This window comes from Bubalus kerabau, chromosome 5 (assembly GCF_029407905.1).
Source record: "Bubalus kerabau isolate K-KA32 ecotype Philippines breed swamp buffalo chromosome 5, PCC_UOA_SB_1v2, whole genome shotgun sequence".
Lineage (NCBI taxonomy): Eukaryota > Metazoa > Chordata > Mammalia > Artiodactyla > Bovidae > Bubalus > Bubalus kerabau.
This window is the reverse complement of record NC_073628.1, coordinates 98,287,593-98,357,668: the sequence shown is the minus strand read 5'-3', so window position 1 is coordinate 98,357,668 and position 70,076 is coordinate 98,287,593. Positions and strand designations below refer to the sequence as shown.

At 42.1% G+C, this 70,076-nt stretch overlaps 3 protein-coding genes across 4 annotated transcripts in view; 2 read left to right on the top strand and 1 right to left on the bottom strand.

Moving 5' to 3' along the window:
* Positions 1–15,992: 15,992 nt before the first annotated feature.
* LZIC (leucine zipper and CTNNBIP1 domain containing) lies at positions 15,993–26,061 on the bottom strand. Its single transcript, XM_055582368.1, has 8 exons — positions 25,922–26,061; positions 25,146–25,304; positions 21,658–21,766; positions 19,988–20,123; positions 19,562–19,660; positions 18,171–18,266; positions 17,793–17,874; positions 15,993–17,318 (listed from the first exon to the last, which is right to left on the bottom strand). Exons 3-8 carry the CDS (start codon positions 21,756–21,758, stop codon positions 17,260–17,262), a joined length of 573 nt encoding a protein of 190 aa, XP_055438343.1. The 5' UTR covers positions 21,759–21,766; positions 25,146–25,304; positions 25,922–26,061; the 3' UTR covers positions 15,993–17,259.
* NMNAT1 (nicotinamide nucleotide adenylyltransferase 1) lies at positions 25,965–55,662 on the top strand. Of its 2 annotated transcripts, none has more exons than XM_055582366.1 (6): positions 25,965–26,101; positions 26,778–26,906; positions 47,515–47,685; positions 49,287–49,470; positions 52,485–52,630; positions 53,402–55,662. In XM_055582366.1, the coding sequence occupies exons 3-6, from the start codon at positions 47,571–47,573 to the stop codon at positions 53,800–53,802; spliced, it is 846 nt and encodes a 281-aa protein (XP_055438341.1). In that variant the 5' UTR covers positions 25,965–26,101; positions 26,778–26,906; positions 47,515–47,570; the 3' UTR covers positions 53,803–55,662. The 2 variants fall into 2 exon arrangements, with proteins under 2 accessions (XP_055438341.1, XP_055438342.1); XM_055582367.1 differs by lacking the exon at positions 25,965–26,101 and adding an exon at positions 26,127–26,312.
* A 7,577-nt stretch (positions 55,663–63,239) lies between these two features.
* Positions 63,240–70,076, top strand: part of RBP7 (retinol binding protein 7) — a 17,651-nt gene continuing 10,814 nt past the window's right edge. Inside the window, exon 1 of the mRNA XM_055582370.1 lies at positions 63,240–63,383. Coding sequence (XP_055438345.1) covers positions 63,311–63,383 — 73 coding nt within the window. The 5' untranslated portion in view covers positions 63,240–63,310. The remainder of the gene's footprint in view (positions 63,384–70,076) is intronic.

The window sequence follows — 70,076 nt, the reverse complement described above, 5'->3', positions numbered from 1 at the left end:
AGGTACATGCTCAAGGATAAATGTGGAAAAGGAATGTATTAAAAAAATGTGTCACTGTGAAACAATGGAAGCTTTTTCAAAATTTTCATAAATATATTGTTTATTGTTCAAAATTACAGTAAGTTCATCAACATAGTCAGGCCTTCATCCCATCAGCTCAGAGTTGGATCTCTAGATAGTAGGATTACTTCAGAACTAACTCAGCCTCTCCCCATCTGTAGTCTTAGAACGAAACACTGAAGGCTTCGGAGGCAGGAAACATCTGCTAGCTCTGACAGCCCAGCCCTGTCTTTGCCCCTTGGGGAACTGCTCCTCGCCACCCTCTACCCACCAGAGGTGCTGACGAGATGACCATTTATAGTATCCTAGCCTTTTCCCTCTGCAAAAAAAACAAACAGGGAGACATGAACTCAAGCTGGACCAGTCCATGTGCTGTGTTCTCTGGACCGTTGGCTAAGAGGATATGACCTGAGCTGAGCCAATTGGAATCCTTTTCTGAAACTTTGGGTTTTGGTTTTTTTTTTTTTTGGCCACATAGCATGTGGGATCTTAGTTTCCTGACCAAGGATGGAACCCATGCCCCCTGCACTGGAAGTGCAGACTCTTAACCACTGGACCACCAGGGAAGTCCCTAAATCTTTTTATATTAGAAATGAAGGGAAGCTCTTTCTCTTCTGTTGGATCAAGAGCTGCAAGGATGTGACCTCAAAAATGTTTACCACCATCGTCAGCTCATCTTGTGGAAAATTCTGAAAGAATGAGGCAGTGTAACTGGACAGACAAAGGGACCAAGATTTGGAGGGAAGGAAAGTGAAAAGCAGAGAAACTATCATGGTGTGTTCCATGGTTTCAGTAGACCTTGTACCAATTCTGCACACACCATCCCACACTTAAGAGGTCCCCAAATAGGTCTTTCCTCCATCAATAGCTGGCCCTACTCCACTGGAGTTGCTTATACCGGAAACTTAAGCATATCCTCCACACCATAGTCTCCCTTTCCCTCATATTCAGTCCATGTTGTTTCCATCCCCAGATTACATCTTGACTCTCCCCAATTCCCACCATCTCCATTTCTGTGCTCCAGTGTAACCCATCATCAGCTCTCACCTAACTCCAGCACTAACTTCCAAGTGCTAGTTCAGGCTTCCCCTACCATACTCTATCCATTGCCCACACAGCAACTAGAGGGATCTTCTTAAAATGCACTGATCTTGTCACATCTCCACTATTCAATGAGTTCTTTTTGTTTTCCTGATGAAGTTCAGAATCTTTAGCATGGCTACCAGGCCGTGCATGATCTGGCTCCAACCTGACCTTGTTCCACCTTTGCCAGCTGGGCTTCTGCCACACACAGGCCTTCTCCCTATTGCTTGATCACAGGGTACTTCCTTCTGCTTTGGTACATCTGAGTATACAGCTCCCTTTGTATCGGTGGCTTTCCCCCACTTCTCTCCCCTTCACCTGACAAAATGTTTGGTTTTCTTTGGTCATTTTCAAGGAGACTTTTTCTATTGCCTATAGCTGATTTACAATGCTGTGTTAGTTTCAAGTGTACAGCACAGTGATACAGTTATATATATATATATATGTATATATACACACACACATACACTCACATACTTTTTGCTTTTTTTACTGCTGAAAAAAAAAGGGAAAATATGTATATGGATATACTTTGGCCACCTGATGCAAAGAGCTGACTCGCTGGAAAAGACAATGAAGCTGGGAAAGAGTGAAGGCAAAAGGAGTAGAGGGCAGCAGAGGAGGAAATGGTTAGATAGCATCACTGACTCAATGGACGTGAATTTGAAGAAACTCTGGGAAGATAGTGAAGGACAGAGAAGCCTGGCATGCTGCTGTCCATGGGGCTGCAGACAGTCGGGTACAACTTAGTGACTGAACAACAACACATATTTTTCATGTTCTTTTCCATTATGGTTTATTGCATGATATTGAATATAGTTCCCCATGCTATAGAGTAGGACCTTGTTGTTTATCTATTGTATATATAGTAGTTTGTATCTGCTAATCCCAAACTAAAGGAAACTTTTCTTGACCTATACTAGGCCAGCCCCAGTCCCAGCAGGGCCATAAATTCCAGGAGGATAAGGAAGTCACTGTGAATCATTCTTACCTAGCACAGCATGTGTAGATGTCCAACAAATATTATTGCATGAGTAAATAAACATGTAAAGACTGTACCCAGGACTTTCCCTCCACTGACAGCCACTCCTATTTCCCCATCTCCATCTGAGACACCAGTGCTCCCAACCCTCTTCTCATTCTTCACTCAGTAAGTTTATGAGTCTATATTTTTATTTTTTCAGCTTTTGGGAAGGTCTCTCTGCATTCCTCGACATAGATGTATCTTTTTTCAGTTCAGTTCAGTTCAGTTCAGTTCAGTCGCTCAGTCGTGTCCGACTCTTTGCGACCCCATGAATCGCAGCACACCAGGCCTCCCTGTCCATCACCAACTCCCAGAGTTCACTCAGACTCATGTCCATCGAGTCAGTGATGCCATCCAGCCATCTCATCCTCTGGCGTCCCCTTCTCCTCCTGCCCCCAATCCCTCCCAGCATCAGAGTCTTTTCCAATGAGTCAACTCTTCGCATGAGGTGGCCAAAGTACTGGAGTTTCAGCTTCAGCATCATTCCTTCCAAAGAAATCCTAGGGCTGATCTCCTTCAGAATGGACTGGTTGGATCTCCTTGCAGTCCAAGGGACTCTCAAGAGTCTTCTCCAACGCCACAGTTTAAAAGCATCAATTCTTTGGCGCTCAGCTTTCTTCACAGTCCAACTATCACATTCATACATGACCACAGGAAAAACCATAGCTTTGACTAGACAGACCTTTGTTGGCAAAGTAATGTGTTTGCTTCTTAATATGCTACCTAGGTTGGTCATAACTCTCCTTCCAAGGAGGAAGCGTCTTTTAATTTCATGGCTGCAGTCACCATATGCAGTGATTTGGGAGCCCAAAAAAAATAAAGTCTGACACTGTTTCCCCATCTATTTCCCATGAAGTGATGGGACCGGATGCCATGATCTTCGTTTTCTGAATGTTGAGCTTTAAGCCAACTTTTTCACTCTCCACTTTCACTTTCATCAAGAGGCTTTTTAGTTCCTCTTCACTTTCTGCCATAAGGGTGGTGTCATCTGCATATCTCAGGTTATTGATATTTCTCCCGGCAATCTTGATTCCAGCTTGTGTTTCTTCCAGTCCAGCATTTCTCATGATGTACTCTGCATAGAAGTTAAATAAGCAGGGTGACAATATACAGCCTTGACGTACTCCTTTTCCTATTTGGAACCAGTCTGTTGTCCCATGTCCAGTTCTAACTGTTGCTTCCTGACCTGAATACAGATTTCTCACTTATCTATTTATTTGTTTTTGGCTGCGCTGGGTCTTCGTTGCTGTTTGTGGGCTTTCTCTAGTTGCAGTGGGCAAGAGCTACTCTCTAGTTGTGGTGTGCAGGCTCATTTATGTGATTTCTCCAGTTGCAGAACATGGGCTTCAGAGCTTGGGCTCAGGAGTTGTGGCACGTGGGCTTAGTTGTCCCACAGCATGTGGAGTATTTCTGGATCAGGGATCAAATCCGTGTCTTCTGCATTGGCAGATGGATTCTTAACCACTGGACCACCAGGGAAGTCCTATGTGTAGCTTTAAACAGTTGGTTTTTGGAGGAAAAAGTCTCTGTCCTCTATGAAAGTCAAAGTGTTAGTTGCTCAGGCATGTCTGACTCTTTGTGACCCCATGGGCCATAACCTGCCAGGCTCCTCTGTCCATGGAATTATCCAGGGAAGAATACTGGAGCAGGTTTCCATTTCCTCCTCTGGGGGATCTTCCCCCAACCCTTGGATTGAACCCAGGTCTCCTGCATTGCAGGTGGATTCTTTACCATCTGAGCCACCAGGAAAGCCCAAAAGCTTTGTGTTGCCCCTTCTATACCAAAGGGATAACAGTAAAATTTACAGGCCAAGTATGAAACAACAGTGGAGCATCAACAGGATACAGGGAAAGAAAACAGTTTTGAAGTAGTTATGGCAACAGTGGTCCTCAAATTATACCCCATAAGGGGACCTCCTCCCTACAGGTTGAGCAGGTACAAGGTAAGAATTTGAGATAAAGGAAGAGACTTTGTATTGAATAAAAAATTTTTTTAGTAAAGGAAAAATAAGAACCAACTCTTTGTGTTTTGAAAACCAAATTTTAAACACTAATAATTTCCAGTAATACAGAAGTTTGTCATTCTGTTTACATGTAACACAACTAACTCCTCTGTGGACAGAGAGTGACCAAGGCTAAGCGCACAGCTCAGACAAAGCATGCTGCAGCTGTGCATCACTCTCCTTTTTGCCTTGGCAAGTAACTTGTCATCTAATTTTACTTTGGAGATAACAAGGAATTATTAAAGGCCATGATGAAAGCATTTTGTAGACCAGTGGATATACATATTTTGGGTCATGAGTGGGGTATATGCAGCTGTGAACATCTGGCTCGCTGCCAACCTATCCCCAGAGTGTTGGTTCCTGCAGCATCTGATACCTACAGTACAGGTTTCCCATGTCACGGGACCTTGCTTGTACTGTGCTTGGGAACAATGTAAAGAAATAATCATTCATTTCTTTGGCTGAATGTTTTGACAGACCAACATGTCTTGTAAAAGTATTTTGTCTGTGTAGTCTCAAAGGTTCTAATCATCTAGTAAAGACAAAACAACATAAGACCTCAGTTTGGATCCAAATATTCAGCCTATTAGCCTTGGATCCTGGGATCCAAGGATATCCACTCTTCTCCCAGTTCATTTATCACCTTTTATTCCCCTTGCTGGTTACTGTCCAACTAAGTATAAAAAATTACCATCCCTAAAATCAAACAGTCTCTACTCTCTGGTAATAAATGACAAAACAGCTATCTTTCCCCCCAGCACAAATCAATGAATTTCATAGCTGTAGATGCTGCAATGTTATCAGTGTATTTAGGTATGACTTAAAAGATTGTCCCTGACAAGCAATTCTTTCCACACTCTTTGGACCACCAGCTTACTGTTGCTAACAAGTAGTGGGGCCTGTTATTATCAAATATTTGTAGCTCTGTGCCTGCCCTTCACTGTTCTGAGAGTAGAAATTTTCAAACCTACCTGAGAGTATAAACCCCCCTGTTACACACTCATATGTTTAACTATTTGCTATTTGTCAGACTGAGGTCAGAATTTGCAGTGATGTGACAGATACTTAGTTTTGCATTTGGGTCCAGCAGAGGTTGCTCAATCTAAATGAACTTTGTGGTTTTCTTTTCTCCACACACCGCTCCCCTCACTTTCTTCATAACTGTTCTTCTGGGAAATTACTTCCCATCAGCATTATTTGTCTCCAGCTGGTGAACTGGATGGGGCTTTTTTTCTTTTTAGTTAATAAACACTAAAAGGCTGAGGGCAGCAAATCTACACCCCAGTGGTGCCAGCTAATGAAGAGCCTCACATGAAAGCTTATGCAAAGGGGACAGGCAGAGTGCAAATGCCCTGGGATCCAAGATTATCCACTCTTCTCCCACATGCTGCATAACAGACACTAATGATTATTAATTATTTAAGCAAAGAACATGAGAGCCAACACAGGCAGCAAAAGGGAAAAGAAGGAAGCTGCCTTCTAGGAGCTTCTGCTGAAATCATTTAATTAGGACAGGCTATAGAGCCAAGGGAGATAGACCAAGATACTTAATAGCCAAAGAAATCTTTAAAAATCCTCTACCACTTTTTCCCCTTACCAAAAGGAAAAGACAACTTAGGTTATACTTGTATACATTGCTGACAAACTGGAATATGAAGTGGCTGCCACAGCCTGTCCTCTCTGATGGCATCACAGGCCAGCAAGTGACAGGAGGAGACTCAGCCAGGTCTTCACAGGTTCTAATGAATCCTGAAGCTGTGAGTCCCAAATCTCCCCTCGAAATATGTCTTTCTTGTTCATACACACTAAGGACACTGACTATCTAAGCTGAAGCTCCATCCATCTTTTCTCTGTACTAAAACCTTCATGAGCTATTCACTTCAAATTTCAAACATTGTTGGGACTTTCCTGGTGGTCCAATGGTTAAGACACTGCGCTTCCACTGCAGGGGGCATGGGTTTGATCCCTAGTCAGGGAAATAAGATCCTGCATGCCACCAAGCGCAACCAAAAAATAAAATAATAATTTTTTCCCTAAAATATTGTGTCATTTATGGTAGGTTTTACTTTTTCTTTGGATATATTAGGATATCTACAACAGTTTCTTCCTATTATATAAGCTGTGACACTATTTTAAGAAGTTAAGAGCCCTAAAGGCACAGTTTGATCTTATTTTTAAATTCTTGGGTGATCTCCATTTGTCTGAAACTCATCGGTAGTTCTGCAGTGCAGCCTTTGCAAATTATCAATTCCCTGGCAGCTAGTGACATTTCCTCTTAAAATCAAGAGTTTTCATTTCCAATTCCATAACATTTAGAGATCTAATGCTCATTATTACTGTAGCTAACCTGGCTCTGTGACTAAGGAGAGACTGTGTTTTCCTTGCAGGTGTCTTTTTCTGACCTTGTTCCAATATTCACATTACCTTCCACTAGGTTCCTACAGAATGTTTCATTTGAATTGATTCAGATCTTCATCAACATTTCACATGTGAGCTATTATGTATCCCCTGACTTTTGTTCAAGCCTAGTCTCTTTAGCCAACTACAGGTCACTGTTCTAAGCAGGGGATAATGCAGTAAATCAGACACATGTTGTCCTTGCCCTCATGATGGGTGAGACATACAACAATGAATTACACACTTCAATAATTCATTGCAATTATAGTTAAGTGCTAAAAGCTGAAATACAAAGGGCTCTGAGGCCATATAATTGGGAACTGGTGGCTCGGGAGTTAAAAATCCACCTGCCAATTCAGGAGACGTGGGCTCAATTCCTGGTCAGGAAGATCCCCTGGAGAGGGAAATGGCAACCCACTCCAGTATTCTTGCTGGGAAATCCCATGGACAGAGGAGTCTGGTGGGCTACAGTCCATGGGGTTGCAAAGAGTAGGATATGACTTAGCAACTAAACCACAACAACCTTGTATTTGGGTCAGGGAGAGCTTCCTTTGGAAGTCCTTTGGAAAACAACATTTAAGCTTACACTTGAGGTATAAGTAGGAGTTAACTAAGTAAAGAGTAGAGAAAAAGGATAGTACACAGTGGAACCAGCCCATAACAAAGTCATCAGGAACGAGAGGGTGGTGAGATTAAATTACTGAGAGAGAAGGCTGGTGGCTAGAGTGTAGAGTGATGGGGAATGAGGTCAGGCCCCTCTCATGCAGGAATTTATAGGTCATGCTGAACATTTAGAATTCATTCCCCAAAGGTTTAAACAACGATGTGACATGGTTTGATTTGTATTTAAATAGATGACTATGGTTTCTGCAAGGAGAATTGACTAAAGTGGAATAAGAATGGCACATTAGTGAGTGATTGCTGCATAAAAACCCACCTCGAAACTCAGTGGCTTAGCAAGCATTTGTGGCTTTTGTTCTGGGGTCAGCAAATTGGCTGGTGTGGGTGTGCTTCAGGCTGTGGGTTGACTGTGACTCTGCTGGGTGAGGCTGAAATCAACAGGGTTTAGCGGCAGACTGGGATTAAGTCTGCTCTATATCGGCTTATTCTCCTTGAACCAGAGGCCATATAGGGCACTTTCCTCTCATGATGAACAGCAGAAGAGCAAGGGCCCCAACCCAAACTGTATAAGCACGCTAAAGACATCTCCATAAACATCCCATTTGTCAAATTCAGTCTAATGGCCAGGCTCAAAACTGCAGGATAAGATGGTGTATTCCACTTCAAGGGAAAAAGGTCTGAATAAATACTTGTCGAGTGATACTGCAATATATCAGAGCAGCTATGATCAAGGTATTTTCCATTCTTCAGTTCAGTTGCTCAGTTGTGTCCGACTCATGAATCGCAGCATGCCAGGCCTCCCTGTCCATCACCAACTCCCGGAGTTCACTCAGACTCACGTCCATCGAGTTGGTGATGCCATCCAGCCATCTCATCCTCTGTCGTCCCCTTCTCCTCCTGCCCCCAATCCCTCCCAGCATCAGAGTCTTTTCCAATGAGTCAACTCTTTGCATGAGGTGGCCAAAGTACTGGAGTTTTAGCTTTAGCATCATTCCTTCCAAAGAACACCCAGGACTGATTTCTTTTAGAATGGACTGGTTGGATCTCCTTGCAGTCCAAGGGACTCTCAAGAGTCTTCTCCAACACCACAGTTCAAAAGCATCAATTCTTCGGCGCTCAGCTTTCTTCACAGTCCAACTCTCACATCCATACATGACCAATGGAAAAACCATAGCCTTGACTAGACGGACCTTTGTTGGCAAAGTAATGTCTCTGCTTTTCAATATGCTACCTAGGTTGCTCATAACTTTCCTTCCAAGAAGTAAGCGTGGAAAATAAATTGTAGAATCTTTTGCTTTCCCCATCCTAATCCACCTTGCCTTAGTCCCCAAATAATTGGTTTCATTTTGCCAAAGCCTTTACTGGATAGAATATATTCTTGTATTGTCCCTAAGTCGTGTCCAACTCGGATGCAGCATGCCAGGCTCCTCTGTCCTCTACCATCTCAAATTTGAGTTTGCTCAAATTCATGTCCATTGAGTTGGTGATGCCATCCAATCATCTCATCTTCTATCACCCCTTTCTCCTCCTGCCCTCAATCTTTCCCAGCATTGGTCCTTCCAATGAATATTCAGGGTTGATTTCCTTTAGGAATGACAGGTTTGATCATGGATCACAACCTTGTGAAGGGGCTTGCATAACTCAATGAAGCTATAAGCCATGCCATGCAGGGCCACTCCAGATGGACGGATCATAGTAAAGATTTCTGACAAAACGTGGTCCACTGGAAAAGGAAATGGCAACCCCTCCAGTATTCTTGCCTGGAGAACCCCATGGACAGTATGAAAAGGCAAAAAGGACAGAATATAAAACTATATGTATTATCAGTTTAGAAAGGCATAGTAGAAACTCAGTTTACAATGGAAAAGTCTGGCACAGTGCTATGTACTCTCATCACTTTTCAGATCTAATTTATTTTAGGGGGGTGTGGATTTTTTTTTTTTTTTTTTTGCATTTTATCTTTCTTAAAAAAAATTATTTGAGAGGAAGGCAAATCTGTTTCCCCCACCAAAGTCCTGATTTATGTCACATTCTTGTGCTCAGATTTAACTAGGATTCATTCTTTTTTTCCCTTCTTACAGTTAGGCACACATTCACAGCAACAGTCCTGGATCCCTAAAAAGAAGCTAGTCTTGCTGTGTGGACATCAATATTTTTGGTGGGGTGTGAGGCTGAGGAGAGGAGAGTTCATGCAGCTTGGAAGCAGCCCTGGGGAGTAAAAGTGAAGCATTTTTAGCTGAATTCAAGTTGGAGGCAATTCACTTAAAGAATCCAAAGGCTTTAGCAGTATCTTGGATTGACTTTAATGAGGAGTTAGACGGAAATAGCTACAGGCTCCAGGGGGCAGCCCAAACCTATTGAGGATCCCTCCTGGGAGATAAAAAGGCGCTCAGAGGGCTCACATCATGAAGTGGTGTCAGCCTCTTCTATGCCCCTAGCACAGTGCTCAGCATGGGAGTGTTTCTGCTCATCTTTACTAATTGGTGGCTAACTACAGACAGAACAGAAAAGGACGCTTATTTTTTACTAATAAGTGAAAAAGCTTTCTTAGAATAGAGCAGAAGACATGCTCATAGTGAAGAGGAGGCAGGAATCCTCAAGCTAGCATACAGGTGACATGTGTGACTTTTTAAAGCAACTTTGAGCAGGCAATTTCCACTTAATTTCTTTTCAAAGATATATAGAAACAGCATGCTGAAGGGGCTGCAGTGTCTGGAAAAGATAAAGGGGATGGTTGTAATTTGCCTTCCATTTCTGCTGCTAATGACACCCTACTGAGACAGACTATCATATTAACACACAAATTCCCACAAATCCAGTAACAACCTTTCACTAGTATGTCTTGGGTTATTAAAAGATCTCTTTAGCACAAATTATATCATTAAAGGAAATTTAACAGAAAAGGTGATTTACCTCACATCCAGGAAAAGGAAAAGACAGGAGAAACAGAATTGTAGGCTTTGCCCAGATTAGATACTCTTAGTTAATTTATGATTTTAATTTCCTACTACTTCAAATATCTAGATATGGATACAAGCTTCCCTTAGTCAAATCAAACACACATAAACTGTAGTCCACCAGGCTCCTCTGTCTATGGGATTCTCCATTCAAGAATACTGCAGTGGGTAGTCATTCCCTTCTCCAGGGGATCTTCCCGACCCAGGGATCAAACCCTGGTCACCTGCATTAGAGGCAGATTCTTTACCATCTAAGCCACCAGGGAAGCCCCAAAGCAAACACAACACCTCTATTTTACTTAGTATTCTTAAAATGTATATTTAAATATTTTATATAATTTTAATGAAAATGGCATTATTTAATTTCACACAGTTCCTTATACTGTAGCTTCAAAGCAATTTAAATATTTAACAACCATCCTTCACAAAATATCTACATGAATATATAGAGGTGACTTAACAAACGGGCCAAAGTTAAATATGAAAGAGTGGCACAATTAGGACTAGAAATGCAGTGACAGGGTTCAGAGGACACACCATCCCACGATATGGCACCTTGGCACATTGAATATTTTAAGCTGAAGGAACTTGAGAAATGGCATGAATAGTACTTTTGACCTTCCCATGAAGCAGGTCACAAAACCCTCATATGAAATGTACCCTCCCCAACACCTGGAAGGAAGGCGCATCCTTACCTTCGAAGACGAGACACAGAAGAACTGGAACAAACAGATCTGGCTGTTTCTCTCAGTTTGTTACACTTAGCTCACCTTTGTTCTATCACATTTTCCAAAGACTTTTCACTCCTCATCAAATCTAGCATGAAAACGCTCAGGTTTAATGGTTTCTCTAGGTCTTCCATTTCCTTATGAAGGCTTCCATGTCACATAACACTTACAGGAAATAAATCTGTATGCTTTTCTCCTGTTAATCTGCCTTTGTTATAGGGGTACCAGTCAAGAACACAAAAAAGTAGAGGAAAGATATTTTTTCCTCCCCTATAGGAGTATTCTCACTTTCTCTCCATTCAATATTCTCCAAAACAATGTAACCTTTGAACAACATGGGTTTGAACTGTGTGGGTCAACTTATATCCAGATTTCTTTTACTAAGTACATAGTACAGTACTACACAATCTGTGGTTGGCTGAATGCATGGATGCAGAACCATGGTTACCAAGGGCTGACTGTCAAGTTATACATGGATTTTCAACTGTGCAGAGGGTGGGCACTCCCAACTCCCACATTGTTCAAGGGTCAACTGTATTTTAATGAGATATACATTTTAATGATTTGATTTTATAATTTTAGTTTTTTGCCCCTCTGAGCATCTTGCAGGATCTTAATTCCCTCACCAGGGACTGAACCCAGGCCCACAGCAGTGGAAGTCACTAGAAAACCACTGAACTCCATACAAGATAGATTTTAAAATGAGGTATATATAGATGAAAGAGATCATTTAGCTCAAATTGTACAGATTAGAAATATTTCCAAGCATAATCCTCCTTACAATATGTGAATACACATCTGAAATAATGATTCTAAGAACCCATCTAACTAAGATAGAGTAACAGATTGGGTGGAGGTTTAGGTCTATTTAAAAAACGATTTTATCATTATAAAATAAATCTCTTGGTGATACAGTCTGACATCTAAACCTCTGTTGCCATATAAACACTTAAGAGTCTTATTTTTTTAAAAGACTCGATCCAATATGCATTTTAGAAAATTTAACAAAAGAGTTAGGTAATGCCTGTCATGTATCAGCACTCAATAAATGTCTGATGAAGAATAGACGACATCACAATCAGAAGAGGGAGCAGACAGAAGAATCTATCCTGGCTTCCACATAGGGATTATTGTTAAGATTTCTCTAAAACACATTCTCTTCACTTTCAAGACCTCATCCTCACCAGGAAAAAGTACATTTTGGGTTTTTCAGACCAAAAGGGCCTAGTATCCACAATCTGTCCAGTACTTTGTAACAAAATTAACCTGGCATAATCAACCACCCTCTCTGGCAAGAGCAGCACCATAGGGGGGTCATCTGAGCCAGCACTGTGGGAGCAGTCAGGCTCCCTGGAGGCAGGCACACACGAGTATACATTCACATCCCTCATCTCCACCCCAAGCGCACAGGTTAGAGACACGAGTCTACGTTTTCCTTCCTGAGAGTGGAAAGCAGATTTAGGTTCTGTCTGCCATGTACTCTTTTACTTGCTCATATTTTCTTGCAGAGGAATAAACAATGCACACTTCTGGAAGGCAGAATGAAAAATGCTACAAGGCTGAGGCTAAGGGACTGAGATTCTGCCTGTTTGCTCCAAAATTACAAATGCTCATCTCCTGGGTAACTATGAAACAAAAATATTTAAATAAATGAGAAAAAGCTCAGAGGCTTTTGTTTGTTTTGGTGGTTCAAACACAATGGAAGTTTATTTCTTGCTTCCATGAGTTTAAAGTGAACTTTCCTGATTGGTGGGTGGCTCTCTTCCAAGCACTGACATAGGATGCCAGACTTACTGCTTCTTACAGTTCTTCTGTCTTTTAAAAATTTATTTATTTTTACTGAAGTATAATTGATTTATAAGCTCAGAGCTTTATAAATCAAATCTAAGGTATAATTTACCAAGACCTAGAATAAACTTGGTATAAAATTTGAGGTGTTAACAAAGTTTAAAAAAAAAATTAAGGGAATTCCTGGGCACTCCAGTGGTTAGGACTCTGCATATCTACTGCAGGGGGCATGGGTTCGACCGCTGTTTGGGGAACTAAGAACCTGCATGCTAAGTGGGGCAGCCAGAAAAAAAAAAAATCTTTTTAAAAGATGAAGTAATAAAAAAAAAAACCCCACATTTTCTAAAAACATGGTCAACCATGGGATTAAGGCAATCACGTATAGTCTAATCCAGGCCAAATATCTGCTTTTACCTAAATCACTTATCTCTTTGATTATCATCAAGGGTCACTGCCTCAGTTTTCAACCTGGCCTGGTTTATGAATACTGTGGGAATAAGGCCCGGCCTAAAGAATCTAGTTTCCACACAAGCCAAAAATGGAAAAAAAAAAAACAAACCACTGAACTCATTCTTATAAGAAAGAAAAGTCCCATGTATATATATGACAATTTAGCAGTAACAAAAAAAACAGTACTTGAACTACTAAGACATTTTAGAGTAAACAGACAATTAAGATTACAAACTTTTAAACCATGTGATGAAATTATGACAGAAACACACAATCAGAGGTTCTTCTGGGAAGGCTTCAGAAGTTCATGGTCACAGTCGCCAGCATTTGGGGCAGAAGACCTGTGACTGATGCATAATCTTAATAAGAACTCTTACTAGCATTATCTTCTTCTTTTTTAATTTAAAAGAAAACCAGTGGCTCTCCTTGACCTCCTTTATGGAAAATATTTTTACTTGTTTATTTTTAATTGTAGTCCATTGTCTGAGGCTGCAAGGAATCTGATGTTCTCAGAGGAAAACACCCAAGCATTAGGAAGCTACAAACTGACAGCCTCAAACCTCTCCAGTGGTCCCTCTGCCTGGAACAGCATGGACTTTCCACTGCGAGCTCTCAAGAATGCCACTGACCCCTTGTATTTCAGGTCCCTTCAGCAGCTCAGTCTCTCCGCTTTGCTGTTAGTGTGAACAGGGAGAGGGGCTTTCAAAAAGAGAGTGAGGGTGTCAAAAGGCCATACCTAGTAGAGCCGTATTTCTAACCTGCTTTTTCCAACTTAATGAAAATACTAAATACTAGTTTCCCCAGTTTAATTCCAAGGCCACACAGACTGGAAGCAATTACAGCTTGTTTATGGGGGTCTGTGGGAATGCTGACAGTTTAAATTTACATATTAATGCCTGAAAAACATTTTGAGAAGGAAAGAGTGTTTTTTGGTCCTGGTAATGACTAGAATAAGAAAAAAACGGACAGGAAAGTGGTTGAAAAGCTCCAGGCAAAATGGTCCAGGTTTATTTCTGCTGTAATACTTTCAAACTATCCACCGTTCACTATAATAAGACACTCTTCTAATGGTAGATTTGCTCAGTCTTTTATTTTGCCTAAGATGATCATTCTTTGGCTGAGTGTCTTCAATAAAAGGCCTAACAACCAAAGTTAAAAATCCATCTGTTCCAACTCCAACTCGTTCCTGGGGACAACTCATTCTACTGCTTGATTTCTTCTTCTACCACCCACCTAGAATACCTAATTTACCACTCACCGGGTTTAAAAAAAAAGCAAAACATTGAAACAGAAATTGTTTCAAATTATATTTCCTTAAACAGCCAGGTTGGACACTTGATCACTGGAATTTGCTTCTGTGGCAACCCCAGTTTTTTGACAAATGCAGGTATTCTTTTCATTAAAGTATTAGCTTGACCCAAAGATGTCAAACAGCCACCCTAGCATTAGTTATTGCAGTCTGAGACCTCATAAGAGGTCTAAAAAACCAGAAGATTAAATATAGCAAAATATGAATATAAACATAGTTTACAAGTCATTTAATAACTACAGTTATAGAGACTTTTCAAAGTATTCACTTTTCAAATTACTCTAAACTGATACCAAATTTGTGAAACAAAATATATCATATGGCTCTTGAAAAAACTGTTGAGTGGTAGATTAGTTCCAATGTAAAACATCTTTCTATATTAACAAAGAGAGGGCAATGCACAGTAATCCTATATAGTGGGTAGCTCCCACTCAACTGAAGAGAAAAATTAGGCTCAAAAAGATTAAGTAACCTACCAAAGGTCACACGGCCCTGACTGACAGTGTCTTGCTAGGCACTGCAAACCTGGCCACTCTGCAAGGAAGATTAATTTTAAATTGAGTAGTAGTCATTACTTACAAAATGAATACACTATTGTGATTAATGGCAAAATATTTCATTTAGGTTAGTCTTACAGAAAGTTTAAGGGAAACCCAAAGTTGAAGGACTCCAGATTCATTTAGGCCCCTTTCAAATATAAAATACTTCCAATTTTCCTTGTCCTACTACTACTGAAAGGGAAGGGAAAATATTGCTATGAATTAAAAAAAAAACCCAAAACACCCAAAAGAGCAATTCTGTTCCTAGGTACATACCCAAAAGAAGTGAAAGTAGGTATTTAAACAAATACTTATGCATTAAAGTTCATAGTAGTGGTAGTTTAGTTGCTAAGTCGTGTCCAACTCTTGCAACCTCACAGACTGTAACCTGCCAGGCTCCTCTGTCCATGGGATTCTCCAGGCAAGAATATGGGAGTGGGTTGCCATTTCCTTCTCCAGGGGATTTTCCCGACCCAGGAATCGAACCCAGGTCTCCCACACTGCAGGCAGATTCTTTATCAACTGAGCTAGCAGCAGCACTATTCACAATAGCCAAAAAGTGGGAAAAAACCAAATGTCCATCAAGAGATAAATAGATAAACACAATGTGGTACCCATGCAAGGGAGTATTTTCAGCCATTAAAAATGAATGAAGCACTGATACATGCTACAATGTGGATTAACCTCAAAAATAGTATGCTCAGTGAAAGAGGCCAGACACAAAAGGTCCCATACTATATAATACCATTTATACCAAATGTCCAGAATAGGTAAATTCAGAGATAGAAAGTGGATGAGTGATTGCTAGAGCAGCAAGTGACTGCTTAGTAAGGATGGGGGCTCCCGTGGGGGTGATGAAAATGTTTTGGACTAGATAATGGTGATCACCACATAGCACTGAGTGTACTGAATTGTACACTTTAAAATGGTGAATTTTACGTCACATGAATTTCACTTCGGTTAAAAAGAACACACAGAATAATGAAATAATGATGACTGACAGCAAAGTCCTAAACAAATAGCAGGTAATCTGCTTTTCCTTAGTTTGTCACAATTTAATGAGTTTTGGATCATCATAAACCAATACATAAAAAATTACCCATTACAAGTTCCAAATAAGGCATTAATATAGCTGAGTTCCCCTAATTTGTCCAGTTGGCAGAGCGCCTAGGAGATTTTACATATACAAGAAACTTTAAACATTTTAAGAATGTTTTTAATTTTTAAAAGAAAAAGAATACTGAGAAAAACATGTAATAATATAAAGTGGCCAGAGCCTGGGAAACAAGCTGACGTACATACTTATGTGAAAATCTACATATTTGAGCGTGCAGAGAGACTAAACACTCAGAGAAACTGGCTACTCCTTGGAACTTATTTTGTGTTTCTCCAAAAACTGAAGAGTAAATAGTAGTTTACGGTCACCACCCTCTGGGTTTCAGCAAAGAGGTCACACACAGGGAGGGCCTTGAGCTGCCACTTCCAATTGCTTCCCTGGTGAAACAACGCAGGAGGTTAAGTCACCTCAGGAGACTCGCAACAGGGCTCCCATTGTTCCAAGCTCAAAACTCAGAGACACAATGGGCACCATTCATACCGAGAGCTTACAGGCTGGAGAATGGTCCCTCAGTGACAACTTATTGGGACATTGAATTTTCATAAACATAGACTTGCACAAATATGTTTTAATTATTTTTTAAAAGTAGCACAAAATAAACAAATAAAACTCAATGGACAATACACTAACAGGACACCCAAGTCTTATCCCCAGCTCTGTCAGTAAGACTTCAAACAAGTCACTTGTTCTTTCTGAGCCTCATTTTCCTTGTATGTAAAATGAAAATGATTTCTAAGATCACATAGAACTCTAAAATGCTATGAACATATATGAGGTCTATTGATGTTGCTACATTATTTACTCCAACAAGTGGGGATAAATTATGAGCAGAAAAGAACTGTCACTTCACATCTTTTCATTTACCATTAGCACTTAAGAACAGGGAGGTTTAATAAAAACAGGCAGAGACACTGTTTTCTCTTAAACAGACAAACTGTAATGAACAAGGTCCATGAGACCTTCCATCCCAACAAGGCCAGAATGACTGAAGCGCGTATCCCTACACAAAGCACAATGACGAAGGGCTTAAACAAAAGCAGTGAGTACGTTTTTCTGTCACCTTTTCTTAGGTTATGAATACATTTCATGAATCTCTTGACTTCTCTGCCATAACTCAAACTCCCCAGAAGAAAAATACCATTTACAATAAGAATGTGATCAATGTCCCAAGCTTTCACACCATATCATTTTTTCGTTTTTTCAACCTCAAAACTTGCCAGAGCAAGAACTTTGTCACCAGAGCCTAAGGAGAAAGACACATAACAAACAAAGATGTCATTTCAAATGCATTTACAGTTCCAGGTAAAGAAATGAAAATCTATCACGTTGATACTAAAATAGGAAATAAAATGAGCTTCTATTATTGGTACGTTATCCCTAAATCTTCCCACTGCCATCCCAATTTCCTTCCCTTGCACAAACAACTCAGCTACACAGGCAATTTAATTCAGGTATGAAATAGAACATGTAAAATCTTAATTTACTTTTATATTTACATTTAGCTGACAAATGTTTTTAAAACATTTAGGCTATACTAACTTGATTATTTTTAATTAAAAAGTATTGAGAAATAAACCCATTAAAACAGGTTTATAGAGAAAATGATTCTGGTTTCACTGCTAACTCAAGAAAAGACCATCATTTTATCTCACCCACATCATCTGTCAATCTGAAGCAATAATTCACGTCCAGCTTTCAGAAATACAAGAGTACTCACCAAGGTCTGTAGAGACTTTCTCAAATTGGCTGAGAATAGCACCTGCGTTTGCTGACAAGAAGTTCTCATCATCTGCAGTCAGCTAAACAAAAAAAACAAAGCCCAAAGGACTGAGTTCAGATGTTAACAAGTGGTTCTAGGAACCACTATTAAGAATGTCATAGGACCACAAACTAAATTACAGATCAAGAAGCTATATACTAGGGACTTCCCTGGTGGTCCAGTGGTTAAAGACTCCATGCTTCCACTGCAGGGGACACAGGTTCTAGCCCCAGGAACTAAGATCCCGCAAGCCAAGAAACCAGCGGGGTTGGGGGTTCTATACCAAACACTTCCCACTTTTTCCTTATACCAATATATTCAATTAAATACAGATACCTTCTCTCCAAGTTTCCTGAGAGCTGTAAGTATCTCCACTTTCTGTTGAGTATACAGGTCTCTTTCCAGCTTTCCTACCATGAGATCTCTATCCATCTGTAACAGATGAATGTGAAGCATATGGTATTTAAGTTAAAAAACATTCTTTGCATAAAATCAATCTTTTCAGATCTACTTCTTTAAGAAAAGATCCTTTACTGATTAATATTATAAAAAACTATAGAAACAATTCAAGGTAAACATGATAGGAATGTTCTCACACAGTTCTAATATATCTTGGTACTAATCATCACCATGGTCTCAGTTACAAACTCTACTAAGGAATTAGTAGGTCAACAGCTTCCTTTAAAGAGGAGCTATCCTCCAAGAACTCCATTTCATTACACTGAAGCGTGGTCCACAGGCCTGAAAGAGACAACTGGTTACAGATCCCCTGGAACTTTGATTAAATATCACCTCTACCACCAGAGACATGGAGAGCATGTACTATGCCTTGGTACTATTCTATGTACATAGACACACTGCATTAGTAATAGTGCACATACACATATTACTCTATTTAAACCTCATAACAACCAAAAGGGTATCATTACTGCCTTTTTACAAATGGGGAAACAGCAAAAGAGACCGAAGAAAAGAACTCCGCCAACATCACGTATGTCCATGGTAGAGCAGGGGTACAAATTCAGCTGATCTGTCCCAAGTCCATGCTCTTAATCACTATGCTATTAAATTACCAATGGTTGCATATAACTTATTAACATCTTATATTCATGTCTATAAACAGACTTCCTCAAGTATCAGGTTTATAAAGATGTTTGAAATTCTTAGGGAAGGCCACACACGCATAAGCATTGGTACTGCTAATGAATGCTAGATGGGATTTCAATTCAGAGCTCCAGAACTAAATAGTAAAACTTTAAATGTGGCATCTTAGTAGAAACAGTCAGTAGCAATTTCAACTGCCATATGCTGTTTAAACCTCTATATTTGTTATCAATAAAGGATTGATTTTGTCAGGAAACTGTGGGTTGCAGCTCTAAAATCAACTGACCAATTTTTAAAAATAAGCCTACTTTTTAGAGCAGTTTTAGGTTCACAGTTAATTGAGCAAAAGGTACAGAGATTCCTCATACATCCTTCCCTCCCCGACTCATGCACGGTCGCCCCATTATAAACATCCCCTACCAGAGTGTATATTTGTTCCAACTGATGAACAAACACTGACACATCATAATCACCCATAGTCTATACTTTACATTAGGGTTCACTCTTGCTGTTGTACATTTTCAACTGACCAAGTTTTAAACTTCAGAACATCACACTGAGCAAATTCTTGGGCTGAGAAAAGAAATACACAAAGTGATTAGATCAACTGAAAGAAACTTTACCTCTGCTAACCTTGTCCGAAGCTGACCTGGTTGTTTCTTTGCAAATAACCTGATGACCTCTGGGGTTTTAAAGGCCTGGCTGATAGCTGCCTGGATAGCCTAGAAATACAAGAAGGTTAAAAAAAAAGAAAAACTTCAACAAATCAAATATTACAATATTTGATTGATAGGTTTTCTAATAGGTCTTCTTTGTTCATCAAATACTGTTACAACTTTAATTTCCATTTCCTATTTCCACGCAAGTCACTGGAGTAAAACAAATAACTAGATGAAGATCTGGAAGCAAATGCTGTTTTATCCATCAGTAGACATTCCTCCAGAAGTTAAGCCTTCAACAGGGTATATTTTCTATTAATATTTTAAATATACTTACTGAGAAAAAAAACACAACAAATTGTGTCACCAATGTAAATAAATTATGCTTACCAGTTGCATTCCACTTAATTCATCGACCAAAGTCATATTTCCAGACATAATTTTCTTCAGTGAATCATTAAATTCACTTAGTTGCTCCAGAGTTTCCTTTTTGGTTTCTTCATATTCATCTGTATCAAGTTCCTCTCTGAAGTATAGTGGACATAATACCAAAAAATAGAGAGTTTCAAGAGAAGACAAAAAAAATATCAGTATTTATACACCGAGGTTTCAAATACATATATATATATACAAAAAAATATGTTGGTGGAAAAAAGGCTGAAAGGAAATATATCAAAAATACATTTAATGGATGTGTTCAGATACTACTATGGGCATTATCCCGCAACATTGATAACCTTGTTTTTGTTTTATTTTTACCAAAGTGAGGCATGCTTAACAAACTACATAACTTCCTTTTAGGCAGTCTCTGAATCAATGGTATAACCTTAGGCAAGATATTTAACTAGCCAAGTCTCAGTTTATTTATAAGCTGCAGATAATAGTACCTTCCTTGCATTAAATGAAATATGAAAAGTTCTTGGTATAAAATAGGTATTTAATAAATAGTTATAATTATCATTATCATTGTTCAGTCGCTAACTCATGTCCAACTCTTTGCAACTCCATGGACTGCAGCACACCAGGCTTCCCTGTCCTTCACCATCTCCCAGAGTTTGCTCAAACTCGTATCTATTGAGTTGGTGATACCAACCAATCATCTCACCCTCTGCTTCCCCCTTCTCCTCCCACTCTTAATCTTTCTCAACATCAGGGTCTCTTCCAATGAGTTGGCTCTTCCCATCAGGTGACCAAAGTATTAGAGCTTCAGCTACAGCATCAGTCCTTCCAGTAAATATTCAGGGTTGATTTCCCTTAGGATTGACTGGTTTGATCTCCTGCTGTCGGAGAGCCAGAAAACATCATTTCCATACAGGTGCTGAGGGAGTTTCATTACCTGTGACCCCCTATCAGGGAAAAGGCTAGCTGAAGATTTTTCTGGGTGAGAAAACTCACCCACTATCACCACCACCAGCACAACTGTTCTCTAACCCACCCGCCCTTTCATAGCCATCAAAACATTAATGGTGGGTAAAATTTTATGTACTTTGAAATACAACAACAATGCAGTACTTGCTATCTGGGTAGTCCAAACAAGCCATTTAATAAACATTTACTAGAAAAAGAGCTCCTATGTATCAAGTGCCTGCTTTGGGCCAAGCATTAAGTCAGTCTCTTCATCTGTAATGTTTACAACAATCTTCAAGGTTGTTAAAAAGGCAATGAGCAGTCTTAGACCTTTGAGCAGTTAATGGTGAAAACACACACCAGAAAGTTCAAGTAATACTTTTTCAGTTTGATACAAGGCAAGGCTACTTTAAATACTGAAGACAAGATGGGTGTTATTATTTCCATTTCACACTTGGGGAAATGGAAACTCAAGGTAGTTAAGCATTTTGCCCAAGTTCACCCTCACTTTGTAATTAAACTAAAGACTTTAATAACCCAGGCTCTTTAACTCTAAAACCTATACTGAGTTTAGTTGTTCAACAGACAAAGCACTGTGAAGAATATTACAGGGGAAACCAGAATCACACATAGGACTGCACACACAGAGCTTATAATCTAACTGTAGAAAAAACGCCATTTTACAGCATAGCAGTATACAATTATACTATTACCTGCATTCCTCCAGGTCTTGTAATTGCTGCATTAGTCTATCCAACTGTTCTTCTAAATTCTGCTTTAATTTGCTTGTCTCTGTCTTTCCTCTGGAAGCCATTTTAATCTCTAAGGAGAACAATAAACCCACATGCAGTACTGGTTATTTGAAATGATTCAATATAGCAGTGCAATTTAAACTAGATTATACTCTTTCTAAGCTACAGGTGTGGGGAAGATAGCTGTGCAAAGAAACATAAAAGTTTAAATTCATACAGTAGTAACACCCCCACAAAAATGCCTGGCAGTTTTAACTGACTTGACAAATTAATTACAAGTTTTAACTATTGATCTATCTTACTAAACAAATTTGATAGATGAAAATACAGCTTCATAAGGCAACAGATTAGGTGTGACTCTGCTCCACAAGATTCATTTTAACATCCTTTTTCATTCTTAGTAAGTACACTCCAGGACTCAGAATTCTCCTAGTGTTATCTTGTTGACCTTTGTGTACATTTACCTAATGACTTGTAGGCATGAACAACTTTTGATATGAATTTCTTCTCTGGAAATGTGCCCATTTTTCTATGGGATTATCTTTCTCTTACTGATTCATATAATATGGATATAAAGTCTGTTTTTATGTTGCAAATATTACCTCTTGTCTCCTGATTTTGAATTTTACTTATGGTATTTTTTATTACGGTAAATTATTTTTAATGGCCAAACCTATCTTCTCTATGTCTTCTTAGTTTTGTGTCCCATGAAAGCAGGCTATACCATATAAGATTTTCAAATATATACTATTTTGTTTTTTGCAGGGAGGGGCAGAGGGTTCTGTGCCACAGAGCTTGCAAGATCTTAGTTCTCCAACCAGGGATTGAACCTGAGCCCTGGCAGCGAAAGCACTGAGTCCTAAGCACTGGGCCACCAGGAATTCCAAAAAATATACTATTTTGTATTCTAAGACTTTTATAGATATTTTTTTACATTGAGTTCTTTAAGCACCCAGTTTTTTTTTTTTGTTAGTGCTGTGAAATAGGGATCTTTAATTTTCTTTCAAATGGATAACTGCCCCAAAACTGTTTTACTGGTATTTATTTATGCTACCTTTGAGACTCAGTAGAAACAGACTGTTTCGTTGACAATATTCTGGTCCTAAGGCATTACTTTGCTATTTTATGTATCACAGCTTTAAAGTTGGTCTACACAGATGACTGATAAGGAGTTACTTTTATTATTGTGGGTTTTTTCCTCCAAATTCTTGGCTATTCTTGTACATTTTCTCTTCTAAATAAATTTAAGAATCAGTTTGACAACTAGTTCCCAAAATTCAATTGAAATTTTGACAAGAGTTACATTAAAATTAATATGGATAAAACCTGAATCCTTGAAATTTGAATCTTTCAATTAAGCAATATATCTCTCCAATTACCTAGGCTTTCTTTCATGGTCTTTAGTTTAAAAAAAAAAAAAAAAGTGTTACTCACAAAGGCTTTGAACACTGGCTGTGCTTAGATATTTTGTATTTTTTGTTAATATTGGAAATAGTGGTTTTGTTATTACAATTTCTCTTTTCTAAATATTTATTTATTTGGCTGTGCCAGGTCTTTGTTGCAGCATGTGAGATCTTAGTTGCAGCCTGTGAGATCTAGTTCTCTAACCAGGGATTGAACTCAGGGCCTCTGCATTGTGAGTGCAGAGTCTTGGCCACTGGACCACCAAGGAAGTCCCTGTTATTACAATTTCTGATTATTGCTAAGGTATAGAAAAGCTCCTGATTTGGTGTATTGATATTGTATGCATTTACCTTAACATTTCTAGTGTTTGAGTTTTTCCATTTACAGAAATTACACTCACATTCCTTTCAGGAAACATTAATATTAGGTATATTCATCAAAACTTAAGTCCTAGGGTAAATTTTTTGCTTCCCTGATGGCTCAGCTGGTAAAGAATCAATCCTTGGGAAGATCCACTAGAGAAGGGAACAGCTACCCACTCCAGTATTCTGACCAGGAGAATTCCATGGACTGTATCGTCCATGGGGTCGAAAAGAGTTGGACATGACTGAGCAACTTTCACTTTCTTTCTTTCAGGGTAACCTTTGAAAGCATTTAAAATATGGCACCCCACTCCAGTACTCTTGCCTGGAAAATCCCATGGATGGAGAAGTCTGGTGGGCTGCAGTCCATGGGGTTGCTAAGAGTTGGAGGCAACTGAGCGACTTCCCTTTAACTTTCACTTTCATGCACTGGAGAAGGAAATGGCAACCCACTCCAGTGTTCTTGCCTGGAGAATCCCAGGGACGGCAGAGCCTGGTGGGCTGCCGTCTCTGGGGTCGCACAGAGTCGGACACGACTGAAGCGACTTCACAGCAGACTTCGCAGCACACATAATCATTTCCAAGTGATTCCACATGTGGAACTTTAATGAAGGAGATTCCTTATATGATATTCAAAATAGGATGCAATCAGTGAAAATCTAGACTTACTACTGCATCTTTTATATTTTTACTGTATTAAAAAAAAATTGGCTTAAATCATCTACAATCATGAATAATATGTAAACATAAATGAGCTACATTATAGCCAGAAGTGTAATTTATTATAGCTTAGTTCATGTATAATAGGTTAGCCAGAAAGTAATTTTCTATAACTATGTTTCAATAATTTCTCCTGGAAATACACATTGAAATTTTATTTTAAATCTGTTGAATTTTTCAGTGTAAGTCAAGGGAAACCTAATGTAAAATAAACTGTCTTTTCAGGCTTAATTTCCTACAGTTTAACCACACTGGACTACTTGCTGTTTCAAAGCATATCATGCACTTTCATCTTTCTCTTTTGAGCCTGTATTTTTTTTTTTTTCCTACTTATCAAGGCCAAGTCATTCATTCTTCAAGGTCAAATTTCACCTTCTCCATACTGCTTCTTTGGTTCCCTCCCAGTCACTAGATTGTGAGTTATTTGAGAATAGGGGTTTACATTTTCTTTACACACCACCAACTAGCACAATGCTGGGCAGACAGAAAGTACTGGATAAATAAACGAATAAAGGTAAACGAATAATGAGAATTGACTGCTTTATCCACTGCATTCTACATCTTAGTCTCTATTAAGCACTATATCTGACTGGAATTATATGTGATTTCATTATAGCTTGTGGTTTGTCTGTCTTCCTCTCCAGACTGTAAACGGAGAGCAGAAAATTGAGTCTGATTCCTTAGACTCTTCAGCACTTAATACAGACTAGATAGTCAATAACTGAATGAACTGTATAAAGACACGACATATTTTAAGGAGGTAAGGGTATTTTAAAACAATTTCAGGGAAGATAGAAACATTTTAAAAACCCTACCCTGATGGTACATTATTTGAGATTTAGCTCAGAAAGATTAACTCGCGGGCACCACCTAGTATTCAATAAAGGTGGTGCACCTTTTACCAGAACTGTAAAATTAGTCTCAAAAATTAATCTGGAGAGGAAGGTATTCATTCACGCTCACCTGTCTCTTAGTACTCTTAACTCTGCTCAGTGCTGACCGGTCTCAAATGGCATAAACCTCCAATTCTTGAAGTTCCAAGTGTCTTAAACTTGAGGAAAGCGAAACTTCTCATCAGGACTAAACAGGCTTAAAGTTCAAACCACCTAGGGGTGGAGTTGTCTGGGAAAAAGGAAACGATTAACGAGTGGTTTTATTTACTATATATAAACGTGGCCTAAAGCAGTCCCGAAAACTCCACTTAGGCAGCCAGAGAATATAACACAATCTCTCTTTCGAGGAAGACTTCAAATGGACGGTAGGGGGTTGGAGGAGGGGGAGAAACCCATTTTCTTTCGACTGTGTCTCCGGCAGTCGTTCTCAGGTTTTTCTGAAGTCGAGGTGGGTGATAGAGGAGAACCCCGCACCCGGACCTGCCTAGATGGAAGCTCTCAAACCCAGAAGCACGGAAACAGTAAAGGTGGTCGCACAAGTTTTCCCGCCTGGAAATGAGCAGCGTCCGGACCTCAAGCATTCGGACGCGGTAAGGGAGCGGCTCCGGTCACAGCCCCAAATCCCACTTCCCACCGGGGAACTTGAAGCTCCCACATTTGGGTCCTGCGGCGGCGGGCTCGACTAGGCCCGTTTGCCACCAGAGGTCGCCGGGAATCCGTTGTCCCCAAAATTCTTCCGCTCTTCCCAGACCAGAAATTAAACTACCTCCTCAAGGCCCTCGAGGTCCCCTCTCCACCTCCGCCTACCCGAAGGTTCCAGAGATAGGAGCCAAGGGCCCCGCCTACCTGAGGGGCCCTGCTCGGCGGACGCTTGCAGGAGGAGCACTTCAGTCAGACGCACGCACTTCCGGTTTCCCGGAGCCAATGTGGGTGCGGCCGTGGGTGTTACCCTCATTGGAGTTCGGGCTGCGGAGCGTCTCCTGGAGGATTCGGGCCGCTCTGCCCTGAGGACGTGATGAGGCCGTGGTAAGTCCCCACATGGAGCCCATGAGAATCCGTCTCTGGCCGAGGCAGCCCAGGATTCCTTTTTAAAGCCGGTAGTACAGACGAGTCCAAGATGTTAGGCTTTTTGAGGGTCAAATACAACTGTCCCTGAAGTGAGGTCACATTCAAGTTTGGGACAAGGAGTCTTATCCCTTCGTTTTTTCAGCTTCTCTCCGTGGAACCAAAACCCTCGGTAAATTTCCCTTTGGCGTTTGGAACAGGTGACTTAACTCTGAAAAAAACAAAATTCTTTTCTAGAAGCTTCTTGGGCTTGGTGGAAGCGAGGCGGGGTGCGCTTCTCTTTTTTTCTGAACTCCTGCTTTCCAAATCTGTAAAGGACTAGATCCACCTTCCTGGTAGCGGTTTGATAACTCACTCTTTTTGAGAAGGCTACTAGCTGTTGGCACCATTCTTAAAAGTTACTCAGAAATTAAGTGAAAACCGTCTTCAGATGTTCGCAGCCCATATCCTTGAAGTTATTAGTCCACAGGACAACATCAAGGTTTTCGGAGAAATTGTTTCTCCTGTTTTGTCTTTAAAAATAATTCTGTTTCTATCACTCAGGATAAACTTCCAAGATTACCATAGAACTCCACCAAAATGAATTATCTGTCCGATCCTAGAATTTCTTACTTATCACAGTAAGTTGTCTTTCCAGGGTTACCGTTTGTATATGAAACCACTGTTCCAAGTTCAACTTAGAAAAGACTGTTGACCCACAAGTTGGAATGGTTCCGATAGCCTACTTTGCAAAACGCTTTGGATTCACAGAACTTCCGTTGTAAAAGTAAGTAAGTGTTATATTCATAAAATTAACTGATTTTTGATATGTGAATATGGGTGGAAGTGTCAACGTTTTGGGGCAATATGGATCTCCCAGTGGCAAATAATTAGGGTCAGTGCCACAGAAAACAAAATTGGGAAATATACGCCTTTTACCATTTGAAGATGTTGCTGAATAAACATCTCCCTGTGTTTGTACCCTAATTTTGATGATGATAATAAGGTGTTCTATTTAGGCATTTGTGTTGGTTTTAGTGTGTGTAATTTTAGAAGCAGTGAAGGAAAGGCCTCTCCATATCTGCATTGTATTAATATTTGCCTGCTTTTTCATGGTGACTTAATCTGATTCAGAGGCTCTGTGTTGAGAGTTTTCTTATGTACTTTGGGTTCTTGTTTAGAGTTAGTGGGTAATGAAAAAGTATTTCTAGTGCATAGGAAAGAGAAATTGGTTTAGGATCCACTTCTCAAACAAAAATAGAATCCAAGCCTGGAGGGAGGTTGGGGAGAGAGGAGAAGAAATTGGAAAAAGGAATGAACGTTAAGTAGGTTGTCCCAGGAGAGAGCATTAGGGAATGTAACCTCAGAACTGGGAGTCATAACTGGAAAACCAGATAAATACTACCTGGCAGCTGGAGGAGTTTAGGACACTTCAACCTGGACTTGGGATGAGAGTCCAGAGAGCTCTCCAGCTAGGTAAGGAAAATGCAGGGTCAGATGAAACTTAAGTGGCTAACAAGAAGTACCATGAGCCAAAGGCACTCTGAACACATGGGCCTCTTTTAAATGTCTGCCAGTAGATAATGTACCATTGTAAGTCTGTGTAGTGGTTACGAGTATAAACTTTCAGAGTCAAGGTTGTTACACAAACTGTGAGATCTTGAGCAAGTTGATCAGCCTCTTTCAGCTTCAGTTTCCTCAGCTGCTAAAAAAGAGATGATAGGGGACTTCCTGGTGGGCCAGTGGTTAAGACTACACTTGTACTGCAGGGGGCATGTGTTTGATTCCTGGTCGGGGAACTAAGATCCCACATGCCTCCTCCCCCCCGCCCCCAAAAAGAGGGGATAATAATAGTACCTACTTCATTGGAATGTTATAAGTATCACATTATTGTTGTTGTTGTTTTTCAGTCACTAACTCGGTCCAACTCATTGCGATCCCTTGAACTGCAGCGTAACAGGCTTCTCTGTCCATCCCTATCTCCCTGAGTTTGTTCAAACTCATGTCCATAGAGGCAGTGATGCCATCCAACCATCTCATCCTCTGTCACCCTCTTCTCCTCTTGCCCTCAATATTTCCCAGCATCAGGGTCTTTTCCATTGAATCAGCTCTTTACATCAGGAGGCCAAAGTATTGAAGCTTCAGCTTCAGCATCAGTCCTTCCAATGAATATTCAGGGTTGATTTCCTTTAGGATTGACTGATTTGATCTCCTTGTTGTCCAAGGGACTCTCGAGAATCTTCTCCAACACCAGTTTGAAAGTGTCATTTCTACGGTGCTCAGACTTCTTTATGGTCCAACTCTCACATCCATACAGGACTACTGAAAAAATCATAGCTTTGACTATATGGACCTTTGTCATCAAAGTGATGTCTCTGCTAGTATCTTGCTTGGTACACAGGAAGAACTCAATGGATGTTACTGATATATTTATTACCATCATTACATAAGCATAATTGGAGATAAATATATAGATATATTTGTCTGCAATGGGTCTGCATTGCTGCATGTGGACTTTCTCTAGTGTGGCTAGCACGGGCTACTCGTCATTGTAATGTGCAGGCTTCTCATTGCAGTGGCTTCTTTTGCTGCGGAGCATGGGCTTTTGGGCAGTTGGCTTCAGTAGCTGTGGTACACAGGCTTAGCTGCCCCAAGGAATGTGGAATCTTCCCAGAGCAGACCGTGTCAGACTTCTCAAACCTGTGTCTCGTGCTTTGGCAAGTGATTCTTAACCACTGGACAACCAGGAAAGTCCCCAATAGTTCCATATTAACTTTTAAAAATTATAGGAAAGTAGAAAAAGGAAGAGAATTCTTCATGGAATTTTTTGATGTTTTCCCCCATGAAATGTTTTAACTATGACATATGTAATTAGGAATCCCATTTTTATATATCTTTATTTTACAGTAAGTAGAATATAAAGACTAATGGTATATTAAATATAGCCAAGGTTTCAGATTAGCTGAGCATTTAGAAATTCAGTATTCCATTCAATTCAATTAGTATTTAGAAAGTTTTCACTGTCAGGGCTTAACAGCTGTGGAAAAAGTAGTGGGGAGACTAACTTTAAATTTCAATTTCTTTAAATTTTAAATGGAGTGTAGTAGGTATCAAACATCAAATTTTTTTTCCTATAGTAAATTTAATGAGTGTGATGGTTAATGTTTTATTTTCTGAAACTTCCTCTAACATTCTTCCAGAAAGTTGCTTCTAGGTGCACATATCCAACATTTTGCTTCAGAGACATTGTACCCCTGGATCCCAGGTCCCACATGTGTGATGTGCATGTCCGACTCTTTGTCACCCCATGGTCTGTGGCCCATCAGGCTCCTCTGTCCATGGCATTCTCCAGACAAGAATACTCCCCATTTCCTCCAATAGGGGATCTTCCTGACCCAGGGATTGAATCAGTGTCTTCTGCGTCCCCCACATTGGCAGATGGATTCTTTACCAGTATGCTACCTGAGAAGCCCAGGTCCCAGATGAAGAACTGTTAAAATAAAGCATCCCCCCACAACGTTGCTCAGAAGTTTTCCACTCTGAACGAATATGGTTTATATGAGAAAGTGTTGCCAGTCTGTGAGAGAGTACAGCTGCTAGTGGCTGTTTAAAGTATGAGGGGCTAAAAAAAAAGGCAGTTTTAAAACTGTGTAATTTTCACCTGTATTGGAAAGAGCATAGTCTATATTTCATAAGATATGAGTAACATCAAATAAATGTTGTTTAATGAATTTAAGTCTGGTAAAACGAGATTTGGTTTTGGAGGAAATGATAAAACCATAAAAGCAAATAAAAATTCAAAAAGGAATGAATTCGGTCATTTGTAGAGCTGTGGATGGACTTAGAGTCTGTCATACAGAGTGAAGTAAGTCAAAAAGAAAAACAAATATCATATGTTAATGCATAGATACGTAATCTAGAAAAATGGTATAGATGAACCTATTTACAGGGCAGGTATAGAGATGCAGACGCAGAGAACAGACATTGGACGTGAGGTGAGGAAGGGGAGGGTGGGATGAGTTGTGAGAGTTGCACTGACCTATATACACTGCCGTGTGTAAAATAGAGCCCAGCAGAAAGCAGCTGTAGAGCACAGGGAGCTTAGCCGAGGTCTCTGTGGTGACCTAGAAGGGTGGGTTGCTGGAGGTGGGAGGGAGGCTCAAGAGGAAGCAGAATATGTATACGTGTAGCTGATTCACTTTGTTGTACAGCAGAAACTAACACAACATTGTAAAGCCATTACACTCCAATTAAAAAATGTATATATATTCATGTAGATTCTTTTACCGTCTGAGCTGTCAGGGAAGCCCTAAAGAATCTGCCTGCAATGCAGGAGACGTAGGTTCGATCCCTGGGTCAGGAAGATCCATCCCCTGGAGAAGGGAAAAGCAACCCACCCCAGTATTCTTGTCTGGAGAATTCCACGAACAGAGAAGCCTGACGGGCTATAGTCCATGGGGTTGCAAAGAGTCGGACACGACTGAGCGAGTAACACTTTCACTTTTCATGTAGATAGATTTTAAAATATAATAATAATAATAAAAGGAACTAAAGAGAAAAGCAAGTGAAGATTCAGTTTTGTAGGTTGTGGATTAAAGTGCTGCTTTAATGCTTATCAATTAAGAAATAGAATTTTATTTTCTGGAGTTATGTTCAGAATGTTGCATAATTTTAAGACACAAAAGTATTAAGCAGCCTTAGTCTTAAGAAACAGCCTCTTGTATTTAGAAAGAGTCAGTTAAATTTTTTCAGCTAGAGAAAAATGGCTGGATTCTGAATGTACTTTGAAGATGGAGTCATTGAGATTTCCTAATGGGGTATGAGGAGAAGAAAAGCAGTGCATTTAGGATGATTTGAGGTACTTGACTTTAGCAACTGGAAGGGCTGGAGTTGTCACCAGCTCAGATCTTCAAGTAGATCAGATTTAGGGGTCGGAAAAGTGAAAGTGAAAGTTGCTCAGTCGTGTCCAACTCTTTGCGACCCCATGGACTCGGGGTGGGTTCCCTTCCCCAGGGGATCTTCCCAACCCAGGGATAGAACCCAGGTCTCCCACATTGGAGGTGGATTCTTTGCCAACTGAGCTATCAGGGAAGCCCGGGGCAAGATAGTTCAGGAAAAAAAAGAAACTTCTGATAAGTATCTTGAGGTAAATTGACATTTGACATTTATTTGACATGTTAATAAGATCTAAAGAATGTAAAAAGGCTGTTAAAAGTGCAAGTGTTAGTTGCTCAGTCATGTCTGACTCTTTGGGATCCCATGGACTGTATCCCGCCAGGCTCCTCCGTCTATGGGATTTCCCAGGCAAGAATACTGGTGTAAGTAGCCATTCCCTCCTCCAGGGGATCTTCCTGACCCAGGGACTGAATCTGGGTCTCCTTATTGCAGGCAGATTCTTTACCATCTGAGTCACCAGGGAAGCCCATGTTATTTTTAAATAGTTTCTGTTAATCATAGTAAGAGAATTACTTAAGGGGATTTCACTGTCAACATACGAGTTACTAGAGTTTCTAATTCCTAAGTTTTAGTGCAATGTTTGGAACGTGGAAGGTGCTCAGTAAGTGTTGGTGTGGAGAATGGATAGTGTGTTCAGGTGGTACCTCCTGCAGCAGGTACCACCTGAACAGAGAAGCAGATGGAAAGCGATCATTCCCGTTTGTGAAGGTCTGTGTCTGTCATCAATGTGCTTGGAGATGTTTGTATTAAACTTGTTCCTTCTGGGACTTCCTGGGCAGTCCAGTGGCTAAGATTCCACACTCCCAATGAAGTCCCAGAAGGAACAAGAACTTAGATCCCATGTGCCTCAACTAAAAATCTCAAATGCTGCAACTAAAAAAAAGAAAAAAAAACCCCACAGCTAAGACCTGGTGCAGCCAAATAAATAAATATTTTTTTAAATGAACTTACTTCTTTTGCCAAGAAATACCCTTCTTTTTCCTCAAGAAACACCATTTTCTCCCCATCCCAAAGACTTGAGAGCATCTGTGAGTGGCTAGCTCCTTCTTAAAACCCCTCAGAATCTGTGAATACATACGAAACAAGCCAGAAGACAGGGTAGCATGGCAGGTCAGTTGGCTGTTTTCTCTAGAGAGCAGTTTACTGTCATGATGCAAGAGATTGCTGTCACCAGGTGGAGGAGTTCATGATGATTTTTACTCTAAAAGTTCCCACTGCACTTTTAAAGAAGCCATAGATTGACCTTGTTCAAATACACAGTCTGGATCACTGTGTTTTTTTGAAATTAGACCCCTTGTTCATTACTAAGATTTTTATTTTTATTTTTCCTTCTCTGTACTTATTTTTATCACAGTCATCCAGTAGATGCTACTAACTTTACTGAAACAGAATAAAGGAGGTTCAGAAAGTCCAAGTGATGATCTTAAGAATATCTAATAGGAGATCCTTATTGAGGCTGAATTTGGTTGTGATGTCGACCCAGTGATTTTGGTTGAACTGTTCATCTTTATCCATCATCAGTGCTCATAAAACTGACAGCTGACAGCTTTCTTCCTAATGACTGGTTTTGATGTGCTTCCTGTTCCACTGATGTTCACTGACCACTTCATCTAGGAGTAGCAGGGTGGAGATGGTCATATGTGCTTGCTGGCAGTTGTCAGGTGACAAGGCTCCTGGAAAAGATTCAACCTGCTGAAGACACATATCTAAGGCAGGGGACCAGAAGGGCTCAGATGCTAGCTTCAGACTGTTGATTTAGTGTCTGGCCTTGGACGGATCACACTGGCCAGCCAAGTCAGCCCCAGGCTTGAGAAAAGCACTGTAGGATAAAAAATGGGATCTAATTAAATGGAGCAGAAATAATGTGAGAAGGATGACTTTTTATTTTTTTGAATGTAGACCATTTTTAAGGTCTTTATTGAATTTGTTATAATATTGCTTCCGTTTATGTTTTGGTTTTTGACCCCAAGGCATATGGAATATTAGTTTCCTGACCAGGGATCAAACCCACAGCCCCTGCTTTGGAAGGCAAAGGGTTAACCGCTGGACTGCCAGAGAAGGATGCTTTTATACTCCATTCTAACCCTCTCCATTTTTTTTGGCCATTCTGCCTTTGGAATCTTAGTCCTTGACCAGGAATTGAACCTGGGCCCACTGCAGTGGGAGCATGGAGTCTTAACCACCGGACCACCAAGGACGTCCCAGGGAAGGATGGCTTTTTATATCCCATTCTAAGCCTCTCCTCTTTTTTTTTTGGCCATGCTGCCTGCAGGATCTTAGTCCTTGACCAGGAATTGAACCTGTGCTCCCTGCAGTGGGAGTACGGAGTTTTAACCACTGGACCGCCAGTGAAATCGCTCTCCACTTTTATGTGCTTCTTGGAGCACCTGCTTTAAGAGGAACTAGGACTTCCCCTTGCAACCTAGCGGGTTGACCATAAGTTTCCACTTGTGGGAAAACCTGAGCAAACTTTTTGGCCAACCTATAACAATCCTAGCTGAGCATTTACTTCCCTTGAAGGGCTGGCACGCCTTTGACAGGGCTAGGTTATTCTGGAAGTTTGTGATTACCTGTAGAAACCAAGCTGCTCACTGAGAGTAGCACAGACAAGTAGTACAGTTCAGGAGTGGTTTTTGCCTGTATTGGGGAAGAAAAGAGCACTGTGAGGAATTACTTGTCTTATAATTGCAACACATATTTTAAATGTTTTTGCTGAAAGGATTTTTTAAAAGGCACCAATTTAGCAAGAGATGGAAGGCTTGCTGCTTAATGTGCCAACCCAGTTCCACTGTTGATTAATGTCTTAACTTTTTTGTATGTATAATTCTGGTAAAGTGGAATTCACTCTCCAAAAAGAAATATCTCTCATGGAGTTTTTAAACTTCCCTGGTGAAATGTTTTGACTGTGACATGTGTCTAATTAGGAGGTCTATCTCTCCATCTTTATTCTTTTAAAAGGTTTATTTTTTAAATTTTTTGGCTGTGGTGGGTCTTAGTTGCTGCACTTAGGTTTTCTCTAGTTGTGGCAGGTAGGGGCTACTCTTCATTGTGGTACCCGAGCTTCTCATTGCACTGGCTTCTCTTGTTGCAGAACACGGGCTCTAGGCACACAGGCTTCAGTAGCTGCAGAGCACGGGCTCAGTGATTGCAGCTCATGGAGTTAGTTGCTCTGCAGCATGTGGGATCTTCCCAGACCAGGGATTGCACAGGTGTCCCCTGCATTGCAAGGCAGATTCTTAACCACTGGACCATCAGGGAAGCCTCCATCTCTATTTTTTTAGTTTGAGGTAGAAAATAAATGTTGAAGACTAAAGGTGCATTGTATACAGCCAAGCTTTCAGATTAAGATGAGCCTATAGAAATTCAGTATTTAAAAACGTACACAATCGGTTGCCAAAAATGTTAACACTATGGTGCAGACTCCCTCAATGAAGGATCCCACACCAAATACAGAAAACATCCTCTTTAGTGCCTGTGGGACCGGTTCCATCCGAATTAGCAGCACGGTAAAACCTAAAAAGATGGCAGAACAGCATCAGTTTACTGGGTTGAATTGCCTCAGAAATATTATATTCTTTTTTTAAAGATTTTATTAAAATATAGTTAATTTATAATGTGTTAATTTCTGCTGTGCAGCCAAGTGATTCAGTTATACACATTCTTTTTTATATGCTTTTCCATTATGGTGTTTCACAGGATATTGAATATAGTTCTCTGGGCTGTACCTTAGGACCTTGTTTATCTGTCCAGTATGTAATAATTTGTCTCTGCTAATCCCAAACTCCCGATCCTTCCCTCCCCACCCCACCCTTGCCTTGGCAACCGCAGTCTATTCTCTGTGTCTGTGTGTCTGTTTTGGAGATATGTTTCATAGATACGTTCATTTGTGGCGTACTTTAGAGTCGACATACAAGTGATACTATGTGGTATTATCTTTCTCTTTCTGACTTCACTTGTGGCTTCCCTTGTGGCACAGCTGGTAAAGAATCCCCCTGCAAAGTGGGAGACCTGGGTTTGATCCCTGGGTTGGGAAGATCCCCTAGAAAAGGGAAAGGCTACCTACTCCAGTATTCTGGCCCGGAGAATTTCATGGACTCTATAGTCCTTGGGGTCACAAAGAGTCAGACACAACTGAGCGACTTTCACTTCTAACTTCACTTAGTATAATAATCTCTAGGTCCATCTGTGTTGGTGTAAATGCCATTATTTCATTCAGAAATATATTCTTGAATGCAAAGCTAAATCATGGTGTTTCCTTGTGTATCTGTTGTGGAACAAAAGTGCTCAAAAGTTGGCCAGGCTAAGGTTTTCCTCGATACTATTGGCAATGCTGGTTATAGTAACTATGACAGTTCTTTTTTAAAATAATTCCCCCATTATCTCCTTTAAATCTTATAGCAAAACTGCGAAGCAGGTTTTTTAATCTCCTTCTTTTTTTTCTTTTGGCTGCACCAAGCATCTTGTGGGATTTTAGTTCCAGGTCTGGATTCTAGGCCTCGACAGCAACAGCATGGAGTCGTAATCGCTCTACCACCAGGGAATTCCCTTAGAAATAAGGCCGGGAAGCTCTGGGAGGTGAAGTATTAATAGTTTCTTCTGTTTGGGATGTGGGGCATTTGAACTGGCCTCCCTCAGTCTCCATAGCTGGTGCTCTTGTCTGTTGCACACACTGCCTCTTGTGGAGTTTGGGTTTAGTAGAGACTCTCTCTAGAACTCTGCCTACGGCACCCCAACAACTGTTTTCATTTTATAAAAATTTGGACATTGTCTTTATTTAAATTGCACATCACTATTAGAAGTTCATACAAAAGAAAATATAACTAAAATATATTAGCTAGAGTATTCCTAAAACTTCTACACATTTCAGAGTCCAACTCTTCTGTATCACTTTTTGACTTCAAGTAGTCGAGGTCCCTGTGTTTCTACCCGTGTTGTCTTCTCAGTATCTAATTATTGAATAAGTGGGTAAATCTGATATTTTTATATTATAGCTATAAAGGATTTTATAATATCAAAATGTTTATATTGAGTTGGCTGAAAAGTTCGTTTAGAAAGCCTGAATAAACTTTTTGGCTATTCCAATATTAAATTGGTTTCATATTCAAATTGTAGGACAACTCAAAGAGACACTAAGCAGTATTTTAAAATTTTCCTTCATCTGAATTTCACTTCATTTTTTAAAAATGAGTTAATTTATTTTAATTGGAAGGTAATTACTTTACAATACTGTGGTGGTTTTTGCCATGCATCGACATGAATCAGCCGTGGATGTACATGTGTCCCCCATATCCTGAACCCCCTCCCCCTTCACGTGAATTTTAAATGTGAGTTTTTTCTCAGGTTTTGGTCTGTGAGTTCTTGCAGAACAACAAGTCCTATCTTATCCATTTTTATTCTAGCAGCATCTGGCAAATAGACAATAAGTATATGACTACACTTATTAAGAATGACTCCACACTTACCAACTGTGAAGAAAGTAAAGATGATATTGCTAACCAGGTTGGTAAGGAGAGGTTGACTGCAGTATCGAGAAGATCTGGGCCTACAAATCAATATACCAGCTCATACACTAATTGATTACTTATTAGAAGAAATCCACACTGTTAACTTAAAACCAGAAGGTGCTGACCCTTGAATTCTAATTGTGACATGAGGTTCATTTGGCTCCAGGCAACTCACTTCTCTTAAGAACCTTTGTTCTTTACCATGACTGCAAATTAGTGCTAGCATTAATGATAATATTGAGTTATGAATATTCTTAATGCTAAGAGTTATTAATATTCTTAATTTGTGGACAGTGTTCACCATTTTTTTTTTCCTACTTTAATTTAAAAAATTTTTATTTTTGACTGTGCTGGGTCCTCATTGCGGCTCTCGGGCTTTCTTTGGTTGTGAGCAGGGGCTACTCTCTAGTTTCAGTGCACAGGCTTCTCCTCCAGTGGTTTCTCTTGTGGAGCACAGGCTCTAGGCACGCAGGCTTCAGTAGTTGCAGCGCATAGACTCAGTAGTGTGGTGCACAGGCCAAGTTGCCCCATGGCATGTGGAATCTTCCCAGACCAGGGATCAAACCTGTGTCCTCTGTACTGGCAGGCACATTCTTAACTACTGCACCACCAGGGAAATCCTATCATTTAAAAAATTCATGTTAATTTGATATGTTGGTGAAAAAACATTTTGTGGAAATTCTGGCCTCTAGAGTGAGGAAATATACCCTACATCTTACAGTAGAAGTACACAAACCTCTCCTAGTAGAAGCTGGCAAATTTTTTTTTTTTTTTTGGCAAATTTGAATTAGGCAAATTACAAGGGGTGTCATAGTTTCCAGTCCTTCCCCATCGCTTAAGTGGAATCTCAGTTTTCAGATTTTTAAAAAATTTTCATGTTTTTAGGACTGCAATTTATTTTAAATGTGTAAAATTGCATTTGTTTCATTTGACCATTGAAAAAGGTATTAACTGACTTTTTTGGCCAAGATGGATTTCTGACATAGAATCAGAAATAACAGGTCAAGTCATAATCTGGTCGAGTGTGCCCGTGTCGCCCTCAGCCATGGAGACATCAGCTAATGCTAGGCTGTTGGCCCTGGTCTCTTGGGCATCCATAAAGTGAAACATTCGCACCCTCATTGTCTGTCATTTAAGGACTTCTTATTACTGGAAGTAGAACTTTTAACCTATATGACTGCTGGTTAAAAGTTAAACTCTGTCTGCCCAAATCCCAACTCTCCTCGCTGCACTAAGAGTTTTGACTTTTCAAAGAGGTGAAGCAGGTGACTGCCATTGATAATAGGGGCAAAACAATGGGGCAGGCTGCATTTAAACACATAACAGGAACAGCAGCGGGCGCCCGAACCAACCCCACAGGTAAGACATGCATGCTGAGCTGCCAGGTGCGGAGGTGACTGGAGAAAGAACTTACCTTAGCAGAACATAGAACTGGAGGGTCAGAATGGTGATGGCAAACAGGAACACTGTCACTTGGCTGCATGGAACACAATGAGTCACATTGTACAGTACTGTTTCAGTGATTCGAATGGCTTTAAGAAACCAAATTCAGGTTCTATTTCAGGGTAATGTTACATCAAACCACAGAAATAAAATTTTAAACAGAGCAAAGATGAATTGAGATCCATCCCATTAGGACAAAATTGTCTAATGATACTACACTAAGGACAATAGTTAGCATTTATCGAGTTCCTACTGTGTAGCAGACGGGCTTCCCAGGTGGCACAGTGGTAAAGAGTCCTCCTGCCAAAGCAGGAGATGAGGGTTAGATCTGTGGGTCAGAAAAGTCCCCTGGAGAAGGAAATGGCAACGTGCTCCAGTATTCCTGCCTAAGAAATCCCACGGGCAGAGGAACCTGGTGGGCCACAGTACATGCGGTTACAAAGAGTTGGACACGACTGATGAGGCACATACTATGTAGCAGGCACTGTGACACTGCTCTCGAAGGAATCTTGAGAGTCTTGATTTATTTACCGTGGCTGTAAATTAATGCCGAAAGACGACCCACAAGCAATAAAAAGAGTTATTACTGTTCATAATTAGTAGGGAAATGTGTCACATTTTAAATTTACTTTTTCGCTTAATATGCATACAGTTCAGGACTTCCTTGGTAGTCCAGTGGTTAAGAATCTGCCTTGCAATGCAGGGAACACAGGTTTGATCCCTGGTCTGGGAACTAAGATCCCACATGCTGAGGCACCACAACTACTGACTCGAGCCTCAATTAGAGGGTCCACGCACCTCAACAAAGATCTCATCTGCCCCAACTAAGACCCAGCACAGCCAGATAAGTAAATATATATTTTTTAAAATGCACACAATCCTATGAGATGAGACTGTGGTTTCCTATCTTATAAATGAAGAAACTGAGGCTCAGAAAAATTAAATGTCTTATCTCAGGACAAACACCTGATATAGTAAGCGGTAAAGTAAAAGTGTAAGTGTTAGTTGATCAGTTGTGTCTGACTCTTTGGGACCCTATGGACTGTAGCCCGCCAGGCTCCTCTGTCCATGGAATTCTCTAGGCAAGAATACTGAAGTAAGCGGTAAAGCTACACTTTGAACCAGGTCTGAGAGTCACGAGATACCTGGAGTAATAGGCAAGTTTGGCCTTAGAGTACAGAATGAAGCAGGGCAAGGGCTAACAGAATTTTGCCAAGAGAATGCACTGGTCATAGCAAACACCCTCTTCCGACAACACAAGAGACAATTCTACACATGGGCATCACGATATGGTCAATACCAAAATCAGATTTATTATATTCTTTGCAGCCAAAGATGGAGAAGCTCTATACAGTCAACAAAAACAAGACCAGGAGCTGACTGTGGCTCAGATCATGAGCTCCTTATTGCAAAATTCAGACATAAATTGAAGAAAGTAGGGAAAACCACTGGACCATTCAGGTATAACCTAAATCAAATCCCTTACGATTATACAGTGGAAGGGACAAATAGATTCAAAGGATTAGATCTAAGAGACAGAGTACCTGAAGAACTATGGACAGAGGTTCATGACATGGTATAGAAGGCAGTGATCAAGACCATCCCCAAGAAAAACGCAAAAAGGCAAAATGGTTGTCTGAGGAGGCTTTATGAAAAGCTGAGAAAAGAAGAGAAGCAAAAGGCGGAAGAGAAAAGGAAACATATACCCATATGAATGAAGAGTTCCAAAGAATAACAAGGAGAGATAAGAAAGCCTTCCTAAGTGAACAGTGCAAAGAAATAGAGGAAAACAATAGAATGAGAAAGACTGGAGATCTGTATTAAGAAAATTAGAGATATCAAGGGAACATTTCATGCAAAGATGGGCACAATAAAAAACAGAAAGAGTGTGGACCTGAAAGAAGCAGAAGATATTAAGAAGAGGTGGCCAGAATACATAGAAGAACTATACAAAAAAGATCTCAATAACCTAGATACCCATGATGGTGTGATCACTCACCTGGAGCCAGACATCCTGGAATGTGAAGTCAAGTAGGGCTTAGGAAGCATCACTACAAACAAAGCTAGTAGAGGTGATCAAATTCCAGCAGAGCTGTTTTAAATCCTAAAAGATGATGCTGTGAAAGTGCTGCACTCAGTATGCCAGCAAATTTGAAAACTCAGCAGTGGCCACAGAACCGGAAAAGGTCAGTTTTCATTCCAATCCCAAAGAAAGGTAATGCCAAAGAATTTTCAAATGACCACATGATTGCACTCTTCTCACATGCTAGCAAAGCAATGCTCAAAATTCTCCAAGGGAGGCTTCAACAGTACATGAACAGAGAACATCCAGATGTTCAAGCTGGATTTAGAAAAGGCAGAGGAACAGGAGATCAAATTGCCAAGATCTGTTGGATCATAGAAAAAGCAGGAGAGTTCCAGAAAAACATCTGCTTCTGCTTTATTGATTACATCAAAACCTTTGACTGTATGGATCACAACAAACTGTGGAAAATTCTTTAGGAGATGGGAATACCAGACCGCCTTACCTGCCTCCTGAGAAATCTGTGTGCAGGTCAAAAAGCAACAGTTAGAACCAGATATGGAACAATGAACTGGTTCCAAATTGGGAAAGGGGTACATCAAGGCTATATATTGTCATCCTGCTTATTTAACTTCTATGTAGAGTACATCATGCAAAATGCCAGGCTGGATGAAGCATAAGCTGGAATCAAGATTGCCTGGAGAAATATCAATAACCTTAGATATGTAGATGACACCACCCTTATGGCAGAAAGTGAAGAGAAACTGAAGAGCCTCTTGTTGAAAGTGAAAGAGGAGAGGAAGAGGCTGGCTTACAACTCAACAGTCAAAAAACTAAGATCGTGGCATCCAGTCCTATCACTTCATGGCAAATAGATGGGAAAACAATGGAAACAGTGACAGACTTTATTTTGGGGGGGCTCCAAAATCACTGCAAATGGTGACTGCAGCCATGAAATTAAAAGACACTTGCTCCTTGGAAGAAAAGCTATGACCAACCTAGACAGCATATTAAAAAGCAGAGACATTATTTTGCCAACAAAGGTCCATCTAGTCAAAGCTATGGTTTTTCCAGTAGTCATGTATGGATGTGAGAGTTGGACTTTATTTATAAAGAAAGCTGAGCGCCAAAAAATTGATGTTTTTGAACTGTGGTGTTGGAGAACACTTTTGAGAGTCCCTTGGACAGCAAGGAGATCAAACCAGTCAGTCCTAAAGGAAGTAAGTCTTGAATATTCATTGGAAGAACTGATCCAGTACTTTGGCCACCTGATGTGAAGAACTGACTTATTGGAAAAGACCCTGATGCTGGGAAAGTTTGAAGGCAGGAGGAGAAGAGGGTGACAGAGGATGAGATGGTTGGATGGCATCACTGACTTGATAGACATGAGTTTGAGCAGCTCCAAGAGTTGGTGAGGGACAGGGAAGCCTGGCGTGCTGCAGTCCATGGGGTCGCAATGTGCTGGACATAACTGAGTGACTGAACTGAACTGAGAGTCCCAACCACACCCTTATGCTGTTAGCCCTCCCTGCAGTTCACACTGGGTAACTCACATTGAGTGAGTTAACTGCCCACCACAATTTACACAACGAAATGAGGTCTGCGGTTACTGCTCAAACATTTTAAAAATTCTTTTGAAATTACATGTACATAGCTTCCATTCATATAAGAAAATCTTCCACCTTAACTAGTAGTCCTCTTTCTTCACTGTAAACTGTTATTCACCTTCTTTTTTATTTTATTAATTGGATTTAGCACTGAATGACTTTAGGGCACTTGTAGGAATCAGATCTCCCCTCCAAAGACAAAGGTTTATCCCCAGTGAAGATACTCAAAACAATAAGCAATTTGAAAATATACCCCCAGACTATTTATTTATTATTTTGTTTTATTTTTTGACATATGAGATTTGAAGCTTGGAGTCTTAACCCCTGGAATGCCAGGGAAGCCCCCCTCACCCCCAAACTATTTGAAGCAGTGGCACACAGAGCTAAAATAGAGTCTCAGGTTTAAGGTTACTATTATAAAAGCATTAGTGTCCCTTTGGCTTCCCTTGTAGCTCAGTTGGTAAAGAATATGCCTGCAGTGCAGGAGACCCAGGTTCAATCCCTGGGTCGGGAAGATCTCCTGGAGAAGGAAATGGCAACCCACTCCAGTATTCTTGCCTGGAGAATTCCATGGACAGAGGAGCCTGGCAGGCTCCAGTCCATGGGGTGGCATGGTCGGGCTTGACTGAGCTAACTAACATGCTAACTAACTAGTGTACCTTTAGACCTGTAAATCTGAAGGGTTGCCAAGTCAATCCCATTAGCAGTCGGGCAACATAGATTTAATTGTACTGAGCATTCTGAAGTGTGACAAGAAAACCAGTTTTTTTTTTAAGTTTATGTTTTAAAAGCTGACTTAATGTTTGCAAAATGTTTCATTAACGTTTACACATCAGTGTTTTTAAAACTTAGTAATAATTTTAAAATTGAAAGTAATTTTCCTTAGACCTCCAAGCATGTTAGTCGCTCAGTGGTATCCGACTCTTTGCAACCCCATTTTTTACCATCTGAGCCACCAGGGAAGCCCTTAAGCCTCAAGACAGCCCCAGGAAGAAATGACCTTTTTGCCACAGTGGGCTGGGGAGGGACACTTACAGCCTGAGCTGGTGAGATCTTGGCAGCCAACAGTGCAAGCGATAGGCTGAGTGAGCCAGACAGAAGTGAATCATGGTGACCGGGTCCCTGAGCACTGGGAGCAGGGCACGGAGGATCCGGAACAGTCCTGTTAGAGCTTCCAGACCTCTTCTCCACCTGCCAGGGCCTCCATCCCTACACACCAGCCCTGCGAACCCTGGGGGATGTGAAGAAAGTTCTCTCCAGGGAGAGGGACAGGTCCTAGTCCTTTTAAAGCCACTCTAGGCTATGATAGGAGATCCCTGTAACTTGATTCTTCTATGGCTTTAAGGGTCTGAAGTCTAAAGCTGGCTGTGTTAACAGTGAATTAGTAACACTGAGCTGGATATTTGAGACGGGTCACCAATGTGAAAAGAGGGAAAGCTTCCTTTAGGCTGAGAGATCAGCTTTCCTTTCTCAGCCCTTCCCCTGGGGAGGACCTGGAAACCTGAGCCCATCCCCAAGGGCAGGGGGAGCGCTTCAGGCTCTTCCATCCTTCCTTCTCTGAACAGTGAGCAACTCCCTCCCTCCGGGACCTGCTCAGTCTCCCTAGAGAGTGGTACCTGAAACTTGAGGTGGTGGAGACCAGAACCAAGGCTGGACTCCAGCTGAACCCAGAGCCTCCACCAGGGTCCTTGAGAGCATGCTCAGTAGCTGGCCAGACACCCTAATTTCCCTGTGGGCCCAGATCAGATCAGATCAGTCGCTCAGTCGTGTCTAACTCTTTGCGACCCCATGAATCGCAGCACGCCAGGCCTCCCTGTCCATCACCAACTCCCGGAGTTCACTGAGACTCATATCCATTGAGTCAGTGATGCCATCCAGCCATCTCATCCTCTGTCGTCCCCTTCTCCTCCTGCCTCCAATCCCTCCCAGCATCAGAGTCTTTTCCAGTGAGTCAACTCTTCGCATGAGGTGGCCAAAATACTGGAGTTTCAGCTTTAGCATCATTCCTTCCAAAGAAATCCCAGGGCTGATCTCCTTTAGAATGGACTGGTTGGATCTCCTTGCAGTCCAAGGGACTCTCAAGAGTCTTGTCCAATACCACAGTTCAAAAGCATCAATTCTTTGGCGCTCAGCCTTCTTCACAGTCCAACTCTCCCCAGACCACCCCATAAGAGCATAGGTGCTTTGTTTGCATGGGTATGGGGTGGGGCAGGTAACGAGTGGGCAGGGACAATAAGCCCCAAGTGAATTCTGGTGTCATCCTTGGGATGATAATTGAAAGGTACATTTAAATCATTCTAACCCATGAACTCTTTTTTAATGTTGTGTGGAGCATTATTGACCCTTCTCCCCTTTATTTCCTCTTCACAGCTAGCAGTGTCCCTGTGATTCTGGCCACTGTTTGGAGTAGACCTCAAGTATTTATTGAATACATGTTTCCTAATTTCCATTCCCACCGACTGTACTTAAACTGAAGTTCTCATTACTTTTAACTGGACTTCCTATCTTGCTTTGCCCCTTCTAGTTAATCTGATAGCATCACTGACATCAGTATTATCACTTCCTCACAAATAACAGCTACCATTTATTTTGACACTGTACCAGGCAATATGATCAGTGTTTTGCCACATCATGCCATTATCTCTATTTTACAGATGAGGACACAAAGTTAAGTGGTCAGGTCAGGATCATACAACCATTGGCTGCTGTTCAGTCACTAAGTTGTATCTGACTCTTTGCAACCCCATGGACTGCAGCACTCCAGGCTGCCCTGTCCTTCACTGTCTCCTGAAATTTGCACAGATTCATGTGCCTTGAATTGGTGATGCCATCCAACCATCTCATCCTCTGTCACCCCCTTCTCCTGCCTTCTATCTTTCGCAGCATCAGAGTCTTTTCCAGTGAGTCAGTTCTTTGCATCAGGTGGCCAAAGTACTGGAGCCTCAGCTTCAGCATCAGTTCTTCCAATGAATATTCAGGACTGATGTCCTTTAAGATTGACTGGTTTGATCTCCTTGCTGTCCAAGGGTCTCTCAAGAGTCTTCTCCAACACGACAGTTCAAAAACATCAATTCTTCGGTGCTCAGCCTTCTTAATGGTCCAACTCTCACATCCATACATGGCTGCTGGAAAAACCATAGCTTTGACTCTACGGACCTTCATTGGCAAAGTGATGTTTCTGCTTTTTAATACGCTGCTTAGGTTTATCATAGCTTTCCTTCCAAAGAGCAAGTGTCTTTTAATTTCATGGCTGCAATCACTATCTGCAGTGATTTTGAACCCCAAGAAAATAAAATCTGTCATACAACCATGTAACACCGTCACCTTGTTTTTCTAGAACCCTGTTGTCATGCCATTGCTCAGAAACCTTCAGAGTTTCTTGTTATCTATGGAACTGAAGTTGCCATTTCTCAGCTTCTCAGTTAGGAGGGCTCATTTCCAATCTACACAGCCCCAATTTACCTCCCAATTTTCTCTTTGGTGCTGGAGAACCTAGGAGTCAGGATACCTAAATTCTAGCCCTGGGTCGCCACTCAGTAATTCTGTCCAATGAGAGCAAAAAATCAGAGCAAAAGTAAATTGGTCAACCTGGCAATTTGGTCTGAACACTATTGGGCTATAAATAAATGGTCCTTATGCAGGTCTTTGAATGTTGGCAAGACTTAGGAGCACACAATGAGGGGTTTTATAGCCTTAATTTCCAATTCATTTTCAACTCATTATTTCTTCTTTGAGATGTTTGTAATAGTGGAGAATTAGATAAACCTAAATGACTAATGATAGACGATTAACTGAAAAAACTAAATATGTAGCCATAGGTTATTATTTGGAATAAAGTAAATGTCCTTGGCCATTCTTTTTCTTTTTGGTGAAAATTAAATGATAATGTGCATGAAATTAGTTTATAAGTTGAGAAGTATCCTATAAATGTTGGTTTGTTTGTGGTCATTCATTGTATTTCTACATTAATCATAAAAATACTTCGAGTTCTACAGGTGATTCCCCAAAAGTTCCCAAAGCGCTTTGAGCATTTAGGCATCATTGGAATTATCTTTTTAAGTGCTCAGAATTATTATTTTGAAACATAATTTGATATGTAAGAATATTTTAAACTTCACAGTAGTGAAGGTATTTTATTTATTGATAGTTAATAGAGTGTTTCTTAAAGAAGTAATTAGAACTGGTACTTCCCTGGTGGTCCAGTGGTAAAGAATCTGCCTGCCAATACAGGGGACCCAGGTTCAGTCCCTATTCTTGGAAGATCCCACATGCTGCAGAGCAACTCAGTTGGTGCTCCAGAGCCCATGCACTGCAACAAGAGAAGCCACCACAATGAGAAGTCCTCATGCTGCAACTAGAGAGTAGCCCCCACTTGCTGCAACTAGAGAAACCCTGTGCATAGCACTAAAGTGCAGCCAAAAATAAATAAAAATATTTTTTAAAAAGAAATAAGTAATTAGAAATGAGTGATACGAGTTGGAAAGGTTCACCAAGTCCCTCTGCTCAATACTCTGTAATAACCTAAAGAGGAAAAGAATTTGTAAAAGAGTAGATACATGTATATGTATAACTGAATCACTTGACCGTACGCCTGAAACTAATGCAACTTTGTTAACTATGCTCCAGTATAAAATAAAAATCGAAAAAAAAGCAATAACAGAAAGTGTGAGTTTATTTTTAAGACATATTTGGGTAAATTCCTCCTAATTAAATAAAATTTTAAAATAAGTTGGCATGCATTACTTCAGTAGGGTTTTGGAAGGATCAAATGGAATAATCAATATCAAGAAGAGTTTGTCAATTGTAAACTGTTATTCAGTTGAAAGTGATACTATGACCTTGTTGACTAAGAGGAAAAGTACAGTTTTGAAGGACGGGTTGTTGGGGAGTTATATTTGGTGGATAATAAAGTCATTGTGGGGCTTCCCCAATGGCTTATCAGATAAAGAATCCACCTACAGTGCAGGAGACACAGGTTTCATCCCTGGGTCGGGAAAACCCCCTGGAGAAGGAAATGGCAACCCACTCCAGTCTTCTTGCCTGGAGAATTCCATGGACAGAGGAGCCTGATGGGCTACAGTCCAGAGGGTCTCAAAGAGTCAGACATGACTAGACATAGTGGCACACAGCACAGTGTCACTGTATCTGCTAACCATGGCCACCATAGTGCAGTCACAGCGCCATTAAGCTTTCAGTGTTTCTCATAAGTCTAGGCCCACCTTGTGGGCCAGCTGATCCAGGCTCAGCTGATCTCACCTGACCTGCTTGTGCTTCTGGGCAGATTGAGGCTTGACTGATCTAGGATAGCCTCGGCCAGGCAGCTGGCAATTGGCTGTCAGCGGGAGCACTGTCTCTGTCCTGCGGGTTCTGTCATCCTCCAGTGTGCCGGCCTGGGCTTATCTTCATGGAAGGGCAGGAGTCCAAAAGAGAATGGGTGTGCACAATGCCTCAGAGGCCTAGGATCAGAATGGACATGTTTTCCCATGTGCCACGTTATTGGCCAGAGCAAGTCACAGAGGGTGGAAGATTCCATTCCTTTATGAAAAGAGCTATAAATTCACATTTTAAAGGAAGGGTGGGGAAATGGAGCCATTTTTGCAATTCACCCAGCGTAGTCACTGAAGCCAAACATTTTTGGTTTGTGGGTTTTTTGTTAGTGATGTTTTTTGTTTGTTTCTTACTTTTTAACTGCAGCATGTGGGATTTTGGCTCCCCAACCAGAGATTGAACCCGAGCACACTGCATTGAAGTGCAGAGTCTTAACCACTGGACCGCCAGGAAAGTCCCTCCATTTGCTTGAAATGAGTATGTGGAAGGACATCAAAAGACCTTGAACTGAACTTACTTTTTTTTCCTTTGTAGGCAATAAGAGAAGTGTCAGAGTTTTCCATTTAGATCAACAACTTCAAATTCTCAGCATGGAGAACTCAGAGAAGACAGAAGTAGTTCTCCTTGCTTGTGGGTCCTTTAATCCTATCACCAACATGCACCTCCGGCTGTTTGAGCTGGCCAAGGACTACATGAATGGAACAGGTAGGAACGGTAACCAGCAGCAATGATGGGGTTCAGGATACACTGCCGTAAAATGTGGCACCTTGGCCTGTTGGACATTTTAAGCTGGAGGATTTTGATGAAACAGCAGAAGCAGGAAGGTCACTCTGCCCTCCTCCCTCCACCCCTCTTCCCTGAAAGTGAAAGTCCATGGAATTTTCCAGGCCAGGATACTGGAGTGGGTAGCCTTTGCCTTCTCCAAGGGATCTTCCCAACCCAGGGATCAAACACAGGTCTCCCGCATTGTAAGCGGGTTCTTTACCAGCTGAGCCACAAGGGAAGCCTATGAAGCAGATCGTAAAACATTCACACGACAGATGCCCTCCCTAAACTCAGAGAAGTGGAACATCCTTATCTATGAAGACAAAGGAATGCCAAGCAGACAGGCCTTGTTGGATTCCCCCAAGCTCCTACACTTACCTTGTACTCTCTGTTGTTGTTCAGTCGCTCAGTCTTGTCTGACTCTTTGTGTCCCCATGGACTACAGCACGCCAGGCTTCCCTGGTCTTCACTGTCTCCTAGAGCTTGCTCAAACTCATGTCCATTGGGTTGGTGATGCCATCCAACCATATCGTCCTCTGTCATCCCCTTCTCCTCCTGCCTTCAATCTTTTCCAGCATCAGGGTCTTTTACAATGAGTCAGCTCTTTGCATCAGGTGGCCAAAATATTGGAGCTTCAGCTTCATCATCAGTCCTTCCAGTGAATATTAAGGATTGATTTCCTTTAGGATTGACTGGTTTGATCTCCTGCACTCTTTGCTCTATCATATTTCCCCATGACTGTTCACTGTTCATCAAACCTAGCATAAGAATACTTAGGTTTAACTGTGTCTTGGGCTCTTCATTTCCTTATTAAGGTTCCCATGTCACATAAATCTTACATTAAGTTAATTCATATGCGTTTCTCCTGTCAATCTATTCTTTGTCAGTTTACACCCAGCCAGGGACCCTAAGAAGGTCAAAGAAAACTTTTTCTCTCCTGCATATACACAGATTCATTTTGTTTTGTTATGGAAATAATCATGCTATGTGTTGATAGATGGATGAGTGTGCCAACTTACTAATAATCAGGGAACTAAAATAATAGAGTGATATTTTTCCCATCACCTTGACAAGAATTTTTAAAACCTGATAATGTCGAATATCAGGTGTTGAGAAGAAATGGGCTCTTGGATATTCAATGGATTAAGGCTTTTTACAAGGCAGTTTTGGGCATGACTGATCAACTAACATACACATAAGACAGTTTGGCAATATCAGTCAAAATTTATTAATAAACTGCTGACGAATGGGTGGTCTGTTTGATGGGTACGAAATTTCAGTTGGGGAAGTTGAAAGATACCTGGAGATGGATTGTAGTGATGGTTGTATAACATGTCACAATATTGTACACTTAAAATGGTTTAAATGGCAAGTTTTATGTTACGTCTGTTTTACCACAATTAAAAATAAATAAACCTGTATCATTGTTTAAAAAAAAGGAGGAGGGGATCTCTGACTATGAAACCATATTGATGATACTATTTCCTGTACATAAAATCTAATCTGTTATACCTTACGTGAAGTCTAATTCTTTACCCCAGGAAAATATAAAGTTATCAAAGGCATAATTTCTCCAGTTGGTGATGCATATAAGAAGAAAGGACTCATCTCTGCCTATCACCGAGTTATCATGGCAGAACTTGCCACCAAGAACTCAAAATGGGTAGAAGTTGACACATGGGAAAGTCTTCAGAAAGAGTGGACAGAGACAGCCAAGGTGCTAAGGTAATCATGGTGAAGTCCTGCAGTTCCTGTGTGGGGTCATCACAAGGCTGCGAAGCACATGAACAGGCCTGGGTACCATTCAGCCTTTGTGTCTTTCATTGTGTTTTGAGATGTTTGCATGCTTGTTAACTGTGTACATCCCTGTAAAAGAACAGGAAGTATACTTGGCCTGTCTGTGCCCCTGGTGAAAAAGGTAAAGCTGTAAGATGATGGCACTGTGGTCAGTCTTCTCAAGTATAAAAGACAAAGGCAGATAATTGGGCTTCCCTGGTGGCTCAGGGGTAAAGAATCTGCCTGCCAATGCAGGAGACACGGGTTCATTCCCTGGTCCGGGAAGTTCCCCTGTGCCACAGAGCAGCTAAGCCCGAGCACCACAGCTACTAAGGCCACGTGCCACAGTTAGTGAAGCCCATGCTCAGCAACAGGAGAAGCCACTGCAGTGAGAAGCCACTGCAGCTAGAGTGCTTGAGAGTAGCCTCTGCTCGCCACAGCTAGAGGAAGGCCCAAACAGCAGTGAAGACCCAGCACAGCCATAAACAAATAACATTTTATATATGTACAGAAAGATGAAGACAGGTAATTTAAGGAAGAGAGGCCATTATTCTTGATCACAGAGACCTGGTTTAGACACTACTTCCATGACAGCATATGGGGGGTTGTCACAGATCACTGTGCTCAGGAGTCTGAAACCGTTCCAGTTTAAGGATTCAGAACCCAGAGTGAGTAACATCTAATTATTACTTACTGTTCTCTTGAGTGGCATGTCCCCGGTGGCTCAGTGAGTAAGGAATCTGCCTGCAACGCAGGAGACACAGGAGGCGTGGGTTCGATCCCTGGTTTGGGAAGAACCCCTGGAGGAAGAAATGGCAACCCACTCCAGTATCCCTGTCTGGGAAATCGTATGGACTGAGGAGCCTGGAGGGCTACAGTCCATGGGGTTGCACAGAGTTAGACACGACTGAGCTACTAAGCAAGCAAGTTCTCTTGAGTGTAAAACACAAGGGCTTTCTGAAAAACCTTTCTGTCTCATGTCTGTTCTTAGAGATGTCTGTTAGAAATGTCTATTATTTGAACCTTCTGGTTCTAACCATATTAATTACGGTTTGGATAGGAAATAGAACCACTCTGAGCACTTTAAACAGAAAGGTACTTTAGGTCTAGGTTGAAAGGGCTGGAGGAGTGGAAGCGGTGGTTTGTTTCAAGATCATGTCCCCTTAACTGCAGCTGAAGTTCAGGAAACTGTTCCTGCTTCTGCTGCCACCAATGCTGCCATTAAACTGTCCCAGTCTCCTAGCGTGGGGGACAGGACAGTGGAATATAGGGTCTGGCCTCCATGCCGACCTGTCAAGGTGCAGAGCCTCCCAAATCTCTCTGCCTCTGAGGACCTCTGGGAGTGATTTCAGGGTGGGATTGAACCCAGCCAGCAGACAATGTCCAGCCCAGTGACTTACCCAGAAGCTTAGCAGGGAGAAGAGGGTGACTTCTGTTCGTTGGCCAGAAGTTCTCCCATCAGAGACCAGGCTCCTGTGTCCTCCTCCTCACCCAGCCCTCTTTGGCTCCAGAGTAACCTTCCTGTTCAACTCAGCCATTCCTGAGGGAAGGGGGTTACGGGCACCAGGGGCCCACAGTTGTCTCTCACACATGTTGCTCCTGTTACCTGGGTAACTGTACCACTATAAAGCCGTGGGCATCCTGCCAGCCAGAGTGAAGCTGCATACAGATCCTGCCTATGGGCCCTTCTGCTTAGGCTTCAGACACTTGTCACACCCTCAGACCTTATCCTCGGCATTGAATTCTTCATTACTAGGTTAGGCCATACTCTTTTTAAAAAATATTTATTTTTATTTATTTATTTGGCTGTGCCAGGTCTTAGTTAAGTTGCAGGGCATCTTCGATCTTCGTTGCAGCATGAGGGATCTTTAGTTGTGGCATGTGGGATCTAGTTCCCTGACCAGGAATCAAACCTGGGTCCCCTGCATTGGGAGCATGGAGTCTTAGCCACTGGACCACCAGGGAAGTCCTAGTCAGGCCATAATCCTCAGTGGTGTGGGCTCTGGAGCCAGACTGTTGGGATTCAAATTCTGGCTCTGCCATCTATAAGCTAAATGACCTTGGGCAAATTGGTCAGTGTCCTCCTCTCTCGATAGGTATAATAAACAATTCTGATAGAATGCTGGCAGTACTATAGTTGCTTTATAGTAACCAAAGCATTTACTCAATCTGGTTGTTCTTGACTACCTCCTATGTCTAAGAGGCTCTACTAGAAGCTGGGGGTACAAACTCTAAGCCTGCACTTCCTCTCCATTATGGGGATAATAATAATATGACATGGGATGTTGAGAAGATTTCATCAAATCATTCATGCAAGGGATTTGGTGTAGTGGTTAACACATAATAAATAATCAGTGTTAACTCGGGTCATTTTGACACAGACACATACAGCTTAGGATAGTAATAGCTACCATTTGCTGTGCTCCCAGGAGTTTCCCTGCTCTCCATTCTTTTAATTTACTTTTTTAGTTTATTTTTGACTGTACTGGGTCTTTGTTGCTGCACAAGGACTTTCTCTAGTTACCATGCACAGGCTTCTCTTCACAGTGCCTTCTCTTGTTGCAGAGCACAGGCTGTAGACCATGCAGGCTTCAGTAGTTGTGGCACGTGGGATTTAGTCCCTTAGTTCAATTTCAGGGATTGAACCTGTGTCCCCTTCCCTGGCAGGCGGATTCTTAACCACTGGACCACCAAGGAAGTCCCTGTTGCTTTCCATTCTTGACAGCCAGAGCCCAGGGCTGCTGTGTCTTGGCCAGCATCCATCCTGACCTGACAGTAATGTGTACTTGAAGGTATCCATTCTGAGTAATGGGGCATTGTGTGTACCTGTGGTTACACGTTTTTAACAGCTCCCAACCTTTAACATTGTGTCAGAGGCTCTTAGGCCTCTCCACAGGGATGATATTTCAGTTGAGCATTGTGAGAAAGAGAAATAAATATTCTGTTGCTTTGTTGTTTTATAGACACCATCAGGAGAAGCTGGAGGCCAGTATCTGTGATCCACAGCAGAACTCACCTGTGTTGGAAAAGCCTGGACGGAAGAGAAAGTGGGCTGAACAAAAACAAGATATTAGTGAAAAGAAATCCCTAGAGCAAACAAAAACGAAAGGTCTGTATGTTTTCCCAGGACTTAGCAATGAGGGCTGTTAAGACTCTAGGGCTGGGCAAGCCCCCTTTGTATTTGCTTTCATATTCAATATGTGTGGGTGCCTGGAAAATGCCCCTTGTTAGTTTTCTTTTTTCTTTCTTTTTTTGTTCTTCCTTTGGCTACATCACACAACTTGTGGGATCTCAGTTCCCCAAACAGGGATTGAACTCACGCTGCGGCAGTGAAAGCCCGAAATTGTAACCACTAGGCCACCAGGGAACTCCCCACCCTGTGTTAGTTTTTTGATAGGAGAAAAGGAGAGTCAAAGGCTCCCTGAGCTTATTTCTCCTGCAGTAGGTAGACCTGAACATTTGAGGTTCAGGTCTGGATCTCTTTTTGGAAAAGCTGAATCTGATAAAAATTATGATTCCTCAGAAAAACAGGCATACACTTTTTTTTTTTGTCTGCACTGGATCTTTGTTGCTGCACGAAGGCTCTCTCTAGTGGCAGTGAACAGGGGCTACTGTTCGTTGCTGTGCATGGGCTTCTTATTGAGGTGGCTTCTCTTGTTGTGGAGCACCAGCTCAAGAGCTCAGGCTCAGTAGTTGTGGCCCATGGGCTTAGCTGCCCCACCACACGTGGGATCTTCCTGGACCAGGGGTTGAACCCATGTCCCCTGCATTGGCAGCTGGATTCCTAACCGCTGGGCCACCGGGGAAAGTCCTACACATTCATTTTGATGCCAGGAGCTATTAAAAAAACAATCCCTGAGGCTCTATTTTCTCTTCCCAGGTGTGCCAAAGGTGAAGCTGCTGTGTGGAGCAGATTTTTTGGAGTCCTTTGGTGTGCCCAATCTATGGAAGAGTGAGGATATCACCAAAATCCTGGGGGACTATGGGCTCATATGTATTACTCGGGCTGGGAATGATGCCCAGAAGTTCATCTACGAATCCGACGTGCTGTGGAAACACCAGAACAACATTCACCTGGTGAACGAATGGATCACCAATGACATCTCCTCCACGAAGATCCGGCGAGCCCTCAGAAGGGGCCAGAGCATTCGCTACTTGGTACCCGATCTTGTCCAAGAATATATTGAAAAGCATAATCTGTATAGCTCTGAGAGTGAGGAGAAGAATGTTGGTGTGGTTCTGGCTCCTTTGCAGAGAAACACTACAGAAGTTAAGGCATAAATTCTACAACATGGTATTTTAGACTTCTTTTTTGGGAATTTGAAACCATGTGGGTGTTAATAACTAGGGGAAGAAATAGTTATCCTCTTTAATAAAGTTTAACAGTTTGGTAAAATCAGTAGTAAATTAAAGTTAGGTTTATCTTTTTACTAGAAGTTGCTAAGATGAATGTTTTCAATATGTTGTTTTTAGTTTGGCTATGCCATGCAGCATGCGGGATCTTAGTTCCCCAAACAGGGATCGAACCCTTGCAGTGGGAGCACAGTCTTAACCAGTGGACTTACCAGGGAAGTCCACAAATTCCTTTATCTTTAAAACAAGAGATTAGCAGCACTAAAACCAGATGAACATTCCATCAAACTAAGTACAAAAACAATTCAAAAAGAGCATCCTGACTTGACCACATAAAGAGAAGTGAAGTGCGAAAAGTGAAGTCTAGGAATTTCCTGGTGGTCTAGTGGTTAGGACTCTGCACTCTCACTGCCAAGGGCCTGGCCTTAATCCCTGATTGGGAACTAACATCCCACATGCTGTGTAGCGAAAAAAAAAAAAGAGAAGAAAATTAAGAGTCTACTTAAGATCCTGACTTAAGTTATGAAAGGAATGAACATTTTATGCATGCCTATTTCTGGCCCTCCCCTCACCCAAGGTGGCCAAACAGGTTTTAAAACAATGATCTTGTAAAAGGCATCAGCTGTCTCCAGCTGTGCAGAATACAAGCTGTGAGTGATCTGGAAGACACTTTACACCAGTAGTTCATTCTCTCTGACACGTCTCAGAAAGCCAGTGAAGCTTTGCTAAGGCATGTTGCCTGCAGCATCACTTTTGGAGGTAGGAAGAGGGGTCCAAGCCCTAGAGCGTTTAGAAAGGTACACAGGTGTTTCTGATGCCCATGATAGATAGGGAGCCTCTGCTCTCCACGTGTTATGCACGGATTCTCATTCAAGAGAATGAGAGGTCTCATTCAAGGATTTTATGAAGTGTGAATCCTCTTAGCCTTTACTCATAGCTTAATAAACAAACAATGAAGGGACATGAGAAATACCACACTGAGTCAGCCCAGCAGTTCCTTTAGCTCAGAGCTTTGAGGCCCTGATGAATGGTTTGTGCAAGAAAGCTCCACAGTCTCAATCTAAAACTCGAGTTTTGAAAGATCTTTGCAGTTTCTGTTCCAGTCCCTGTGAACCTACCACTTGTGAATTTAAGCAGAAAAAGAGTCTGTTTTGTATGCTTTGTTTCTTGTTCTTTTGTATGAACTTTAACCAAAGTAGAAAACTCAAATAATAATTGAAGTCATAACATTATGTTAAAAAGACAAACTTGTTATATGATTTGCTACTGATTAAAATTCTGTGGCAGTTTTATCCATTAGTAAAGCACAAAGACCAGAAATAGCTTTTTTTAGAGTAGTTTTATGGTTCATGAAAACCATTCTGGGATAGAAACAGGACTGAAGTTAACTTTCTAAAGAAAGTAGAATAATTTACCTTTACATACCTAAAGAGCGCATGCACGCGGGAGAGAAAGAGAGAGAGAAAAAGCTTTGGTTCCTCCTTTTATATGTTTTTTTCTCCACCTGGGCCTGCCCTATGCAAATTGGGCTTAGCCGGGAGTGCTGTTTGTTCTGCCTGAAGTCTTCACTCTGGTCCTTGGACCTTCCTTTGACCTTCCTTGTCTTTTACCACCGCCATTTTGGACTCCTTTTCCCCATTCTACCTACCTAACAATTTCATACTACACTACTCTGAATGAAGGATTTATACCTCTGCAGAAGAAAAAAAAAACACTTACATCTGTGCAGTTGAATAGTCTTATCTGAAGCTACAGTTTTAAAAAGGAAATAAAGTTGGCAAATGTAAATTCTGTGGCTCTTGGCCTCTTCTTTTACTTTTTACTTATTTATGGCTGCGTCAGATCTTGGTTGCAGCATATGGGATCTTTCACTGTGGCGTGCAGACTTCTCTCCAGCTGAGGCCCCCAGGGTCAGTAGTGACAGTTCACCTGCTTAGTCGCCCTGTAGCATGTGGGATCTTAGTTCCCCAACCAGGGATTGAACCTGTGTCCTCTGCATCAGAAGGCAGATTCTTAACCACTGGACTACCATGCAAGTCCCCATTCCTGGCTTATTCTTACTGAAGTCAATGAATCTATTTCTCAAAGACAAAGAAGAGTACAAAGCTTGGCACTCAGTGGTTTCAGTCTCTTAACCTGCTGAATGAATGAAACGCCATAACCTCAGATCATAGAAATGAGAATCGTTCCCCTGCTCCTCAGCTTTTTGGAGTTTAAAAGTTGGAGCAATACTAAAAAATAGCAATAGAACTATTGCTAGAAGTCAATGAAGTTATCAAAATTTAACTTTGATTTCTTCTAGAAAACTACACAAGTTTATCTGAAGTATGTCTGAACTGCAGGAAGGTTCCAGTGCTAGAAACTTCTTTTCTACTATGAAGCCTTTTCACCTAGATGTGCCCATAGTCTGCTGAGTGTATTGACCTCAGGGCCGGCTGGGTAAGGCTCATAGGGACCCTCCCAGGAGACCTGGTAACAGTGAAATGGTCCTATTGTTGTGGTATTTATGGATCAGCAACTTTGTACATAGAAGGAGCTGCTTGGCTTTTTGTCCCTGTACCAGGATGCTGCTAATGCCACAGCATAATAGCATGTTTCAGGGTCTCCTTAAGGACACAGCTTCCTCTTTGGATAATGAAACTAGGACAATGAATTTCACAAGGAAATAAATATTAGTAACTGTTGCAGCTTTCATTGAGGAAGAGGGGAAAATGCCATTGTTTATTCTCTATCATGTCTCATATTTGGCTTTTATAATGTGAATTTAGTTTAGGAATTGTGCAGAGCTGGTGTATTGTTTGATGCTGGTAGGGGTGGTTGTTTTTTTGTTTATATTCTGCTGCTGCTGCTAAGTTGCTTCAGTCGTGTCTGACTCTTTTCAACCCTATGAACTATAGCCCACCAGGCTCCTCTGTCCATGGGGTTCTCCAGGCAAGAATACTGGAGTGGGTTGCCATGACCTTCACCAGGGGATCTTCCCAACCAGGGGTGTTGAACCTGGGTCTCCTGCATTGCAGGCAGATGCTTTACCACTGAGCCACCAGGGAAGCCTAATAAATACTACAAGTTATTTATCATGTATCTGAAACTTGAGGAATCCTGTTTCTAGTTTATTTTTTGCCACTTCCAGCAACCTTATGGGAGGAACAACCTGAGAGGAGGTATGGAGAAGCCCATTCATGGAGCCAGCCCGACTGAAGTCAAGTGTGTGGGGTGGGATGTGGGGCTCATAGGAGGGAAGCTTGGTGGGGCCCACATACAGTTTTTGACCTGTTGCAGTAGCACCAGCACATGGTGGGGAATTCCTGTCTCTGTTGGACTCCTCCTCTGGGACAATGCCCCCCACTCCACTCAGGAAATCACCTTGGTTTCAGTGCTGAGATTGAGATCCATGTCTGCCTCAAGTGCCTTATCAGTCAATAATGCAGCAGACAGTGTTTCCCAAATCAAGTGAAGTGCCCAAGTTTTTCCAGACCAGTGGGTAACATGACAACAATGACACGTTTAAAAGTGTTAGGGAAATTTTCAAACAGAATTAGTGATAAAAGTATAATGGGGGCTTCCCTGGTGGCTCAGTGATAAAGAAAGTGAAAGTGAAGTAGCTCAGTTGTGTCTGACTCTTTGCAACCCCAGGGACTGTAGCCTACCAGGCTCCTCTCTCCATGGGATTCTCCTCACAAGAATACTGGAATGGGTTGCCATTTCCTTCTCCAGGGGATCTTCCCGACCCAGGGATCGAACCCAGGTCTCCTGCATTGCAGGCAGACACTTTAACCTCTGAGCCACCAGGGAAGCCCTGGTGATAAAGAACCCTCCTGCTAATGCAGGAAACATGGGTATGATCCCCAGTCTGGGAAGATCCCACATGCCTTGGAGCAGCTAAGCCCATGCGCCACAACTACTGAGCCCATGTGCACCAACTACTGAAGCCCATGCACCTAGAGCCCCTGCTCTGCAACAAGAGAAGCCACCGCAGTGAGAAGCCCATGCTCCACAACTAGAGAGTGGGCCCCACTCATTGCAACTAGAGCAAAGCCCATGCAGCAATGAAGACCCAGCACAGCCAAAAAGAAGTATAATAAATCCCCTGTGTATCTAAGTCTTTTCCCCGAAATGGGACCAAGCTCCCTGTGGTGCTGCCTCTGTGTGTTGGGAGGAGAGGTAGAGATGAGGGGAAGTTTATTTTATGTCTTTACTGTATGCACCATTCTTTCCTGGACCAGTATCAGATTCCATCAAATGCCAGAAAAATGTCTCCACTACAAATGCCCCTCATCATTCCCGCTCATCACTGTCTAGGAGAAAGCACTGCTCGTCCACAAGTGTAGGACTGCATCTTGGCTCTTAATTTTATGGTTCACTTTGCCAGTATCAAATGGAAGGAAAGAAAGCACAAATTTGGCCAAGGAACATTTGTCTTTCCTTTCCAGACAGCTTTGGTCCTAGTCAGGAAGAAAGATCTTGGAATTGTAGAGGAGAAGATTTCTCCTCCCATGGGCAAGTCCAATCTATGTCCGATCTACTCCAACATCCATTCAACCCTACCCATAATAGATGGTCCTTGCCCAAACTGGCCAAGAGCCATACCAACCAGCACAATTGCTGACACTATTATTAGTTATTCCTGTGAATTTCATTTTCAGGCCAACATTTAGAACAATAAGATTATAAGGATAGGAAGGAAATACGATTTCTCCATGTCCTGTTCGCTTAGTTATCTGGAATTTAAATAGGTTTCATGCTCCAGAAATCTGGTCAGAGTTCATAGGTCTATGCCCTTAAAGTGGTAAAGTTTATCTAATCCCAGGACTTGATATCATCCCATCATATTCCACCAAAGGAATCAATGTTTTGTACTTATGAGAATCAATAGCCTCATTCTGAGTAATGCAGTGTCACTATGGGCCTTAGGAAGCATCACTACAAACAAAGCTAATGGAGGTGATGGAATTCAAGTTGCAAATCCTAAAAGATGATGCTGTGGAAGTGATGCACTCAATGTGCCAGCAAATTTGGAAAATTCAGCAGTGGCCACAGGACTTAAAAAGGTCAGTTTTCATTCCGATCCCAAAGAAAGGCAATGCCAAACAATGTTCATACTATCGCACAATTGCACTCATCTCACACGCTAGCAAAGTAATGCTGAAAACCCTGCAAGCCAGGCTTCAACAATACATGAACCAAGAACTTCCAGATGTTCAAGCTGGATTTAGAGAAGGCAGAGGAACCAGAGATCAAATTGCCAACATCCGCTGAAGAAAAGCGGATAGAAAAAGAAAAACTCTTTTGCATAGAAAAAGCAAAAGAGTTCCAGAAAAACAGCTACTTCTGCTTTATTGACTACACCAAAGCCTTTGACTGCGTGGATCACAACAGACTGGAAATTTCTGAAAAAGATGGGAATACCAGACCACCTCACCTGCTTCCTGAGAAATCTGTATGCAGGTCAAGAAGCAACAGTAAGAACTGGACATGGAACAACAGACTGGTTCCAAATTGGGAAAGGAGTACGTCAAGGCTGTATATAGTCACCCTGCTTATTTAACTTCTATGCAGAGTACATCATGTGAAATGCTGAGCTGGATGAAGCACAAGTTGGAATCAAGATTGCTGGGAGAAATATCAATAACCTCAGATATGCAGATGACACCACCCTTCTGGCAGAAAGCGAGGAAGAACTAAAGAGCCTCTTGATGAAAGAGGAGAGTGGAAAAGTTGACTTAAAACTCAACATTCAGAAAACTAAGATCATGGCATCTTGTCCCATCACTTTATGGCAAATAGATGGGGAAACAATGGAAACAGTGACAGACTTTATTTTCTTGGACTCCAAAATTACTGCGGATGGTGACTGCAGCCATGAAATTAAAAGACGCTTGCTCCTTGGAAGAAAAGCTATGACCAACCTAGACAGCATATTTAAAAGCAGAGACGTTACTTTGCCAACAAAATTCCCTCTAGTCAAAGCTATGGTTTTTCCAGTAGTCATGTATGAATGTGAGAGTTAGACTATAAAGAATGCTGAATGCCAAAGAATTGATGCTTTTGAACTGTGGTGTTGGAGAAGACTCTTAAGAGTCCCTTGGACAGCAAGGAAATCAAACCAGTCAATCCTAAAGGAAATCAGTCCTGAATATTCATTGGAAGGACTGATGCTAAAGCTGAAGCTCCAATACTTTGGCCACCCGATGCGAAGAACTGACTCATTGGAAAAGACCCTGATGCTGGGAAAGATTGAAGGCGGGAGGAGAAGGGGACGACAGAGGATGAGATGGTTGGATGGCATCACTGACTCAATCAACATAAGTTTGAGTAAGCTCCAGGAGTTGGTGATGGATAAGGAAGCCTGGCATGCTGCAGTCCATGGGGTCACAAAGAGTCGGACATGAGTGACTGAACTGAATGTCACTATGTGAAAGTGTTAGTCGCTCAGTCATATCTGACTCTTTGCGACCCCATGGACTGTAGCCCATCAGGCTCCTCTGTCCATGGAGTTCTCCAGGCAAGAATACTGGAGTGGGTAGCCATTCCCTTCTCCAGGGGATCTTCCTGACCCAAGGATTGAACCTGGGTCTCCTGCATTGCAGGCAGATTCTTTACTGTCTGAGCCACCAGGGAAGCACTTCCTTGCCTTATGCCCCTGGTTTCCTCAATAAAAATAGCATCTTTCCTCTGGAAAGTTCATAGCCATTCATTCAACAAACATTTAATAATCACTTGCCAGGCATGCTAGGCACTGGGGATACTGTAGAGGTGAATAATATGAACACAGTCTCTACTCTTGACATTTTAATGAAAAAGGTAGTCAGTAAATAAAGCAAAAAAAAAAAATGATAATTATGGACTATGATAATTACAAAGGATATAAGCAGAGTTGTGATGCAGAGTAATTGTATACCGGAAGGTTGCTCTGAAAAGGTGACTCAGATTTTTAAAGAGATTCAAATATTTACACACTGAAGCATTTGAATCTTGGGAGTAATGAAATCTGAATTATATTTCTGAAAAGCCTTCTTGGCTGCAGAATGGAAAATAGTTTGGTTGGATAAGAGTAGAAGCAACAAGCCAAGGGAGGAGGCAAGACATGATGGTGGCTTGGGTTAGGTTGGAAGAACCAACAGGATTTGCTGGCGGATTGGATATGGGTGAGTAGAAAAGGGAAAAATCCAGTGTTTACCGGGCTTTGGGTTTAACAGGTGACTAGTGGTACAATTTATAGAGATGAGGAAAGCCGAGGAATAATTTTATGTTATGCTTTCTGCTTTGGATATATTACATTTGACTGCCTTTGGGATATCCAAGAGGCACCTTAAGTGGTGAGAGGTGACACATGAGCTTGGTAGTCGAGCTATCTGAGATTGAAACCAGACTCTTCCACCAACTGTATGACCTTGGGTAAGTCACTTAACCTCTCTTTGTCTCAGGTTTTGTCTTTTTCAAATGGAGATAAATAAAGTAACTATTGGAGAGGTAGGATTTTGTGATAAACGATAATACACATAGTAATCACTCAGTAGGTGTTGGCTGTTAATGTACTTGAGTCTGGCGCTCATGTGAGAGATCAGAAATGGACAGATAAGCTGTACACCTAAAACTAACACAACATTGTAAATCAACTCTACAGCAATTAAAAAGAAAAAAAAAAAAAAAAGAAATGCCCCGTGTCCACAGAACAAAGCCACAGATTCCGTTACCCTCCTCCAGTTTTGTTCCTTTTCCAAACTCTGTTTTCCCAGGTGGTGGGACTGCGTGAGGGCCGGGGAGGGTCCCTGAGCGAGCTAGCACTCAGCATGTGAGGGAGGCCGTGGAAACTCTGCCCAACTGCATCTTACCTCACAGGGCTGGTTTTCAGAGATTCTTCAAGGCAGCAGATGAAATTCTTGCCACAGTTGAGAAATTGACAAAAAGCTTCCATACTATGTACATGATTCTATTTCTCTCTCTCTTTTTTACCTTTAAAAAGAAAAACCCAGAAAAACCTATCAGATTTGTGTAAATGAGAGTATGCCAACAGGGTGGCCAGTTTTGCTTTAGGTTTTATGAAGGATAATTTGTGACCCTATACACACACACACACACACACACACACACACACACATCTCCTGAGCCAGCAACAGAACTTTGTTTATATGGCAAATAAATATTATTTTTTCTTTAAAGAAAAAAAAAGAACAGGTAAGTCTTGGAGCCAGCCTATAGAGATGGTATTTAGGGCTAACGTTATAGGTTAGCCCATACCCCCAACACCCTCCTCTTTTGCCTTTCTCTACTGTCAAGACTGAAGACTAGATACTAGATTTCCCAGGTTCCCTTGCAATTAGAAGTAGCCTATGACATGGTTTTGGCAATGAGTGTAAACCGGAATCTGGTGAAGGGACAATGGCAGGTGGTTCTCTGCCTCTTCTTTCCCACCTTGAATGTGGATGTTCCAGCAGCCAACTCATGACAGTGAGGTAACCAACAGGGATGAAAGGCCAGAAGAATACAGAGATGCCACTTTTTTTGTGTGTAACATTTTTAATTAATAAGTTTTTTGGCTGTGCTGGGTCTTCATTGCTGTGCTCAGGCTTTTCTCTAGTTCTGGAACGGGGGACTACTCTCTAGTTGCGGGGTGTGGGCTTCTCCTTGCGGTGGCTTCTGTTGTTGCAGAGCATGGTCTTTAGGGTTGGGGCCCAGTAGTTGTGGCGCACCTGCTTAATGGCTCATGGCATATGGAATCTTCCCGGACCAGGGAGGGAACCCATGTCCCCTTTTATGGCAGTTTTAACCACTGGACCACCAAGGAAGTCTGGCGATGCCACTTTTATGTCATGGAGTTACCACTTATCCCAGGACAGCTTATAGGTAAGGAAGATAACAGCCTATTTATTGAGACCACTAGCACTGGATTTATTGGTATATTATTTGCAGCTGACCCAGCAATCCATGCCATGTATTTGAAGGAGATCTCTTGGTTATTAATGTGTGTGCATGGGCTCAGTCATGTCCAACTATGCAACCCCACGGACTGGAGCCTACCAGGCTCTTCTGTCTATGGCTTTCCCAGGTGAGGATACTGGAGTGGGTTGCCATTTCCTTCTCCAGGGGATCTTCCCAACCCAAGGATCTAACCTGTGTCTCCTGCATTGCTGGCGGAGTCTTTACCACTGAGCCACCTGGGAAAGGCATATCAACATGTAGGCAGAGAAAAAGTGTAGCTCTGATCCCGGTGTGGGGTATGTCCACTTTGGAATTAAAGCAGAAGACGACAGAGGCCCAGGAGCGCGTGGACAAGGAGGCTGGAAGTGGACTGGATTTCCAGGAGGCCTTGCCCAGCGCTTCCCGCACGGCCCCTCCCCGCTCTGTCCCTTCGCGGTTCCGCCGGTCCAGCCTTCCCGGCCAGACATCGGTCTCCCAGTCCCCGCTGCCCCCGGCCAGTACTGTCCCCAGCCCCGCCATGCCTTCCGACCTCAGCGGCACCTGGAACCTGCTCAGCAGCGACAACGTCGAGGGCTACATGCGGGCCCTAGGTAGGCGGGAGGGGCCGTGTGGGGCCTCCAGCTCTGCCACGCGTCCAGTTCGGGGCGGAGGCGGCCGGGCTGGCATGCTGGTCCGACTCCCTGCGTCCCCTCACCTGCACCCGTGCGTCCCCGGAGTCTTACTACGGGTTCGCCGGGTCCCCCACTTCCCCACCCTCGTCTATCCTCCGTCCCCCTGAACGTCCGTCTGACTGTCGTCGGTCTCCCACCTCCGTCCGTCTGCCAGTCCTTCAGTCCAGCCGCCTGTCCCCCTATCCTTTGGTCTTCCGCATCCCCCTGTTCTCCACGCGTCTGGCCGTCTCCTGGTCCCTCCCGTCCTTCCTCTCCCAGTTCGCCAGTCTGTCTGTCCTCCCCTCTGTCCACCGGTGCCCGGTCCACGCGGCCAAGGTTCCTGTCCCATCGCGGACTCCTAAGCAGGTGGGGGCGACAGTGGCGTAGGCCACCTCGCAGGGAGAGTCGGGGACACGATGGGGTTCCCCATGGGTGTCGGGGAGGCGCCCCGACCCGAAGCCCCTCCCCGGAGAGCCTCTCCCGGTGGCCGCTTTAACGCGGGTTTCTGGACAACGGGCTGAGGGAATCCCCGAGTCCAGGGGAGGTCCCGGCCCGCAGCATCAGCGCCCCCTGGAGATGCTGCGGGACGCCCATTCCGGGGCACCAGAGGACCATCCGGAGCCTGGCCTCCGGCCCCGCCCCCGCCCCCCCCGCACTCCCCCCGCCCCCGCCCCCCCCCCGCCCTCCCCCCGCCCCCGCCCCCCCCCCCGCCCCTCCCTGGAACTCCGGCGGCTCTCGTGAGGGTTAGAGTTCTGGAGACACGTTTGAAATCTTTAGTTTTCTGGTTTCCTCTTCTCATCGAAGGGCGGGGGTTAATAAACCCAGACCCTTTAGAGGCCGCTACCTCTTCACCCCAACCCCGGGGCCCAATTCCAGCCAGGAGGACTGTGGGTCGGTGCTTGGAGGGTTTGCTTCCACTTTCCCCTGCCTAGCAGGGAGGAAGAAGTACGGGAGGGGCCTCAGGGGGTGTAGTGGGGCGGCGGGGTCCGCAGAGTTTCTTTCCTGCCGTGACGGTAGAATGCTTCCCTTTGGTACTGATGCTTAGTTCCTCCTGCCGGTAATTTAATTCGTCAGCGTTGGTGGTTCTGAGCACCTGCTCATGCCTAGCGCTTCTGACTAAATAACAGCAATCAGAGGCACCTTTTTGTGTTACTGTTGTTAAATAGGAGTTCATTTTAAGCTGGCAGCATACCTCAAGCCAGGACTAGCCATATTTCTAATGTTCAACGGACACAAGTGGAAGTTGGCTACCCTACCAGCCAGCAGAACTTGCGAAGGCTATCGGAATGGTGAAAGGAGATAGGGCATCTTCTTTGAACTTTATTTTTTTATTTGGCTGCGCTGGGTCTTAGTTGCAAGATGTGAGATCTTTAGTTGCAGCATTCAAACTCTTAGTTGGGGCAGGTGGGGCATGTTCCCTGACCAGGGATGGATCCCAGACCCTCTGCATTGGGAGCATAGAGTCTTAGACACTGGCTCACCAGGGAAGTCCCCGATCAGGGGCACTTTTGATCGGGCCGGAGCTTCCAGAAGTCTGGGGGGCCGGGGGCTGCTCTGGCTCCTCTTCCGTATTATCTGACCTGGGCTTGGGTTTCTCCATCTGCAAATTGAGAGCAGGGGTCCTTTTTTTTTTTCTTTTAACCACGCCTAAAAAATAATAATAATAACATAAAATCAGGTATTTTAGCCATTTTGGAATGTACCATTCTGGGCTTCCCAGGTGGCTCAGTGGTAAAGAATCAGCCTGCCAACACAGGAGATGCAGGTTTGATCCCTGGGTTGGGAACATCCCCTGGAGAAGAAAATGGCAACTCACTCCAGTGTTATTGCCTGGAGAACCCCATGGACAAAGGAGCCTGGCAGGCCACAGTCCGTGGTGACTAAACAGCAATTCTAAGGTTCCAGTAAGATCTCCCAACCTATGTTAAGATTTTACCCTCCCTTTCTCACACTAAGCAGGGAGGCCTGGAACTTCTTAAGGTAAATCAGGTTCATACTGACAGAAACCTTATAGGGAAGGAAAAAAATGTTAGTTCTCTACCTTTCTTAGTTTCATTGGTTGGGACCCTGTAAATTATACTAAGAGACAGATAACAAGACAACAAACAGAGGCTTGTTAACACATGCATGATGAATACACTCAGGAGCATTCAGTGATGAGTATCTCAGAGTGGTTAGAAGATGAGCTTAGGGAACTTTCCTGGTGGGCCAGTGGTTGAGATTCGACTTCCAATGCAGGGGGCATGGGTTTGATTCCTGGTTGGGGAACTAAGATCTCACATGCCACCAAGTGTGGCCAAAAATTTTTTTAAAAGAAGAAGAAAGAAAAAAAAAAAGGAAGTTATATGGCACCTGAGCAAAGAGTAATAATTCTGTAGAGAAGTGACAAGACAAAGAAAAGGGCTTTGAGATTCCAGGGGTGACAAATTGTGGGAAGACAAATACATGCAGGAACTAATGGTAAATAAGAACGAGTTAGTAAAGTTTGTTATGTAAATTCTCCTGGTACCATCTCCAGACTGATAGGAGTTCAGAGTTGTGTCCCTAATTTTTGTCCAACCGGGTACAGGGAGAGCAGGGGACACGTTTACAAAATTATGTCCTGCTCTGGGGGAGGGCAGGGCTTTTCTGCTTTCCCATGGCCTTCATTTCAAAATAGTCAATATGAAAAAGTGGCATATCTTGGGGTGGCATATTCTGCTACCCTTAATCTGAATCTCATTTCTTCTCTGTTTCTAACTCATAAGAAGGAATTAATGATTATTTTTCCTAAAGGTAGTAAGCCCTGACAATTTACTTATCACCTCACCCTCAAATTAGTGGGAACATGTGATCATAAGTGCTTTCTTTTTCTGCTTGTGGTTTTTTGGTGGGGAGGTGGTTTTTGGTCACAACCCATGGCATGTGGAATCTTAGTTCCCCATCCAAGGATCAAACCTGTGCCCCTACATTGGGAGTTTATGGGTTGTTAGTCACTGGACTGCCAGGGAAGTCCTCATAAGTGCTTTCTTCCCTGGTTTCTCTGGCTGGCATCTGACATCTTTGTGGAGTATAAAGTGTTAGAGATCAGGGCATGGCTTTGAATTTTGCCTTGCAGTGCTTTCTTTTTAGTCATTCCCATGGCTTTTAGAGCAAATTTCTTAGAGAAGAAAACAGGGAATGGAGTCAGGGTAACTGTTTCAAGTGTGTGGAAACATCTTTTGGTAAGCCTGTTGAGTATTGCAAAACAGCCTTCTGACTGTTTAATCAGTGTTTTTCAAATGTGTATTTGTGAAATCCTTCACCTGTCTCCAATACTGTCTTACTTTTCTGTACGTTATGCTGTGACTCCTTGTTTGAGACTTCTTTTTTCATGATTTCTATAGAAGTTTATCCATTATCTACCATTGTATGAGATACTAGAGGCTAACAGAGGCTCTATTTATTTATATTGCGTGCATTCATGCTAAGTCACTCCAGTTGTGTCCAACTCTTTGTCACCCCATGGACTGTAGCCTGCCAGGCTCCTCTGTCCATGGGATTCTCCAGGCAAGAATATTGGAGGGTTGCCATTTCCTATTCCAGGGGATCTTCCTGATCAGGGATTGAACCATCAAACCTGTGTCTCCTGCACTGGAAGGCAGATTCTTTACCACTGTACCACCTGGGAAGCCCTTATTTACATTAGCCGTATTCATTTATTATCCAACCCATTTCACAGAGGATTAAACCAAATAGTATTGAATCGATATCCTGCCTCACAGCTCCTATTTTTAAAAATTTTAATTTTATTTATTTTGGCTGTACTGCATGGCCTGTGTGAGCCTAGCTCCCCAACCAGGGATTGAACCTGTGCTCCTTGCAATGGCAGCATGAAGTCTTAACCACTGGGCCACCAGGGAAGTCCCACGACTCCTTTTTTAATGCTTGGTTCTGGTCCCAGAAAGATACTGGATCCAGACAACACATTAATTCTTATTTGCAGTCTGTTTCCCAAAAGAAAGATAAGTGTGCTAGGGATTTCTGAACTAGAGAGGCTAGTTAGTACAGCAGAGCACCAAACTGGAAACCCAGAACTAGCCATTGATTGTTGGTAATAGAATCAAAGCTATACAGCCTCTGAATTCTGTTAGATTCCCTATTTGTTAGAGGTGGTTGGACAAGATTTGATATTCTAAGAGTGTCTAAAATACAACCCAAGAGATCTCGTAGTGTCATCTGAAAACCAAATTCACCTCTTTGTGGGCATACAGCCAAGAGAAACAACCAAGCCAAATATCAGGAGAAGAAAGGATTTATAATTACTTAAAGCAAATAAGGACAACAGTGGAGATCTTTCTCAAAGCAGTGTCTCCTTGAATGGCAAAATTGGGGAATTTTTAAGCTATTCATGTAGGGACTTGAGCAGAGGAGATTCCAGATAGAATTGGGGCAGAGTCCAAGCTTTCACTTCAGTTCAGTTCAATCGCTCAGTGGTGTCCCACTCTTTGTAACCCCATGGACTGCAACATGGCAGGGTTCCCTGTCCATCACCAACTCCCAGAGCTTGCTCAAACTCATGTTCATCAAGTCGGTGATACCATCCAACCATCTCATCCTCTGTCATCCCCTTCTCCTCCTGCCTTCGATCTTTCCCAGCATCAGGGTCTTTTCCAGTGAGTCAGTTTTTCCCATCAGGTAGCCAAAGTATTGGAGCTTCAGCTTCAGCATCAGTCCTTCCAATGAATATTTAGGACTGATTTTCTTTAGGATGGACTGGTTGGATCTCCTTTCAGTCCAAGGGACTCTCAAGAGTCTTCTCCAACACCACAGTTCAAAAGCATCAATTCTTTGGCACTCAGATTTCTTTATAGTCCAACTCTCACATCCATATATGACTACTGGAAAACCATAGCTTTGACTAGACAGACCTTGGTTGGCAAAGTAACATCTCTGATTTTTAATATGCTGTCTAGGTTGGTCATAGCTTTTCTTCCAAGGAGCAAGCGTCTTTTAATTTCATGGCTGCAGTCACCATCTGCAGTGATTTTGGAGCCCAAGAAAATAAAGTCTGTCACTCTGTCCATTGTTTCCCCATCTATTTGCCATGAAGTGATAGGACTGGATGCCATGATCTTAGTTTTTTGACTGTTGAGTTTTAAGCCAGCTTTTTCATTCTTCTCATTCACTTTCATCAAGAGGCTCTTTAGTTCTTTGCTTTCTGCCATAAGGGTGGTTATGCATAACCTCTGCATATCTGAGGTTATTGATATTTCTCTCAGAAATCTTGATTCCAGCTTATACTTCATCCAGCCTGACATTTCAAATGAGGTACTCTGCATATAAGTTAAATAAACAGGGTGACAATATACAGCCTTTGCTAATTCCTTTCCCAATTTGGAACCAGTTTGTTGTTCCATGTCCGATGCTTAATGAAGCATCCATCCTGCATACAGATTTCTCAGGAGGCAGGTCAGGTGGTCTGGTATTCCCATCTCTTTAAGAATTTTCCACGTTTTTTTGTGATCCACACAGTCAAAGGCTTTCGTGTAGTCAATGAAGCAGAAGTAGATGTTTTTCTGGAATTCTCTTGCTTTTTTGATGATCCAATAGATGTTAGCAATTTGATCTCTTGTTTCTCTGCCTTTTCTAAATCCAGCTTGAACAACTGGAAGTTCTCGGTTCACGTACTATTGAAGCCTGGTTTGGAGAATTTTGAGCATTACTTTGCTAGCATGTGAGATGAGTGCAGTTGTGCAGTAGTTTGAACATTCTTTGGCATTGCCTTTCCTTGGGATTGGAATGAAAACTGACCTTTTTCAGTCCTGTGGCCACTGCTGAATTTTCCAAATTTGCTGGCATATTGAGTGCATCACTTTCACAGCATCATCTTTTAGGATTTGAAATAGTTCTGCTACAACTTCATCACCTCCACTAGCTTTGTTTGTAGTGATGCTTCCTAAGGCCCACTTGACTTCGCACTCCAGGATATTTGGCTCTAGGTGAGGGATCACACCATCGTGGTTATCTGGGTTGTTAAGATCTTTTTTGTATAGTTGTGTGTATTCTTGCCACCTCTTCTTAATATCTTCTGCTTCTGTTAGGCCCATACCATTTCTGTCCTTTAATGTGCCCATCTTTGCACAAAATGTCCCCTTGATATCTCTAATTTTCTTGAAGAGATCTCTAGTCTTTCTCATTCTATTTTTTCCTCTATTTCTTTTCATTGTTCATTTAGGAAGGCTTTCCTATCTCTCCTTGCTATTATTTGGAATGCTGCATTCAGATGGATATATCTTTCTTTTCCTCCTTTGCCTTTTGCTTCTCTTCTCTTCTCAGCTATTTGTAAGGCCTCCTCAGACAACCACTTTGCCTTTTTGCATTTCTTTTTCTTAGTGATGGTCTTGATCACTGCCTCCTGTACAATGTCACAAACCTCCGTCCATAGTTCTTCAGGCACTCTATCAAATCTAGTCCCTTGAATCTGTTTGTCACTTCCATTATATAATTATAAGGGATTTGATTTAGGTCATACCTGAATGGTCTAGTGATTTTCTCTTCTTTCTTCAATTTCAGTCTGAATTTGCCAATAAGGAGTTCATTATCTGAGCCATAGTCAGCTCCTGGTCTTGTTTTTGCTGACTGTATAGAGCTTCTCCATCTTTGGCTGCAAAG

What these genes read in the sequence shown, in the direction of transcription:
- LZIC (XM_055582368.1), bottom strand. Translation starts at nt 21,758, where the DNA reads ATGGCTTCCAGAGGAAAGACAGAGACAAGCAAATTAAAGCAGAATTTA. An exon ending in AATTAAGTGGAATGCAACTG is followed by an intron (nt 19,661 to 19,987) that starts GTAAGCATAATT and finishes TTGTATTTCTAG; the next exon opens with GCTATCCAGGCAGCTATCAG. An exon ending in GAAAGTCTCTACAGACCTTG is followed by an intron (nt 17,319 to 17,792) that starts GTGAGTACTCTT and finishes CTTTCTCCTTAG; the next exon opens with GCTCTGGTGACAAAGTTCTT.
- NMNAT1 (XM_055582366.1), top strand. Translation starts at nt 47,571, where the DNA reads ATGGAGAACTCAGAGAAGACAGAAGTAGTTCTCCTTGCTTGTGGGTCC. An exon ending in GGACTACATGAATGGAACAG is followed by an intron (nt 47,686 to 49,286) that starts GTAGGAACGGTA and finishes TCTTTACCCCAG; the next exon opens with GAAAATATAAAGTTATCAAA. An exon ending in GAGACAGCCAAGGTGCTAAG is followed by an intron (nt 49,471 to 52,484) that starts GTAATCATGGTG and finishes GTTGTTTTATAG; the next exon opens with ACACCATCAGGAGAAGCTGG.